Here is a 72,089-nt window from a genome sequence, read left to right as displayed (position 1 = left end):
TATTTCGAAAGCTAGAGCAAACCGCTATACTACCACAGCGAACTCGCAGCATCAGGCTAAAACAGGTCGTTTGTATCTACATTTGTAAAGTAAACATATACGGTACTTTATTCAGAATTGCGTTTGCTATGGCTAAATTTCCCAGCCCTTCGGGAATTTCCCGGTACCACAGTGTGGGCGCCTACCATGCACTGAAGCTAAACTAAAAGTTCTGCGTCTATTTATACTACTTTCAGTGGCGTAATAGTTGACTTTTCTTATGCAGCAAAGGCACCAATGGACTTACTCCTGATGAATGGGTACTGGTTTTACACAGTGTAGCAACCGATGAATCAGATACTTCTCAATTTTTTATCATTCAACTTCGAAGAAATCTCGCTTTTTCGTCCGCACCGAAGGTATAACCAGTTGTCAATACAGCATCAATGTGGTTACTCTCAATATTTGTGAATATCCGCTTGTAGCTGTTTACCGTTTACCGCTGTTTACATTTAATGTGACAATAGCCTTCTAAGTTCTATTAGTTTCGGAAACTCTGCAATGTAAACTACACTGCTAACTTATATGACGAAATCATTAGTATCATGTCAACGGTTTGTTGTTTTTAGTTAAGAAATCATATTTGTTTGAAGCAACACACCTACATGGACATGTTTTTAATTATTAGACTATCGTCTAGCTCACTTTATCTTGACATACAGTAGAAAACGCCTTTGATGTGGTCACTCATTTTTAACCAATTTGATGCGATTAAACTTTCACAAAACACAGTGGGATACGGTATTATATTTGAAGTAAGAGCCTTTCACATGAAGTGAATGAGCTGCCTTTGCTTTTGTCTTTTTCATACTTTTTTTTGACTTAAGTTAGCCCGTCAGTATTACTTATTTTTCTGAATGCTAATTTAAACTTCGGCAAACTCTGTCCAGCTATTCAAGTAAAGCTCGGTTTGTGTGTTAAGTTAAACAGTTTGCTTAGTTAAGCAAACTGTTCCTTACTGTGGTAAATCGTTGTTTTTTTTCGAAACTAATGAAGCTGTTCACCAGGGTCTGAATCAAAAGCAATTTAGTTTGCAGCACTAATAAGTTAAAACAAAACTAAGCCTAATAAGCAAATCAGATGTCAAACATTGTCGTCATTAACAGTTTGTTTCATTGTCACATTACCTTATTAGTCCTTGGTTAATAATTATAAGCAATTGCTGCTTGAAAAATGTATGGATTAATTGCAAATGGGATATCAAAACGAAAAAATATTAGGCTAAAAACACAGTTTCAACAGAGACGAAGCTAAAACATATTTCAACATAACTAGGCTAGTCGTGGTAGACTTTAGAGTTAATGATTTATATATGTGAGGTTTTCTGTGTTTAGTTCTTGGCTATAGCTCTTTCGTTAACCTTTTTATTTCGATATGCACAAGATATTGACGTATGATCTGACGACATAAATGCAGATTCTAACTTTTTCTAAAACCACTTTCAGAACTACGGTGCCGTGTGGGAATCTAGCGCTCAGTTTCTTACAATTGTGTTTGAAACCACGTTCAAGAAAGAGCACTTTGCCAAAATTGAAGATTATTTGCAAAGCTATGATGTTATAACCAAATGTAAGCCTTTTATCATAACGGCCGACTCTTTTGACTGAAAAAATTGTATATAGCCTAATGCATTTCTTTAATTTAAAATTAAATCTAACAGCTTTGGTTGAGCAAAGCCTTAAATAGTTAAAGTAGATCCGGGTTACATGGCGTTGCATTTCGAATCTATTAATGCAATTGTTGGTTATTCAGAATTCCAATACCGGTACACACAATTGTTTCAAAGCTAGATTTAATTTGTAAAACATGCCATCCTTTTTGTCTGATCATGCTCAGGCTACTTCAAAAAATCACCAATTCACCAAAGCTGTAGTCTCCTCTACTGCGCATTTGTAGGAAAATGCTCACAAAACGAGTCTATTGCCGAAGTGATCCATTGCTGAAACAGCATGAATAAAAAAATTGTATTGTATGATTTTGTTTTAAATAATAGCGAAATTTTGAAGCTTAGCATGTGTTTTTGTCATTGTCTTTTTAAACACGCAAGAGTAACATTTGTTATCTAATACAGTTTTAGTGCAAGAGATACAAACCGTAAGTCATGATACAAACTCAATAATGATTGTGTATTTTGTTGTAGCTGATACGCGAAAATGGAAAAAGAGTAAAAACAAATGGTCGATACTACTGGATGTCGTAGGCAAGAGTTCACATCCAAACAATGTAGATGTATTTCTCGGTGCTATTGAAAAAGAATGTAAGTCCAGTATCTATCATTTGAAAGATTGTGTGGGAAAGTTGTTCACAAAGCTCATCATTTGTTCGATTTATTGTTAAATTCCTGTGCTTGTATTTGTCAGCTTAAACAACTCTCCAGGTAGAGAAAATTATGGACCTGTGACCATGCTTGACCCATGAACCACCCTCTCCTAAATTCGAATAACACTTTATCATACATTTTTATGAATTAAATAAGTTACGTTTAGTTCAATTTTGGTTCTTGGAAAGTTCTAGGTTAGATTTTCAAAACTTTTGTAAGTCAGAGAGTGGAGTGTGATTTCGGGGGTGTTTTAGTAAATTGTCATATTTGACGTTTAGAGTTTTAAACAAATTTAAATCCAGCTAATATCGACACATCTAAAATTCAGAAATTGTAATGAGCTATTTCGTATAGTATTTGGTCCAGTTATTTTAGATTTTCCTTTACTGCTTTAGAAGTCAACAGGAAATTAATGATATTCTTCTTTGGAAACCTAACTATGGCACTAGGAAAAGGGGTCGACAGGCAAAACCTTTCTTCATTAACAAGAACAAAACACTGGAGTATCAAAATATGGACTATGAAATTTGGTGAGGGCGGAAATGTTTGGGGAAGCTGCGTTGATGGTGTCCGGGCACGTCCGAATGTATAATGATAATAATTAAGTAAAGCTCAGATGGATTTTAATCAATGACTGCTGAGTCTCATGATCCACCAAAAATGTTGTTTTTTGAGCCATGGTTATGGATTAGTACATAACTGAATGAAGAACAGTAAATACGTTTAATTCATTTTAGACATTATTGTGTTCTGTAAGTGGGGTGCTAAATATTATAAAAGGAGTAGCGAAGCTGGTGAGCATTCATTGTTGACATTGCACAAGAAGAAGGGTCAGTTTGGGAAAGAGGAAACGAAAAAAGCCGTGGAAGATTGTAAAACTGTTGGACGATATGTGCAAACTGTTAACAGTGTGTATATTTGACAAATGGATTCATTGTAAATCACAAATTTACTTTAAACACCTTTAAGGTGGAAGTCATGAGAGTGGTTCAACGGTCCATACTCAGCGACTAAAAGGTTCAAGCATGTTTCCACCCCTGATCCACTTTGATGACTGTTAGTGTTGCCGAATATTTTTGTTAATCCTGTGATCAGATGTGGTTAACTTTTTCATATCATACAGTATATTCACTCAGACGGCCACCTTATCTAATCTAGATCTGGTAAAGGTCTGGTCAGATCGTGCCAGATGTGGACCAGATAATGTGGTTGTTTGGGGAGGTGATCATATCATATTGTGTTGAAATTTGATCATCATAGAGTGATTAGTTAACTATTTATAGCCTTTTTAATGTGAAAAAGTGGCTCATCGGTGATTGGTCCACACATGGTAAATCAACCATGAAAAATGAAAGCATTTTAAACTTATATCTTGTGAGAAAAGAAGTGCTTAAACCTTTTTGCCTCTCCCTCAACTGTGCTCGACTGCTCGTGGTAACATTGACGTGCAAGTCTATAAGAATATGACGACCATAGGTTATTGTCTGTCATGCGCTGTTAATATAAACAAAGCTGTAGATGAAGCTGTTTTTATTATTTTAGTTCCAGAGTACGGTGTTCTTGCTCATACGATCAAAATTTATCTGGAAAACAACATACCTCACTTAACGTGGTTTGTGATCAATTGGAAAGAGTTGGTAGACTTTCGAGTTTATCTTCAAGTAACGCAACAGGCTTGTCGATATATAACTTCTCCAGCATCTGTGTAAGTTTTTATAGTTGAGAGTTCTACGTGGATTTCATGCAAGATTTGTAAAAGGATTTACTGACGTTTTCTGTTGTCAGATGTAAGGTATTAAATACAGTAGATAAATGCTACTTTACGTGGTGTTTTACTGTCGTTTTGTTTTGAAGTCGATCTGAAAAGCATGGTGTTAGGTTAAGGTGCGTTAAAGAGAGCTGCTTTTTTTACAGCTGGGAATGGAAGGACATGGCGATGTTCTACATTCTGCACATGGTAGCGACCGAAAAAAGTGATCGAATGAATCAGTTCATGCAAGCCTTGTATAATCTCATTCCTGTGTTTCAAATTGACTTAACATCGCCAACACCAACTTTATTTGATTCATCCACCAAGACTCATGCTTCAAGTTCATTAAAGAAACAAGCACAACCAGTACCAAGCAGCCGGTCTAGCCAGTCACGTCCCGCTGGAGAATTAGGTGAAAAGTTTGCTTTTTTGCTTTAAAACATCTACGTAGTTCGGCAATCGCCACTTTTACACTTTTTGTGCCCTTTTTGTTGTTAGCAAGCTTTACTCCAAAATAACTCCAAACAGTACTACAGAAACAATAAGGATGATATCGAAAGTGATATCAAAGTAAGTGATATCGAAAGAAACACTGCCTTTTTGAAGCGTGATTAACGAAACTTGTCATCACCAGAATTGGCTTGAAAATACTTTTTTGGTACACCTAGACAATTTTTTGAGGTTTAATTACCACTATGGCATTAAAATTAGACATCCTAATATTGTTTAGCGCACAGCGAAAGACACTTTACAAGTTAGTGCCTGTCTATTAGATGACGCAATTCTAAAGTTTTTCATTTGTTTTATTGTTTCAGTTAAAGAGAGTGCCAGTGGAAACGATGCGTCATTCAGTTTCGTCCATGAAGAGAGGGATGATATTCCCTCAACGGCCAATCAAGGTGGGGAATACCGAAGTACCAACCAATCCGAGTCCCAAGCACGACCCGCAGAAGATATTTCTGAACCTGTTCCAGTTTCACCACAGAAAATAGGCTCACAAAGTGATGTTCGAACCACTTCTAATGATGAACTTAAAGGTTTTCATTCAAGTTAAATTTCTATTAAAACTTGCTGTTATCGAAGCTGTAATTTGTTCCATTGATGCTAAAAATAAATTAAGCTTCATTATAGCTTTTACATTTTTTTTTCACAAATGAAACGAAATTGATAACATGTGGAAAAATTTTGCCGACTTTGACTATCTTCTTTTTTCGTGTTGTCGCTATATATCAGAGGGTAGGTTATGCGTACAATGGCAATGTTTCCTATGGCATTGAAAAATCTGCTTGGTTGGTTTTTATAATTAGTTTTTAGTGTTTGTCATTTATTCAAATCCGTTCATTTTACTTTTATCACAGAAACACCGAAATCAGAAACACAAGACCCAAATATGAATCATCACTACTTGCGGTCAAGGGACAAAAACAACAAACATGAAATCAGAGATGACGGATCTGCAGAGAGACTTGACAGCTTTTCAACCAGTGGGGCAACAGATGAACTACCACAGCTTTTAGTTAGTAATTCACAATTCAATATTTTGATTTGCTTTCTTAAGATACTATGCACGAAGATATAATGCAAACGTTGTACCGTGTGATGTAAACAATTGTAGGCTACTGTATGCAATTGTGCTGTGCGTACTCATCAACTTAGCTGTGTTTTGGGATGCAATGCAGGATTATGTCAGTAGGATGCTTTGTTTCAATTAGACGAGTTTGAAAATAGTGAACGTAAAGTAACACAAATAATTTAATCGGTCACTAACTGAATAACACATTGGTTTTGGGCACATCGAAAGAAACAGTATTATGAAACATGGCATTTAAACTGGGATAGTGAAATAATAGTTAGAAAACAAAAAAAAACTGCAATACTTTCACTATATCGACAAATCACAGCTCATACTGACACATGGAAAATAAATGAACAAAGCCACATATGTGTTACTACTTACGGTAACAATTGCTGGTGATCAACTATTATGAATAATGCTTGATAAAAAATGGCGTGAATTGTGCAGCCGCATTTAAATTTTCGTATGCAATAGGTCATAGAAACAATACAATGTTCACTTTGTGATGTACTATTTCGTTGCTTTTACATTTTTATAGAAAGATCTTGAAAGTTCAACATCTTTGGATGCAGCTAACCGAAGTGAGTTAACTGGGCTGTGCTTTGCTTACTACGAGTTTTTATTTATTTGGTTTCACTTTTCTATTGTGTAGACTTGAATTTTGTGTCATGCACTGTGATTGCTGTTATAGCTGTTTATTATTATTATTCAGGTGAACAACTGAACATGCAAAGCGTAGGTGCTAACATATTGCCATTGGTGTATTGCATATTGCCGAAATGTTTTATCCTCTTTAATTATCTGCTTTACCCTCTTATGTCATTAGCTGCCACTCAAATCGACTTGACAAGCTGCGATAGTTTCTTGTTTGATACGATTGTCGTATCCAGACTTACACCCGGTGGTTGAAGATTTAGATTAAGTGGACGTGAAGGCAAGGAAGCCAATTTTCGTGTCCACCTTCAGGCATGCTTTTACGTGTTCTGCCAAAGACGCAGCTACATGCTTATGAGCGGTGTCGGACCGGCACCCTTTCGAGTGTCGTGTCATGCCTCTCACCACTCGGTTATGCAGCTGACCAAGTTTGACAAGTAGTAGTGCACAATGCAAAGTAGCGCATGTTGGACATCGACAATTTAGGTGTCGAAACATAGTTGAAATATATATATATACAGTCAGGCGCGGATTTATGGGGGGCCCAGGGGGCCCGGGCCCCCCCCCCGAAATTTTGTGAAAAAATGTATGTTTCCGCATCAAATGGTTTGATATGCTTCTAAACAGCTGATATTAGTCCCTCGGCATCACAATTGATGAAAATGGTTGTTTTAATGTCTATTTTCTAGCATATCGTATATGTCGTAGTATCATTGTTCATATCTGTTTAGCTTTTTCTTTCTTTTTAATTGATTTTCAAATTTTCTGGCCCCCCCCGAAAAAAACTCTTAGATTCGCGCCTGTATACAGTAGTGCATTGCAATATTATTATATATATATATATAGTGCAATATCATTTGGCTAAGAGACTTTTGTTTGAACACATGAGCAAACTATTTCTGGAGATTTTTTTTGCATTTGCAACCTCCCTTCATGCATTCATGGTAACAGCTGTAATATATTCAAGAACTGCTTGTGTAGAGGATTTTAGGTATACGTCAATGTAAGTCTGATTGAAAGCTAGTCTTTGTAGCTATGTTGTATTTTAGTGCCGCCATTCAGCGGTTACAGAATTTTAATTTGCAGTAATTTAGTGACCTGCATTTTTCAGAAATAAGAATTGATTTTCGCATGTTTGTTGACAAGAAATGGGATATACCAGGCGATGCTCAATTCTACGTTCGCCTTGTTGGCAAAGAGTTCAGAGATCTACCATTGCATCTCATCGGACCCAGGTTGGTTTTAGTATAAACAACTTTTATTACAGTTAAATAAAAATTTGCCGACAAATTTATAGATTTTTTATTTTGTGGTTACATTACATCGATTCATTTTATTATCCAAATAATACGCAACTACATAAATCATTGCCAATATACGGTTAACATGCTTTATTATTTTCAAAAGGATACTCCTGAGTTCTTGTTTTTTTTTTAAACTTGTCATATATTCTAATAAGAATCGGAAGAATGGCGAAGATTTTTTTTAAAATACACGTTATCATAAATACTAACTTGCATTGCTAAATTGGTTTTATTTTTGGTATGCTACAATTTTTTGTCTTGTGGTTATTACTGATACCATTCATTTATTTGTAAATACAAATATCTCGACTGTCATGGATTTTTGTGATATTTTAACCATATTTTAACTTTAATAACAGGCTATTTGCTGCGACAGTACATTTTTTCCAAAGTGAACTTTCGGTGACATACAAGTATTTTTACCGCAATAAAAGGGACAGAGAAAATTGGGAAAAACTACCAAACGCAAGCAAGGGCATTGTAAACCGACAAGCTACAATCAATAAAGGTACATAAATGAAAGATGGAAACGGAAATAACTTAATGCAATGAGGGAGATAAAAATCGACTACTCTCCCACCGCACATGTCCTGTCAAATATTCGTTTGCTTCACATGTTCTCGTGACGCACACGTATGCGTTTCACTTTTTTAGTAGCCTACTCCATATATTGATTTTGGTTGTTTAATTCCGCTTACTGTTGAAAGTGTTGCTGTCTGCACACTATTCTTTGCCCTATGCAGCTTCAACATCTTTAAAGGGCATCACTCAACTGAGACAATGTGATGTCGAAGATGCTTAATTTGTTAACAACTGTGTTGAAAGCAATTGATATATACACTTAATTGTTTGCTTTTTATTGTTTGGTTTTTTGTTTTTCTATATGCAGAACGCTTGAGCTCTGGTCATGTAGTGCTTTTTGATGTCGCGAGCTTTGGGATTGAGTGGATGGGTTCTGGAGACTTTGCATCAATGTATTCTCGACACATACGACAGCATTTGCCACAACCAAACCTGGTGAAGTTTGATATTTTGCAAGATGGCTACATGGATTTTGCTGTTTGCCAAAAATTCGTTTACGAATGGTGGCAATGTGCTTTGGTTCCCATGTCATTTGGTTACAGTAGCCTGCCTACAAAAATTGCTCCTTCATGTGTAAGTTTCATTTTTGTTTAAAATATCTTTGCAAAAATTTACTGTGGATTTTAATTTCATAACAGTCTTCATTATTTTGGTCGGCCTTAGATTGGCAGCAGTCTGTTAGAAAGTAATTTTTTTCATGTCAAAAGACGTGACCATACTGACACAACATTTTTATGTTGCTGACATGCAGATAATAAATGTCTCTATTGGTTGGTTGTTTGTTTTTTGGGTTTAAATCTATCATCGTACTGACAAAGCTTTTGATAGGTTATTTCTGGTAGTTTCGCATACTTGTAGAGGGTTTGAACCACTGACCCAGGGCCGGGTGCCGAGATGTGATTGACAAAATGAAAATTCCAATGGTTGTTGTTAGAGAATTATTCTATCCACTAGGTGCTGCTGAATGGAGAGTAGGACTGAAATGCGTTGCTCAAGCGCACACCTCGAAAGCCGAATTATTTCCAGTTCTTCAGCTACTCTTTGGAATGATTTTATGAGTCACGTCAAGTACCCCACCTTCATTGCTTGAGGCAATCGTTTTAACTCCTCGTTTGTGTTTTATGGCAGTGTAGGCTTTTTACAGCAGCACCAATTATCGCCATTTTTCAACCGTTTGGTTTGTGAGTAATTGATAGCAGCTACTGTTCAGTCGTATACCAATAGGTTAAAACCTAATGGTAATTTTGAAGAACTTACATAGGCTAGTCCAAACGACACCAAATTAGGCTATCATGTTGTAGGTTACGATTTCGGATATTTAATCTTTAACACAACTTTATAATGCAGTATGCAATTGTGCATCTGTGTTAGATTTTGAGGTTCACTGTATTTTCCATTACGTAGAATGGAGTACTGTGTGTATGATTATAAACATTGACTAATCTTACAAATATTTGAAGTTTTCTAGTTGCTTGAAAATTGTGGTTAGCATTGATGGTTTGTTGGCATAGAGAAATAAAATAATATAATTCATGTTTTTCTTTGTAAGCTACAATTTCGTACATTTTTATTTTATAGAAAAACGAACTGCAAAATCACATTAAATCACTGTCTACATATGGCAATCAAAAAGGTTCTTTGGAAATATGTCAACGAGTAGTGGTGTATTTGGCCATTCTGATGGTGAAGATAGAGCAAGAGATAAAATTTGTATGCCCACCTGTGTCGAATGATCACATTTGTGCAGGGCTATGTGTTTCAAAAGTCGAAGAAAAAGACTTGAAGTTGTTGTATGATGAAATTCACAAAGAAGGGTATGTTCGTTTTTTTCACATAAGCTTTTATGGTTTACTAAACATCATTCAAACACGGAAGCCATCGTTTGATGTAATAGCAAATGAGTAATGTGTTTTATTAATTTCATTAAAAACATCATTAATCTCATCAAAAACAAAAAAACGTGAATCACTGAAATACTACAGTTACCATGAAAGAAACATTTTCCTCTGAAATTCATTTTTAAACCAAAGCTTTTAAATCTTAACCCATGCAAAAACCTAGATTTGGTTCCACACGATTAGCCCATGGTTGTCAATACAAAGATTAATCAATCTAAATTATCACCTACGGACTAGGTTTAGCCGTAAATGGACAGGCTAATATTGTAGATAGGCCATACGGAAACTTGTATCATACACTTGCAAATGTTTGTTGAAACGTTTTATATTTTTTAGACTTTTTAAATTTCAGACTTATCTCTTGGCAGTTAACTTGTTGATATTATGTAAGTTCCGTTATGGGTAGAAATCGTTTTATCATTTTTTATTCTTAGTCTACACGAAACAGCTTTGGAAGCTTTGGACGCTTTCACTCGGTCAATTTCCGACTCTATTCGCTGCTTGTGGCTGGTCCCGTTGCGCTACGTTCTGAGCAACAAAGGAATGGTGACGTATGATGAAGAAATATGGCAAGGAGTGATCTCGAGTTGTAACTTTGAAGCCATCCGGAAGTCTGATTCTGAGTAGGTTTAAAATGCAGTTATGCTTAACTTTGACATTGAATCTATCACATAAACAATTAAGCATAAGAGTACGAAATAGTAAGTCAATGACGACATATGTTTGTTGTTTATTGGTGTTCGTCGTCGTAGAAGTAGCCAACGAAGTAAAAAAAATATAAAACAAACAGAAAGAGCATTTTGATTAGCACGTTTTCAAGCACTCAAACATAATTTTTTACTAAAACACTGTAGGCTATGACCCATTGAGCATTTACATCGCATGTGGTTCAAAATGTTCACACCACAGCAAAAGCATGCTGCGTGAGTTTTTATTATTTTTAAGCTTTTTGCTCACATTAGAAGTTTATGTTCACTCATTCCACGTTGTCCGTTTGTTTTGCATCATTTTTCTGTTGCAGAGACATCAAGGCAAATACTCCAACTATCCTTGCAATGTCCAAAACATTTCCCCAGATGATGAGATTATATCAGTCCATTGTACCTTGCTTGAGTATTATGCATCTCGTTACCACAAACGAAGAAGCAGCTCAACACTTGGAGCAGGCATTGTTTATTGTTCGCATGTTCAGTGAGATGGATGAGGGAAATGTTCGGGTAAATTACAGTAGCCCTACCCTAATTGTTTGGTTAATTCATAAGTTAGAAAATTCGTGTGGTTCTTTTTATAATCGTAGTATTAAATAGTTACCTGCCGTTGAAGTTCCAATGTATAAGTCGAAAGATTTGATATGTCCTGAAATCCCGAATATAATGGAAGAGAGAAGAAAACATAAGAACAAGAATAAGGAGGAATAATAGAAAAGCATTTCAACAGTGAATAAAGAAAGCTTGCAAAGAAGCAAATGAAACATTTCTTAATGAAGAATGTGTTGTTTCGACAAATTCACAATCTCACAACATGAAAGACATATCATTAGGTCAAAGCAAAGGAAAAATATCGACTCAATATACAAGTCTGGATATTTGAAGTCTACATTAGATGATACATGCTGGTTGTAATTTTAGAAGAACGTAAAGAAACCCTATTGAATAGCTTATGATCTGCATAAAAAGCAGAAGATATGGTTTAGAATTAACTGAGACGCAAACCAAAACAATTATTATAACAAAGAAACAAACAACCAAAATTCCAATTTGTCAATTTATCTCAGAATGGAACGATTTGGAGACAGGTTCAAAAATTTAAGTTACTCATTCTTATTCGTACGAGAAACAAAACTGAACTTCAATTAAGAACTGCTGAAGCGAAAGCAAGCTTACAATAATGACAGAATTTTTTGCTATGATATTTTGTCCTTCAAAACAAAATTTAGAAGCTTCAATTGCTTCACCTGTTTTTGTTGTTGTTCACCTTGTTGCAACTTTGAAATCTAAAATATCTTAACGAAAATTGGCGGACAAAATAAAGGCATTTGCAATGCGCTGCTTCCAAAGAAGGCAATGTATTTAATGCTTGACAAGAAAGACAATTGAAAATATTGTGTATTCCAATTTAGGAAGTAGTCATGTTTTGCTTAAATATAGCCTAAATATCACCCAAGATATCCCACTGGCTCCGGAATACTTTTAATATTACGCTACATGATGTTTTTAGCGTTACATTGAAAATGACAAACTGATCGATTGGATTCATGCTTACTTCGACAAACTTACCCAGCGTTGTCAGGAACCACAGTAAGAATTATTTCTTGTTGAATATTTGTCTTAGTAACACAGAATAGGCTACACAATCTCACATAAAAGTGACTTGAATTTCTGCATCCAACTCCTTTTTTAGAAACTCCTACATTCTGGAGGATAAATAGATTTTTCTTCTATGATTTCATTAACACGGTAATTTCTTTATTTAATTTCATCAAGAATTGAAGCGTTTTTTTTAAAGGTATCTTGTTGTTCAGAGTGCCAGGGATTTCATTAGTACAGTTCCAAATTACTTTTAACGGCCCTGTGTGTAAGTCAATATCGTATTTCATGTATCGTTTTCCGTTCAGCGAAACTTATAAATGGCACATTGTAGTTACTAAACAACGTAACTTTACATCACCTGTTACTTGTTTATTTTACTGGTTAAACTCATAATTTTTCAGTCAAATGAATGACATGCTATAACAATATGACTTTCAAAAATGCGAATTATTAAAATTTTGCAGTAACTTCAATCTTGCGAAACCGCTTCAGAACTATAGTTGCTAAGTTTTTCTTTGTGAATTTACCTCTTTGATTACTTTGTAATGCACTAGTTTTTGTTAATTTTATTTTTGACCTTTTTGATTTGGTGATGTCATTGGTAAGTCATTTTTGGAACTCGAGAAAGACAAGTGTGTTCCAACTTATACTTTCCCATTGACATTGTTATTTCGGTAGTATTATGCATTTCTTGTAGGTAGGCTACTGGCGTTTGTCCGCATCATCACAGGATCAGTAGCGCAATTGAAGCATGATGCACAAGTATGATATGAACTTTTACCGTTAGGCCAACAAATTGCATGGGCGTGAACTATAATGTCATTGGTGCCAAATCCAAGTGCGGTATTTATTTGTTTTTAGGAAAAATTGCGGCCAATTGTTGAGCTTGCATCAGAAGTTAAATCAAGCCTTGATGAAGCCATTGGAAACTGTACGATTTTCTGACCAGAATCATGATAAAATGGAAAAAATTCTTCGCATTGTCATGAGAGTATATGTTTCCTGGAACATGTTGGCTGAGGTATGATATTTGCAAGCTCAGATGCAGTGAATTGATTTCAGCAGAATACAAGCAGCAGAAGTAATACTACAGAGGCCTACTTCATTGTTTTATGAACTTACAGCATTTGTAAGTTCATTACTTTTTAATGCAATTATTTGTAAACTTTTGCAATGCTATTGTATTCAATTGTTAAAATTGTCGTTTTCGTTCTTTCCTCTTTGGCAATGTGTTAACATGGTCAGCCATGCAAATGACTGAAAATTTTCTGTATTTCACGCTCTGCAAAACTCCTTCTACAGCCAAAATATTTTATGTTATACTTGTACTAAAATCCTCCATTCCATTTGCCACATCTCTTCTGCAGTTTCCACCTTGAAATTAAACGTTTTAAAACAAAATTAAGCGCTGCTATAGTCCTGAAAGATCATTTAATTAAAATATTAAATGAACCAAGCTGTTTACCAAATAACATAAAATTTTACATCATAATAAGTACTCTCAGTTTTAAAATTTTTATATGTCAAAAGTCTCAATTATTTGCAAAACGTTGTGATGTAGCCTAAAGACAGCACTGAAATGGACAAGTTGTGAAAATGTATGGTCGGCTTACAATGTAAGGTTATTTTTTTTACACATATATTCCAATTCACACTTAGGCAATTCCATATTCTATATCGAAATTTTATTATTTTTCATGCTATATTTTATTGTTTAGTAATATTTGTAGGCTATAGCTACTTTTTAGGATTGTTTTGAAATAAATTTGTGACAGCTGCTGTATCCCTCTCATAGTTTATAGAAACTTTATATTATAAAATGATGCATGCTAATGTATTGACTTTGCGATACAGGCCAGTTTATATTCTAGTCCAATTTTTATTTATATAGCAAAGTTTGTTCAAGACATAAATAATTAAATATGCTATGATTATTCAAAATATTGTAGAGCTAATGAAATTAGTTTCACAGTCGGATGCAACGTCAGCAGCGGTTCTTCAGTCCAATTTTACAAAGATGCTTGGAGGAGTTGCCAAGTGGATTGAAAAGGACACCGAAGATAATATTTCCCACTGTCGAATTCAAGTGAGCTTTATTTTTGTAGTTTATAGCTAAGTAAACTTGTACAGATTGCACAGTGTACCAGTTCACAACATTTTCGCTTTTGAAATGAAGATATAAACTTTGGTCCAATAGCTGATTTGGGTTGAACATAGATAGTTTATTTTATGACAATTTTTGCAGTACACCGTTCTAGAACATGTTTAAATTTTTACAGTTTTGGAATTATCTTATGGATATTGACGTTATAAGTGAAAAGTTAACAAAGGGATGGAAGCGTGGAGTCAAATCAACGTTGGAAAAAATCCTCTTTAAGGTATTTATCGTTTTTTTGGCAAGGACCACTAAGAATAATAAAAAAACAGAAAATTGTGTAACTGGGACACAACGATTGGTTGTAGTGCAGATATCACTTTAACACAATATTGCATTGAGCTATCTACAAACGCAGGTGTTTTGCCAAACTGTAAACACTCATTCTGTAGTCCAGAGGAGACTGTATGTTTTGTTTCTGGATTAGGCTGTGTGCTTTTAGATAAGCTTATACAGCAGTTTTGCGGTGGGATGGCGCAGCGGATAAGGAGCTCGCTTTCCAATCATGCAATCCTGGTTGACTCCCGGCTTAAGCTGGTTGTTGAAAAACACCGCTCACCTCTACCCAGGGTGTAACAAATTGGGTGGGCGTAGTTGCTGAAGGAAAGGCGGCTGAGAGAAAGGAACTGGCCACCCTACTCTCGTTAATGCCGAAGGCTTAGTCTAATGAGAACCTTATCTTCTCGTTCCCCGAGGCTTGAATCAAGTATGGGACTCACCTTTACCATACAGCAGTTTTAATTTTAAATTTCAATCATACCAAAATTATTCCTCGCCATGACATAATAAAATAAAAGTATGCAAATAAGAAAGTCCAGCGAGAAAACATAAACTTGATACGTGGAATAGCCTACCTGAGTCAGCTCTCACAGCCGTTCTAATCATTTCTTTGTAACTGGAAGTTTTGTAGTCTTTACTAAGCAGTAAAGTATTTCAAAAATGTAAGTTTATAAAAGCGCAACTTATACTACGAATAAGCTTTTTTTTGGCAAAAGTCTCGTTATACTAGTTAACGTGTTGAAATATTTATTTTGACTTAAAAAGTCTCTTCTAATGCTTGCTTTGTAAAAACGTTTGTTTTGTAAAAATGTTTGTTTTTAATCTTTTTGTTTGTAATTTTAAACTGCTGGCAATGTGATAAAACAAAAACGTTATTATTTATAACACCACAACTTTAATGCGCTTGTTTTCATAAAACTACTGATTACCTTATTTAATTATATATGCCAAAAAAAAAAATCTTGCAACCATAAAAAACCTGACAATTCGCCCGACTCCACAGCCCTGCTTTAACTACTTCATATATGCATCCAAACAGTAAAGAATCATTAGCTTTGCCAAATCTGTCAACACAGTTAATCCGTTCAAAATTGTAATTAAATTCCATTTTGACAAGTTCAGATAAAGGTATTTTGAAAATTGCAACTTTTTTAACACAAACATTTTGATTTTTCAGAAATTGGATACCGACAAATCTGGCTCAGTTCTGAGGAGATTTTTGGAACACTTGGATGCCCTCAAACCCTCCGAAGAAGTACAATCTTGCTTTTCAGAAGCAATCTTCCAGTTTTTTGACAAAGCACAAAAAGTATGGGTTATGTTTGCATTGAATTATTTGCCATCTTTATCAAAAGAGTTTATATGTTTTTATTTTTTTATCAGTAAGATGTTCTATCATGTAATATTCCTTTTCCTATAACATGCGCTGAATTACTGCAAATAGCTGATGGAAATGTCAAATACCACATTAGACAAAGATTCAATCAAAGCCTTATAATCAGGGTTGCCATGCCGTCCTTATGTCTAAGATTTGTCCTTATTTTAAAGGGCAATGTCTCAATTGTTTCTGGCAAAATATGGCATGCGATATGTCATGGCTCGTATAAATGTAAAGATTTGTTTAAAAAAGTTTGTTTTGTTTCGTATAAAACTTTAATTTTTCTGTTGTCCTTATTTTGGGCAACCCTGTTGATGGCAACCATGGTTATAATAGAATTTAGTTCTGTTTTGAACTCAATCTATCATCATCAATCACTTTATTTTTTGTCATTAACGCGTCCGGGACGAAAAAGATACTAACTACAAAAATCGATATACACCTACCAGCACGTTAACGAACGGGAAAAGGCGGCAAAACCTTGAAAGGTTTAAAGCGTGCCTGAATGGAAAATCATGTAGTAGGCTATATGTCAGTAGTTAGCTCGGCCACAAAACTCCCAAAAAAATAAATAGCAAAAAATAAAACAAAAACAGAGAGAAGCACACATGTAGTAATGAATGACAGCCTAATGAAAAGTGCTGTAGATTGAATTTGCCAGTTCCGATATTGATGTGTATGAGCATTGAGCAGTCATAATAATAATAGGATGGATAAAGAAAACCGGACATAAAAGAAACCTATCCTCAGGCAAAAGCCCGTTTCGATGTGGCCCAGGAGAGCAGGTGAGCTCTTTCTATGGTCAGACTGCACATCACACAGTAGCCTACGACGAATGAGGTTTGAGATCCAGTTTAAGTTATTGTTTCTTGTCCTGGTGGGTGACGGAGTCGATGATCTGGTAGATGATGATGATGTCCTGATGGTGTTGATGAAGCTCTCATCCCCTTTTGCGACGGTGTCGTGTTGATTATGGAGTGTTGCGTTTGCTGTTAATATCTACAAACATAAAAGTACAGCACAAGCAATCGATATTATTGTTAGGTAAGCCTAGTCTTTTGTAAATTATTTCGGATTTCCACTAAAATCTTCACAAGAAAGCCTTTCTACGTTATCTTTCTATTGCGTATCCGTTTTGCTTAAATGTTGTTTTGGTTTGTGAACACAAAGTCACTTTGTATCAGTTTTTCTAATTGAAGAAGGAAATTCGTTCCATGTTTTTGCACCTGTGAATTCTATTCAATGCTGAGTAAGCGTTTTTGAGAAGTATGGAATGTTTAGAGAATCATTATCATGGTTTCTTGTACACAGGCTGTGAACCTCTTTGACATATATATTTAAAAAGGTTGGAGAAGCAATCTGGTTGTACTTTACAGTATATAATAGCCGATTGAAAATAGTCTATAACTATTAATGTACAAAAACGTCAGAGCTTTGGCAGAGAGTCATATTATAGATATTTATTTTGTTGTACTATAAACACACAAAATCAGTATTAAAATGGGATTATCATCTCGTTTATCTAAAAGAAAACGAAAACACAAAGCAGTAATTCGAATATTGACAACATCTATTGGATGGATGGTCATTTATTTTTGTTTGGATGCATACGAAACAAACGTACATAGAAAAAGCATAGGCCTACACTGTGCGTCCAATGAGGGAGCGCGAAAGACCGTAGCCCTAAGAAGACGTTGGAGGTTGTCGAGTCTGCACTATTTGTAAAGCTCGAATAAAAAGATTTAATCATACATTAAAATTGATAGTAGAATGTTTTACCGCACTGGAAGCTAAGCTTAGTGAAGAAGTGTTATTAATTAAATTTGTGTCGTTGATGTATGGGCTGTTTTGTTAAAATAATCAAATAACCTGTTACTTGTAAAGGATATTTCTGAAATCGAACAGAATAACACAACATTTATAACCCTGTGGTGCTTTTTCGTTTCATTCTTAGTTTAATGTACAAAACTTGTTTCAGGAAAAGAAAGGATTTTTAGATACAGTGTTTCGGTGGAGAAAAAGTGAATTTGAAAAATTGGCCCCAGCTTTTGAACGGTTATTTGATAACCAGTGGAACAAACGTCCGGAAAAAAGTGGATCTGATGTTTTGCAGTTTATCTTGAGTTGGCCTTTCACTGCGACGTTTTTCAAAATATTTGGTGAGCTCACATTATCATCATCTAAATTCAGTTTTGTCCTCACTAGTGGGAGTGACTGATTCTTTCGTTGCTGCGATTGCCTTCACTTCTATTCTCCGTCTCGTTCTGTCCATAGCATCTTCTTCCTTCTGTCCGACTTTTTCTGCCTCATTCTTCACCTGTTCTTTCCATGTTCTTTTTGGACGTCCGGTTTCCTCTTTCCATCCACCTACAACGTTAATGCCTTTCGAAGAAAACTTCCTTCCTCCCTCTTTAGTACATGTCCAATGTCCATATCATCTTACTCCGTTTGCCCTGGCAAGTTGTTCAATAGTCTGCCTCATCTCTAGCATATCCATCAGTTTTTCAGTCTTTTTCTCCCTTCTAGGTTTTACCCTACACATTGCTTTCACCATTGCCCTTTTCGTTCTTCTCAGAAAAGCCATTTCACTCTCTCTTAATATCCATGTCTCGCTGCCGTGCAATACTGCTGGCCGCACTCAGCTCCGATAGACATTCCCTTTCATTTTGAAGAAAAACTTATTCCCTATAACATTTCCCCACATTCGCTGAACTTTGCCCAACCCAGTCTTGCCCTTCATGTCACAGCTGTTACGCATCCACCGCTTCCATTTATTTGATCACCCAAATAACAGAAGTTGGTCATTGTTTCAATTCCATGACAGAAACTTTCTTTGCAACCCTCAACTAAATCTTTTCCTTTATCACTAAATAGATTTTTAAAGTAAGGGAACTAGTTTAGAGAGAATTGATTTCTTGAAGTAGTTGTGGTAGGTTGAGGTTCGGCATAGAAAAGCGCTTGTATTAGCTGCACCTTTACAGACCCTGCGAGGTAAGTTACTTTACAGCGGGCTCGTATGCCGTTTGGAAAACGCAGTACCATAACTTATTTGGTTTTGTAACGCAAGTACTATAATTTTAATTTATATATAGGTTAAACATACTTTTTAACCTTTAACAAATTGTGTTCTTGGTTCCAAGCGTTCATCATATTCGTTCATTTTTCCCTTCAGTAGGTAAGACCTGGCGTTGGTCCCCGCTAGCTGAGGTCGTCAGTTTTTGCAGCCATTTCGCCATGCTTCCCTGTTGTTAGGGTTGATTCTGTCCAGGTTTCTTGCACTGATGTCGTTTCTCACCAACGCTAGCTATCTTTGTTTTGGGTTTTCCCGGTTTCTTTCTCTGCACAGAAATCTGTTTTGCTATCACTGGCGCCTTATCATCAGACATAGGCTACGTTCCTATGCCCATACCATCGCAAATGGTGACTTCCAAGAAAGTCATCGATGCTCTCTACTTCTGTCATCTCTCGAATACTTTCATTTCAAATTCTATCCTCCAAGGTGTTTTTTACACATCATTCGAAGCATGCTCATTTCTGTTGTTTCTAACCTGCTTAAATCTTCAATCCTCATGGCCATCCTTCAACTCTGTAGCACATTGTACTTCTCACGCATGCTTTATAAACAATGTCTTTCATTTTCTGGGAAAGCACTCTTCCACCCAGAATCCCTGACACTTTCTTAAACTTTTTCCAACGAGCTCTTTTTGTTGATATTATTGAATCTTGCACTCTTCCATCCATGCTCGGGACATCTAGGTAGCAGAACGTTTCAACCACTTCCAGTTTATCTTCATCTAGAATAACTGTCTCTTCATGTCTGTCGTTTACATTCCCCTGACAACGTTTGCATTCAAAATCTTTTACTTTTACCAGGCTTTGGCTAATTCCTGTGCATTTTTAGTGAACCCATTCATTGCAGCTATTGCATCTTATGGATTTTTTTCCGCATACTGAGCAAGGATCAACCTTGGCTAGATTGACGGTCTTTTCATCAGTATGGAAGGCTTTTGTTTTGGTCACATTTAACTTTAAGACTTTAGATTTTAAAGCAACCTTTCATTTGGCATATCGCTCTTCCTTCTCTAGCCAGTTGCTTCCAACAATTACAGATCATCCGCATGTAAGTAGTCCTTTGTCAATCTTTATCTGGCATCCTGTGTAACTTCGTCCAGTACAATAGCAAATGAGAGAGGGCTGAGAACTGAGCCTTGGTGAACTCCCACTTTTACTTCAAATCATTCTGATTTTCCATTTTCCAACTTCACAGCAATTGTGGCATATTCGTACATCTCCATGAAAGCCTGAATCTCCCGTTCCACCACACCCTTTCTTTTCAAAATCCCACCATATAATATTTCTTGGAACCCGATTAAAGTCCACAGATTCCAAGCTTTGAGAACAAATATGAAATGCTCCAATAAATTAGTATAGAGACTATGCGAAGAATGTATTGCGTTAAGAGTTGTTAAAACAAGAGTTGCTCCAATGCAGCAAAAACACTGGTGTTGTAACACCCCATTTAATGTGACAAAAAAATAGTCAAGTATAAATGCTCTAGAAAGTTTACACAGCACTCACAATGAGTAGAGTATGCTAAACGTGCACTTTCCACTCTTCGTTCTGCTCGGCGTTGTATATCTTACATAGTGTGACACAAGTATGTTGTGTTCAAAGTTGTTTCGGAAACATTGAAATTGCTACAATATTGGATTTGTTCTGATTGCAAGTAAAACTGTTACTCAGTTGCTATGTCTTTTATTGCTTCGTAGATGAGCACCGAGGCAAAAAATTATTAAAGAAAGACACACATGCTGCCATGGATTGCATCAAAGACACACTTCGGAACATTGTGCACGATTTAGAAACTGGTGATATGTGCTTTAAAGATGTTGAATCAATTTTTCAAGCAAAGAAAACATTTACGGACGTCATGATTTTGGACGAAGACGTATGTGATGACACTTAGCCTACATTATGCAATCGTTTATTTTTCGTTCTTTCATCATCATCCATCAGTCTTGATTATACTGTAGGCCATGACTTAAACCTTATGTCGAGGGTGTGTATCGCTTCATCTAGAAGTCTGAAATTGCCAACTCTTGCTGTTTGCTAATTTAATGTCAAATAAATAGGGTTTATACGAAAATTCATAATATTTTATATTAATGCAAACTGAATAGGTGAAGGGTTTAAACATTCCATTCAGACTGACGTACTGTTGATTACTCGACATACTGAATTGAAATTTATCATTCAATTTATGATTAAAACGATAAGTTCTCGGCTATCCACCACTACTTATGAGGTTGGCGTGCATAGATTACTTCCTTTTAAGACTGCTCAGAGATTGGCAGTAGGCACAACATATTTTCTGTTAGGCGGTCAATCCATTTTGCTCCTAACGTCAATATAGTAGTAGTAGTAGTAAGCTAGTTTTACTAACATAATATCATTTCTAACTTTTTTATCCTTGATAAAAAAGACAGTCATATTCTTTACAAATTTTTGCAGTCATCTGGAACATCGGTTGATGGTTGGAAGGGCTTGGTCGATAAACGAGCAGCCGAAGTTGAAGCTTTCAATGAAATAGAGTCAGCTTGTCAATACCTGATCAACTTAAACAAACCCAACAGTGAGATTTAAAATGTTTACGTCAGTTGTTTATTTTTAAGGCAGTAAATTCATTGACAGGATTCGCGGCTGCAGTCCAGAGCATCACACAAGCTCTTGACCTGCCGCTTACTTCGGTCAGTTGTTTTGCTGAGCATTTTGATCTCAGACCAAAGTATTTAAGCAGATGCTGCACTATTTAATTCTGTCCGCATTTGCAAATAGTTTTGCTTAACACTAGAATGCCCAATGGAGTCATAATGACTCCTCTGGGTGCTTTACTTGCGCATATCTTCTCAACTGGTTGATTCAAGGGCTATCTCTCCCATGACTTTTAACCACTTTTAGGGCTTATTACTGTGTGTGAATGACGAGCGCGTACATGAAGTATAAATAAAGTTATTTATACATTTACCTCGGATGCCCGATGGAGTCATTTTGATTCCTTGTAAGAATTTTCGGCAAAGCTTGCGTGTTGTGTTGTTGATCACATCGGAAAGAGTTGCTGCTGATCACATGTGTTGCTGATCACAACGGAAAGAGCAGGTTAGGCTAACATACTGTACATTTATGCTAGAATAATAGCACTGTATAAGTCCATTATTTTGTCACAGAATCGAGCTACCGAATGAAATAGGAAAATCCTTTAAAGTTTTTACCAGAACTGTAGTGTAGCACCTTCGAAGTAGGCTATACTGTGTCTGCAAGGCAAGGTCACACAGCCCGAGAACTTTTATCTTTGCTAAATGATATTCCCCCCGAGGATGTGTCTGATTACGAGGATGAAGGAGAAATGGATGATCTTGATTTAAATAATGATTTTCTTCCACCGGATGATTAATTTAGCTCTTCTAGTGAAAATGAGAAGAGCTTTGACAAAAAACTGATCGATTACAAAGTCTGCACGCAAACAAGTTTGCTCTCTTTTCGGTGGTATGGAACAGATTTGTAGAGAACAACATTTCATGTTATAAACCTGGGGCTTTCATTACTGTACATGAACAACTTCGCAAGCAAATGTAGATGCCCATTTACACAATTCATGGCATCCAAGGCTGACAAGTATGGTCAGAAGTTTGGCTAGCTGTGGACAAAGATAGTGAGAACATCATCAATGGCTTTCCGTATGGTAGTGAAGATGAGACTCATTCCAAGGGTTAACGTGTTTCCGAACAAGTGGTCATACGATTGATGAAACCCTACGTAAATTCGGCCGCACAACTACAGAAGAATAAAACAAGCTTACTGGAGACTGTGAATAAAATGTAAAAAGTGCCTGAAGAAGTGAAGCATAATATGAAAGAACCTCTTCGCACCACTACGCTTTACAGGGGTGGTGATGCGACGCTGAACGTCTACCAAGGCAAAGCCAAGAAAAATGTGGTTGTTCTAAGCACACTACACCCGAACATTACCATAGCCGAGAGTGCCAAAAAAAAACAGGAAAGCGGCTAAGCTTACAATGACACAAAATATGGCGTTGATATTGTTGACCAAATGGCAAGAAAATACACGGTTAGAAGCTCCACTAGAAGATGGCCAGTACATTCTTTTCACAACACTCTTGATTTAGCGGCTATAAATGCTTGGATCCTTTAGAAAGAAACGACTAACGATGCTATTCCGAGAAAAGTTTTTTTCTTCAGCGGTTGGTTGAGGAGTTAGCTGGGCCTAACGCAGAAACAAGAAACCGCAAGAAAAGGCGGTGGAAGGAATGAAGTGAAAAAGAAGATAAAGAGGCTGAAAAAATGACAAAATATTGCCAAGTGAATAGGGCACAGTGGTCACATGTGATGAGTGCAACAAATCGTTGTGCGGAAAGTGTACTGCTAAGGTTCGACGACTTTGGCTGGAATGTAGTGGGTCATGGCCACCTGGAGATGCGGCCTGATTTGTCACATTTTGCAGATTTTGATTACAGCTACTGCTAGTGCTTGACTGATATTTTTTGAGATGTTTTTACTTTTTGCGGTTTCCTAATGACAAAAAACTTTTTTGTTGCCTTGGGGAAGCAGTAGCAAATGAGAAAAAGTAAGTTGAAAAACGCAAAATCAGACTGTTATTGAAAATTAACAGTCTGACTAAAATCTACAAATTCAAATTTTCTTTGTTTTTCAACATGTGAGAATGTTAAAACCTATTGTGTCATCTGGGGAAAAGAATAAAGAAAGCGTAAAAATCTAATTTTTAGAAAAAATTATTTAAACGTTCGCCTAAAGTTAGAAAAACCTGGAAATTTCTGCAAAATGTGACAAATCAGGCCGTATCTTTAGGTGGCCATGAGTGGGTCTAAATTACAATGGATGGAGAGTCTCTGGCAAGCATTCGGGACTTTTCGCATTTTCGTTATTTTGTCGCTTCGCTTTGGTTTTTATTTCAAGCCATTTTTATATCCTTGGATATGATCAGGTGCGTAGCCAGCACAAAATTGCGGGGGGTAAACAAGTATTATTACTCATATCTGTGAACCCGGCAACGAGTCGGCAAAAGCGAAGCACTCAAGAGGGTGACCCTACCCAGAAAACTTTGAATAAATACCTTAAAATCGCGCTTTCTGATACTACGTTCAGCCTAAATCTATAGTAAAACTCTGTCAAATGATGCTGTTACAAAAGATAAAATGTTTGTTCAAAACATTTTGGGATGGAGCAATTGCCCTCCCCCCACTGACCGTCCCTAGATATGGTAGCCATGTATAAACACAATGTAAATAAACTACAGTTAAAATTGCTATCATTAAGACCCAAATTCGCAATATTTGTTTGGCACAAAACAACATTGAGTCAAAATGACTCCTTCGGGCATTGCAGGTAAATAAAAATGTTGGGCATTCTATAGGGTTAAGGAATGTTTCTACTGTGGTATCAACATTTTACAACGTTTGAAACATCGGCAGTACTGTACTTCCATGGCTTAATTTAAGTAGTAGGCTGAATATTTTTTGTTTAGGTCTTAATTCCTTTGACTTATCGGAGCTGGAAACAGCAATAAAAAGAAACAAAGCTGAAATTGCCTGGCGGGATGTGGTGGATTGCCAAGATGACGTAATCTCTGGAGGAGTCAATGTCACGTTCTTTCAACTATCCGAAGATATCAAAGCTGCTCTGAAGGAAATTTCATCCTACAAGGTTTGAAAGTGCTGCCGTAATGCAGTTGGTACATTAAGTCGTTGCTCACATTTTGCAAGTTTTGTACAAGATCATAAACGCAATACTATGTTTACAACAATGTAAGGAATAATATATTTATATACTAGCATGTATTATAATTACAATAATTTCTCGTGTGGCCTAAATCAAGCATCGTCGGCCTTAAAATAGTATTTGTCAGGTGATTTGAGTTACGACTTTGTAAAATGTAATAAATGATGACATCAATATTTCTACTTGCTTTGAATGTTTGCGTGTGAAGTTTTAGTTGATTTAGCCACAAACGTTTTCATGATTTAACTTTTATGCTTTTCATGCGTTTGTAAACCATTATTAGGACTAAATTTAAAATCGTCAAGTTCTATACCAAAACAAAGAAAATTGATAAACTTTACTGATTTGTTTATTATGATAAGCTTATTTTACTTGTATAAACAACTTTAACAGCTTAACATTTTTGTTTTATAACACCCAAACAAGTATTGACATGACAAAGCACCTAAGTTATTTTGATCATGAAAGGTACATTGCCTTTTCTAGGTGAACGACACTGATTTGACGAGAGAAATGTGGCAGAAAAGGGTTGAACAACATATCAAAGGGGCAGCTGCTGGTGAATACAAAAGCGATGATGATGACACTGATGATGACGACCCTGATGATGACAACTCTGATGATGACCCCGATGATGATGATGATAAAAACAAATATCTGCTGCAAATTGATGACGTTTTATCGGTTTGGACAAATTTGAAGAAACAAATATCTGCTTTGAAAAGGCAAATACGTTCAGGTCAGAAACTTGCACCCTAAACCTAGAAAAGGCTTGGCGCGTTTATGCTAAAGAATGGTTTTAAATATTTTCATGTACAAACTCTTACAATTTCATGTAGTTGCAAAGTTGTTTTGATAGCCCATGTGGTTTACACTACAATGCTATTCGCATACTATACTACTTATGACTTTGCAGGAAGCTTAACACTGCTCCAAGTGGATGAAATCTTTCAAAAGTATGGCGGGGAAAATTTGAACCATGAAGTAGCCAGACTTGTTGACGTCATTTGTAGCTATCCTGATGTCGATGTTTGCGAAGTGGAAAGTTCTGAAAGCTTCAGCATTGCTGACTCTGAGAGTTATGCAACTGCGGACGATGAAGAAGCAAATGACTTCACATTTGAAGACGATGATTCCGCTGCAGAACACGACAAACCACAATCAATTTCAAACGACACTGACGATGGTAAAGTGCAAATGAAATGTGTTTGAACATGTGTGTTCGTGTGTGTGAAATTTGTTATAAACACCGGTGCATTTGTGGAAGATTTTTGTGCATTGGGTCTGAAGATTATCATTTCAATATCTAGACTTTATCTCTTTTAAATTTCTGATGTATAGATGGATTGATTGATTAAATAATCTTTTATTCTCGGACCCTGAAAATTTTACATACGTGTAGAGGTTTTGAACCACTGACGCAGACCCAATCACCGAGATTGGCAGAGTGAAGTTTCCGATTGTTGAAATCTTGTTATATGTGATTCCTTCCATCCATTGGGTGCCGCTGAATGGAGAGTAGTCCTAAAATGCGTTGTTCAAGCGCACACCTCCGAAAGCACATGGCAACCGACAGGTTACTTTGGCAAACGAAACACAGTTCATGATTTTTGTTTTTAAGTTTACTGTTTGTTTCTATTGCTGACTTGTGCTTTTAGGCTGTTTGTTTTGTAACTAAAACGTTGTAGTGGGCACTGCCGTGAAGAGTGCCATGTGATAATTGGACACATGGCTGCTATACAGCAGAAAGAACCACTGTTAGTGCTTAAAATATGACATTTTTCAAACAAATTAGTACTGTATATTTATAAAACAAGTAACATTATCTCACGATTTTCCTACAAGCAGTTTTGCTTTCTTTTTCATACAAGTGGAGTTACAAAATATTAGTGTTTTACCATGACTTTCACAAATACTGAATTTCTTGTGAAGAAAATTATTAACTGCAATCATTATTAATACATCTTATCAACAAATATATCAAACAATACAAAACAAGAAATGTTTTATCAGACATGTCACTTTATTTTGATGCTTGTATTCACTACTAAATCAAATATGACAATTTTAATAACTGCATTTTCTACATTTTTTTGGTTGTTAGAATTCCGTATTTTGTAGATGAGGGACTTTTACTCACCAACCAAGTGGTTCTCAAGTTTGAAAGCGATGTTCCTGGAGCCAGTGGGAGTTCGTTGCTTTCTGAAGATCAAGCGCCTCACCGAGAAGTTTCTTCGGAACTCGCCGAGGACGAAAGTACAAACGACAAAGACAGCGTTGCTGATGAAGGCGATGAATGCAGCGATTGTCCAGAGTCTGGACGGGTATCTCAGTCGGCGGACAGGGACGCATCCGCTGATGCGCTTAATGCTTCTGAACAAGAGGACACGGAGAAATTTAAATCTGAAGAAGATCAGATGAAGTTCAGAGTCGGACAAATCTGCAATTATTTTGCTCTCAAACGTCAACAAGAAGTGGCGTCTGTGTTCCATGACTTGAAGGAATGTCTGAAACTGACAGGAGACTTTACCTACTTGGACATTGTCAAGGTATTCCCCACCTTTATAATCAGTTTGATTTCAACATTTTGCTTGCGAAACCAGAACATTACTACATAGAGTTAGGTGTCCCTCTTTCAGTAACCTTAACCAGAGTTATGCTAATTGTATCAGCTCCAAGTGCGTACGCCGTACATGTCAAAAATATGACACGATTACCCGGCAAAAATATGAATTTGAAAGTATGAGGCTGATCTCTGTTTTGTTCTCTTGTTGTACGAACCAGTCTAGGTGCAAAACAACTTTCATGAAAGACGTAGATTTGAATATTATGCATTAACTATTGTGCTAACCAAAAATTATGTTTTCGAAATCGTTTGAAATATAACACATTTGGGACTGATATTGCGTTTTTTTTTTGTTTTTTTTGCGATTTTCTTTAAGAAAATTTATATTTATTTTTATAGCAAAGTGAAGCTCTTTCTAAAGCTAAGCCTCTCAAATGTATCACAAAAGAAGTAATGGAAGCAAGCAAAACTATAACGAATATTGACGAAAGAAAGATTCCTTTGACTTATGACTTCATGAAGAATCAGGAATTAATTGACTGGCTGCGGGAAAACATGAAAGGTTTGTGTGAATCAATCACTTTCACTTTCTCCTGTGTCGGCTGCATAGCCGAGTGGTGAGAGCCTTGGCACAGCAATCGAAAGGACGCTGGTTCGACACCGCTCAAGAGCATGCGGCTGTGTCTGTGGCAAGACAGTTAAAGGCATGCCTGAAGGTGGACACGAAGATTGGCTTCCTCGCCTTCCACTTAATCTAAATCTTCAACCACCAGGTGCAAACCTGGATACGACAAACAAAAACTTTGCACCCACAAGAGATCGTACTAATCACAATTTTATAAACACACAAAGATTTACAGTTTAGGAACATATTTTATTAGTTTCTAGACCGGTAAGACAAAAAATTAACTGCTAGTTCCACTGAACGTTAGGACGTTACGTTTCAACGAAAATTTAAAGGTTAGGCTTGGAATAAACAATGAAAATTACTGAAACAAAATTTTAAATAAAGATTTTAAATGATCTTCAGATCGAGGAGAAGTGAAAGTGATGAGTGATCTTGCCATGATCTCCGCCGGAGAGACGACGATGGAGGTTGATAGAGTCTCCTGTTTCCTCAGCGCTGTCATGGGATTTGCTCCTTTCATCTTTGATATTCCGGAAAACGGTAGCTTGAAGGATGCATTGAAGGCTTTTAAAAGTTTCTCTTCCATCAATGATCCAACTCTTGCAAAGAAATGGGTATATGATGACGTTGTCATTTATTCTGAATTAATTTCATCATATTCAAACTAATCAGATGCCTTTGCTACTTCATTCAGTTCTATTGTCTTTCAGCATGATTTTTGTTTCTGTTGTGTTGTTTACAAGACTTGCCAAATTAGGACTTTATCAGCACACAACAAGAACTTAAGAAATGTAAATTTTAATTTGTTCCTATGGCTTTCACAGAATGCCACTGCTCAGTACCTTGAATGGCTGAAAGGCATCAAAGACTTCCATGGATCAGTTGAGAAGTCATCCTTGTCTCGTGCTCAGGACATCAACGCGAAAGGAATTTATACAATTGGAGGAGAGGAAGAAAAGATTCCCAGCATTGAAAATGCCTTGAAATTGGAAATAAAAGGAAAAACCGGAGAAGGTGTATTTATGTCGATGTCAATCTTCAATAATTGTTACATGAATGCTCTCTTCAATTCTGACGCTCTTGTCAAATCGTCGTATTTCAATACTGCCATTCGCAGTTTACTCGTTGACAATTGTCTGTTGACTGCGTTATTGTGATTTTTTTAAAACATATTGTTTTTGTTTTGTTGTAAATATGTACCTATTGGTCTGATGCAAATAATATAATGATAATAATATTTGATGTAATTTGAGCAGTACTGTATTTACGCATAAAAATATTTAAGTAATTAATTTTGAAAACTAAAACAACACAAAAGGTGTTTTACACTTGAGTTCTAGAAATTAGAAGGAAAGATCAAGGTCTGTTATTGATCTAATAAAAAGCTTCTGCCAATTTGTTAAGTCATTAACACTTAAAAAATATTGGTAACGAAAAACATATGGTTAAATAACCGCAACAGCGTAGTAACAACAAGAATGAAATCATCCTTAACAATAAACAACCGGTGTTGTTTTATTCTTATTTGCCTGAAGTTCATGCGTTGTTTGCCGCTTTTGTTATATTCAGGCTGATGCGAAGTTTTCAGAGATTCAGGTTAAGATGACTTAAGGATAAGGACACAGTCATCTACTTTCGATGGGTGTTGAACTAATGTCTTACAAGTGTCAAGCAGACGTTTTCCCCACTCGGCCACACAACGAACTTGGTTAATTTTCCAGTTTTTGTTATTGGTGTTGCTTTTATGCGCATCTTCAAATGGTACTTTCTCTATTGTTCCTTTTACGCATGTGTTTTTTTTACGCTATATAGCCTACATGTGTCAGTTCAGTTCAGTTTGTTTTTATTTCTGACCATCACAACGAAAAAACAATATATGACAAACATAGCAGAGGTCTAGAAAACGGTAGAAGCGACAAAACGCGGACATTATGACATGCATGATAACAAAGCAGGACAATCAATGTGTCATATATTTCACTTAAAGATTCGATCCAAATGAGCATGTCTGAGCTGAGGAACCTCCAGTCGCGTCTGATGTTGATTGCTGGAGAAGCTGACAAGGGTTTGGATGACGTCAAACATTTCATTGACGTTTTGTCGCATGTAGAGAATCTGACGAAAGCTTACGTCAAACTCAAGCTAGCCGGTTGCTTGCTGTTTAACAGCTGGGTCGCCACTGTTAGGTAACATTTTTCAATGCCGTTTTAGTGTAGTTCAATTTCATACAAAATGGCTTGGTGCTGTTTGCATTTCGACGTTCTTGAACAACAATTTTGATGAAGTGATTCAAAAGCGTTACATCGCAGCATACTTCCATAGCTACCTTATTGTGTAAACAATTGATGAAATCACCAATTGTTATGTCATGTCTCCAAGCATGAGTTTTTATGCAATTTTATTAGTTATAGCAACAAAAGTTCCAGCTAATCAACCGTAATTAGAAAATCATCCGGAAGATTCGACTTATGACCGAAACTTTTTATTTATCGAATAGTTTGCCATTTACAAGCACGCATGTTTTAAAGACATGTACAGTATACTGATGAAACATATCTTCAATTTTACAAGATCTATTATAAGAAGGTTGAATGCAATGTCTTTGTGATTATTGTACGCCTCTGAGACAGAATTGGGTTTCTTGGACGAAATATAATAATCTTGCAGGATCTGTCTTCAACAACATCACCTTTTTTGCATATCCTCGCGAAAAATTATGTTTTGTTGTATTTATATATCTTATTATGGCCTGTTTTTTTGGAACCGTGTCATCTGGGTTGTTTCATTCTCAGCTGTGCATCACAATCTGAAAACTCCACCACACAACAACAAAGATCCTTGCTGTTGATGTTCGATGAGAACTGCCAGCCGGTGTTGTGCCGAGAAAACGTCATTGGGGAGATAAAGAGGCTTACAGCAGTGATGGAAAACATTCATTCAAGGTGATTGGCAATAAATTGCCTCTTGATTTGCTAAGCCGTTGATGTATAACTGCTCTAAACTCGTTTTAAGTTTGTACTGTAGCTATCAAATATTGATAATGCTTCGCGTGTCACCATAGGTTATGCGTTTAGTTTTTGTCGATGTTGCTGTAGATCTGGATGATATTTTAGCTTTATGATTGAAGCAACTTTATAAATTTATGATATTTTCCTTTGCGTTGTTATAAGATACGAAGTCAAACTCGCTAGCTGATAAATTCAGCAGCACATAATTTTAACATTTCAATTCGAGTTATTGTAAATGTCTTCGGTTACGTTTGCTGTTTAAGCTTTACTGATTCTGAAGCATGTTTCATTCTTTATGAAATTGTGTATAACAATTTTTTGAAACATTTATATTATTTTGACTATAGGTGGAGAGAAAACTTGAGCGAAAAGCGAAGAGACTATTACCATCTCAACCACTTCAACATTCAACAAATGACGTACTTGTGTAAGGAGCTTGCCAAGGTTACTGACGAGAAAACAGTTCCTGACCAAGTCTACACTCTCCTCGCATTTGTCAAGTCTGACGTGAACGGAAGCGAAATAGTGGAGCTGCTGCGAGAAACGATGAAAGTTAAAAGTGACGTGGAACCTGACGGAGAGGAGGATTTTAATGAAGGTATTATCGGTGTAAATGGAAGGGATGTGTATGGCATGTGTCAAACCCACAATCGTATTCCATGAAAACGACTTTACAGCATGCCTCGGAGTGCAGCATTGAGCATTCTCGTACGAGTCGGTTTATCGAATTATATAGCTTCAGTCTGGTAGAACATATTTAGTGAAGCTTCCCAAAACAAAAACTTTTTACTACACCTTGTTTGCTACCTCGTGTTGTTGAGCAATCAGCGCTGAATAGTTAAACAACCTTTCCTTCTCAATTCAGTAAAAGTTAGTGTTTTTTTTATAAAAGATCATGCATGTTTTTTCTTGAAATGGCCGTAATCAAAATAAGGAAGATGAAATGTTTCGGTCAAGTGATTACATCCACATTGTAATGTGGACAATAAACAAACATAAAAGCCTCAGACGAAAATGTAACGGCTAGATTGCATGATGGTTATACTTTAGTTCGTTTAGAGTTTACACGACTAATTCTTTCAACTAATTGATTTAGGTTATTTGTTTGAACTATAAGGTTTGGTGGCCGTACCTTAGTATATTCATCGGTACATATGCCATAAAAGATCTTGTACATGCACGTCTCAATCCATTACGGTTTTGCCACCTTCTCCTTTTGTTGGTTTTGTTGTATTTCATTGCCACAGTATCGTTTCTTCTGCGTTCCAACAAAGAAAAATAAATTGAATTGTAAAAGACCATCAATCAATATGGTGACCCATATTTCATGTATTATGGCTTGAAGTCAGTTGAATCCATTGTCATCTTTCAAGACCTTCCGGAAACATCCATGATTGAAAAGAAGCGTCAATTGGTGAGGCGTTTGGTGGAGGAAGAAACTTCAGAACGAATCGCGAAAGCTGTTGTGCAGCACAGCGGATTGGACTACGAGGAATGCTGTGTGAAGACATTGGAGTTTGAATATGAAGATGACGATTTGATCAACGATTTGGTGAAAGAATTTGACGAAGAATCAGGTTAGTGATGCTTTAAGACAAAACTGTTCATTCCTTCTCAAGATATGAAAAGCTTATTCCTTTTTCCATTGAAGTGTCAAAGCCTTAACATTAGCGATTAATTAAACTAAAGCATTGCAACCTTGTACTCCATATTCATATGATTCTATTTGAATAAGGACCTTCTGATGATCCTCCTTTTAGGTGAAACAGGCTGTCAAGGGTTTAGATAGTAATAACTATACTTGATTTAAATGAATGGACCAATAAAACCGAACGAGTCTTAGGTTCGGCATTGTGATGAAGTTTGTGTGTGAAGTTTGCATTGTAATCTTTCATCACCATCGTTAAGTTCCGTCCTCTCGTCCAGGGTTGGAGGCAATAAAACGCCAAGTTTCTTTGTTTTGAGCTTCTTCTTTTGCAGTTTTTTAATCAAGTCCTGTCCAGTCTTTAATGTCGTTAGTCCAAATTCTTAGTGGTATGCTCCTATTTCGTTTTCCATTAATTTTTTATCCGAATAGTTGTCTTTGAATAGACTTATTGCGAATTATAAGGCCAAAATACTTCAGTGTTCTTGTTTTAATTGTTTGTAAAATTTCCATATTGGTTTGTATTGTAGATAGTACATTTTCGTTTTTGATGTTATCCTTCTATGAAATTTTAAGCATTCTTCTATAAACCCATATTTCAAATGCTTCTAGTCGTTTTACCATTTGTGATGACAATGTCCATGTTTCTGCGTTGTAAAGTAACGTAGTTTAATAGAGCATTTCATAATTCGTTTTTGAGTGTTGATGTTAATTTTGCGTGTTGTTAATGTCTTTTTCATTTTGACATAGTTGTTTCTTTCTATTTCTATTCGTCTCAATATTTCTGTATCGCAACTGCCATTTTCAGTTATTGTGTGTCCCAGATAGGTAAAGCTTTTGGCTTGTTCGACCAGCACTCTGTCAATAGTAATATTTAAACTTGGTACATTTTCTTTTCTTGTTATAATCATCGCTTTCGTCTTTTTTGTATTATTTTCATTGTGATCTTTAGACTTAATTTAATCAAGAGTAAATAAAGATTTCTTTATCTTTTGGTATATGAAAAACTGGGTTGCAGGGCATTGCTACTTGTTGCTTTAACTATTCAGGTTTTGATGCCAACACCAGCGAAGTAAACGCTATTCGTTCAGTGGTGAACGACCAGTCCCACCTCACCTTACAAACTGTGATTGAAAAGATTCTGGACAACCACGACGATAGAAGTAATGTGGCAAGTGTTGCTGTCAAAACTATTTGCGAACGATACGTCGCTGAAACTGCGGTGAGTGAATTAGTTTACAATGTTAAAGCTTTGGTAGAGAGTTTGCTTTGTTGAACCACAAACAAACAAAACAAAGTAACTTTAGCGGGTTTAACATGTTTTATTACAATGAGATAACATAATTTAAAAAAATCAAATCAAACATTTTCGACACGTACATGTGTCCTCATCAGGCATTACTTAAATCTGCAATATACATAAAATGTTAAGATAAATCTAACTATGCACTATAACTGTATACTAACGACACTCCGGACTGAAAAGCACAAACTGAACAAATGATACAAGAATGATTACGAGTAAATTATACGGTGGGAAACAGATCACATGAGGTGTAAAGTACAGGCATGTGACAATCAATTAAAACACACACAAAAGGAACGATGAGCCACAGGCGAATAAATGCCTGTTGAGAGACGGATTATTACGTTTGATTCTTAAGGCTTCTATCATCTTAGTCTGAAATTCAGATCTGCCTCGAGAGATGATTTTAAATTGGTCGATCGAGACATTAACAGTGCACATTACACAAGAGGCGATGTGCTCTTTAATTCACTTTTGGTTGTTAAGTTTCGGTTTAAGTGCTCCCCGGCCCTTGTCAAATATCAACAAATGTCTGGTTGACATACCAGTGTATGTCTGGTTTGGGTCACGCAAACAACTAAATTTATACATAACATTCAAAGAAAGAACAAAGGGGGTAGGCGACTTGAGTTAGCGACTTCAGTAGGCGACTTCACCAATATTTTCAACTGAAGTCGCCTAACCCCTTTGCTCTTCGAATGTTGTGTATAAATTTAGTTGTTTGCGTGACGCAAACCAGGCATACACTGGTATGTCAACCAGACATTTGTTGAATAGGGCCTGGGAGCTTGTATAATAGCTTTTAAATTTTAGTTTAATGCACCGTTATTTTTTGAAGTACAACTTACATGATTGCTCTCAATAGTATTATGTCAATACAGTATAAAAATTATTATCGTAAAACGAAAATGTAACTTATATTTAAAAAGTCTGTATGTGGTAACTATAGATTGTTTATTATTTTGCAGGTCACTTCATTGAGTGATTGCATAAGCACGGAACATCTTGGAAATTTTTTGACCAATCTTGGCGCCAGAACAGATCAAAAGAAAAATATTTTGCGCAAATTTCCAGATGCATTGGAAGAAGGAAAACCAAATTTGATTATCTGTCCTGAACACGATACGTTTTCCACCCTGTTGTCTCTTTACATGCGCTCACCAGAACAAAGCCTTCCTACTCTATCTGAAGTCTTACTTTGCAATGAATCCACATCTAAAGAAGAAATTGAGCTGCTGCTCAGAAGAGCCATCGGACAGCGGCCGAACTCTGGTATGATTTTATTTGGCACCTAAGATTCATCATAGGCCACATGACAGAATAATTAATTAGAGAAAAGCTTTGTGCTATGGTAAAGATAAAATTTGTCTCACGTATTCGACGATGCTAACGTGAACTGGTGTGTTCACCATATGGACCAATTCGAAAAGCCACGTTCGTTCAAGAACCAAAAACGTTAAAAAAAAAATTTTTTTAAAGATATAGCCATGTGCATACTCAGTTGATTGAAAATATTCCTTAAATGCAATCTCCTATTGTAGGGTCTTCTATTTATTGCCTTGCCTTTGCTGAAAAACTATCATTTGAAGTTGCCAATGCAACAGAAAACATGATGAAGCAATTGGAAAAAGACCCCGGCATTAACAAAAAGTACAGGCTTGTTGTTTTGTGCGCCACATCTCAACACTTTTTGGCGTCGCTGCTGTACGAAGTAAGTAATTACAATTCTTTAACTCTTTCGCGCCCAGCGATTTGCACGGTTTGACCGCAAAACCCAGCCATTTTCTCTTTTTTTTCTTTAACTTTAACGAGTTGACACGCGTGACACCGATTGTGTATTTTGACATGGAATATCTCATTGGAAAGATAATTTCAAGTTCTGACTATAAATGTTAGAACCTACTTTCCTAATACAACATATTTGAAGATACAGTGTTTTCAAAATGTGCACTTTTTTAACTTTTTTGTTTGTTGAAAATTTTGTGAAAATGAAGCATCTTACAAAAAAAATACTCCCACCTTTTCTGTAGAACCTAAAAAAGATTTTTTTTTTCAGTGGACTTCCTAATGATATGAAGTGTCAAGGAAAAATCAAACATGCCTTGTTCTTTTATATACATACTTTTATTTTAACTGTTGGTTAAAGTAAGCACACTTTGTCCAATTTGAGCAATTTTTTTTTTTTGAAAAACACGAGAATATCAATAAAATAAGCATGTTACAAGGGACCAGTAAATTTATAGATATTTTGCTACAAACACAAAGTTTTATATCACGCATCAAACAGCATCATTTTAAAATGATGCTGGGCATTTCGCATTAAACCTCAGATCATTTTAAAATGATGCTGGGCGTTTCGCATTAAACCGCAAATCATTTTAAAATGATGCTGGGCGCGAAAGAGTTAAAACTGAAAATTAACTTTTAAATTGTTTTCATCACAGAAAACAATTACCGTAGTCGATTAGATTTGATAGGCCTACTCTGTTATTTTTTTGTAATTTCAGAGTTATTTTTAAATGGATTTTTGCTTTAACATCTTCTGATGTTTAAGAAATTTAGTTTTGAATTTTATCCTTTTTAATTAAATTTATTCTTTTTGTAAATAAAATAATAGTCAAAACACCAACTGTGTTACAACAAAAAGCACATGTGTAAATGTCTTCAAAGTATTCCTAACAATAACAGTAGGATTAAAAAAGCGTGAATACTTGAAACCGCGAATAATCAAGGGTATGTGATGTATAGCAAACTCTATTTTTTTAAATAAACCTGGGATCTCTTATCTCTGTATTGTTAAAATTTACAGCATGGTTTTGTTGTTTTCTTCAGAAAAGAGTCGACTACACACATCATCACTCTGTTGAAGACATCCAGCAATATCTTTCCAAACACCTGAGGTTGGACGAAAGTCAGTTGGTGGCATCTTCTTTACAACAAAGACGATCGGAAAGAACCTCAGTGCTTGTCGTTTCTTCGGACAGAGCTGGCTTAGGTGATTCATGTTGTGAAATAATTGAGCGTCTCCCTCCACTTAGAGGGTTTGAATCTTATGAGTGGCATCTATCTGGTTCCAATATGCTTGTAGGAGTTTCCCCAAACCATTGGCCACAAATCCGAATATTTTTGACGCAACTTTTGCAGGTAAATCGCTTTTCATATCGAGATGTCGCAATCGTTTGCGTGGGAACCAATGCCGGAAGTTAGTTGTTCGATTCTTGGATAAAGACCTCAACGAAGATGACGTAATGGATCGATTGTTCTCTTCAAACAAACAAGCAAAAAACAGAGATCCACATTTCATACATTTTGACGTTACCCCTTCAGTAAGTTTCTTATCTTTTGTGAAACTTTCGTAATTTTTAATTCTTTTCGATATATTGGATTTCAGTTTAATCTAAACCTTTCAAACCGGAAACTCAACGTTGTGTCATATGAAAGATACATTTTCTAGCGTTATGGTTTTTATATTTGTATTTTTAATCTTTATAATTTAGCTTCTGGTAAATTTGTTTCGTTAAAAACAAGCTAAAAGGTTATGAAACTTAGCAGTTGTTTTATTATTGCATATTCTTTCTATTTTAAAAACAATAAAAACTATTACTACTACAAAAAGTGCTCAATGCTAAGCAAAAAAGCAAAGCAGAGCGAATTAAATCAAATATAGTTATTACTATCTGAATCCTTAACAGCCTGTTTTACCTTTAACGGATCATCAGAAGGGTCTTATTCAAATAGAATTTCAAAATACTTTCTATTTTAGGTGCAACATGGGGTCGGAAAGTTCCTATTTGATCTATTTGTTCTCGGTGGTTTTAAGAACAGTGTTGGTACACTATGGCGACGACAACAGAGTCATGTTTACGCCTTAGAATATACCAACTCAGCATCCACCAAGGATGCCACGGTGAGGCTATAAAAAATTGCTGACAAATTGTTGCAAACAGCACTAATGCCTGATAAACAACGATATTTGTGTACTTTGCAATGGACGTCTGCTGCATACCATTTGTCTTTTTCTCAATCTTTTCAACGATGCTTGACAATACGAACTTGATGGAGGTTTGGTTTTTCTGAAAGTATTTTTTCGTTATTCTGAATAGTACGCTATATCACATGTTTTGGTAGTATTTTCAACATTGTGTCGCACCCTTTGTTGGCATGCCTGTTTTTATTTTCTCTGTTTGCTAATTGCCGGGAATTTATGGATCTTTTATGTAGACCCTGTTTAGGATTTTCTTTCGAAGGCGTTTTTGAGATTTCCCACGTCATCAGTTCTAACGTGATCAGGTCAATGTAGTTGCTAATTCAGCGAGTTAACATTATCTCTACGTCACACAGCTGTTCTATAATCAGTGGTAGCAAAAAACGTCATTTGTATTTGGTGATGCCATGTTAGTTGTTGACACGTTATAAGAGAAAGCGTTTAATTATTTTTGGAGAGAAATGATTTGGTGTAGGCTACATTAGTAAAGAGGAGAGTAGTGGAACCAAATGTAAGAGCTGTGATTTTTTTGGCTTTTTTTTAAATCCAACTTTAGCCCTGGTTTAAGGATACAACAGTATATTCCAAAAGCTCCGGTAAAAAAATTGAAATTTACGTTCAAAATTTTTGAAATTTTGAAATTTTTGAAACGTACGGCAAACTGACTGTTTTGCATTATACAGTAGTGTTGAGGTTTGTTTGAGTTTACAGAGCTCCGGTTGCATGCAGTGCTCTATTGGTGCTAGTTGTGCATAAAGTTTTACCATTTTTGTTTGTAATATTATCAAGTCAAAACAACTGCAACAAGTTTCCTGAACTTATAGTATCCTCAACAAACACTACAGTTCTACAATTTTGAAAAGATCAATAAAGCAAAAGTAGACCTTTTAGAATTTGCACACAAAATGTGACATAGCTAGCCGTAGCCTAACTCTAAAGGCCATGAGTGTTGTTGTTTTTGATTCATGGCCAACATTTGGCAAAACCTTTGTACCAACTTTAAACTTGAATTCTCACAAATCATCGCGTTTGTATTGAATTCAACGATTCAGTCTTTTCTTATCGTATATTTTTAACCTTATGATTATAGTACTGTATCTTTTATAGACATTACCTTTTAATGGCTCACTTTTTAAACATTGCCCTTAATCTACGTAGTAAACGTCATGCTCTTCTGACGTTAGTTAAGATGACGTGTTTAATTGTCAATTTAAACGGTTGATACTTTGCACCATTTTTCCAGCGGATCTTCTGTAGGTACGAGCCGATAAAGAAATCGACCTACCCTAAATCTGTTTCACGAGATTTAATAAATTTATTGGAACATTACTGTTTAAAATGTTCCAGTATGTTCCTTGTTTTGTCTTGCAGGTGACAGTAACACTTGAGCAACGGTTGCTCTCTCTTCTTCCAACGGTGAAATGTGTGACACCCAAAAACGCTTTGGAGTACTACAAGTCTACCACTCCTGATGACGTGCTGCTGATGGATGAACAAGAGTTTCGAAGTGAAGCATTTCAGCGTTCTTATCAGTACCTCTCTCGCTATAACAGGAATGAAAATCTTGACAGGTTCAGCTACCATCAGCCTGAAGGTTCTCCTCGTGATTGCATCGAAAGTCTCTTGAGACACTGCAGCGTTAGTGATCCGACATGGTCAGAACTTCGTCACTTTGCCAGCTTTCTGAGCAACCAACTCGGTGACTGCGAGAAGTCCAGTTTCTGCAATGAAGCTCTGGTTGGGGCAGATTCTGGGTTGTCGGGCTTCAAAAAGTTTGTCGTTCGTTTTATGATCAGAATGTCCCAAGATTTTGCGACTCCTTCCTTGGAAGTTGATAATGATGCCGTCAGTGATGGGACAGTATTGGAACATCATCAGCTGAGAAGACGGTGGGAAGAGACAGTGCATCCATATCTCTTCTTCAACGAAGATGGAATGTCTATGACGTTTATTAACTTTCGAATTGATAACAGCGGAAATCTTCTTAATCCTAAAAATACTTTAGAGGTTTTGGAGCAAGGAATTATGTCATCGCAACTTGTAAATGGCTTGAAATTGCAGAGGGTAAACCTCAATGAAGATTTTGATAAATTAGATCGACATGAAAAGCTTCTCCGGTTACGCCGGGTCATGGGTTTAAACGAAAATGATTGCGTAGACCCAGATCCAACATATGAGTTGACAACAGACAATGTTCTGAAAATGCTCGCCATCCACATGAGATTTCGTTGCGGAATTCCTGTTGTCGTGATGGGAGAAACTGGCTGTGGAAAGACTAGAATGGTTGAGTTTATGAGCAAGCTCAAACTCGGAAACAAGTCGAAAGAAACCAATTCCAAGATGGGCGGTGTGCAAAATCTGACTCGTGAAATTAGTGCCAACACAAGCAGAAATGAGACGACTACGGTTAACACCATTGACAACATGTTTGTTGTAAAAGTCCATGGAGGTATCACTGTGCCTATAATTCAACAAGCATTCAGGAAAGCAACTGCACTTGCTCGCTTGAATAAGGAAAAACATGGAGTCGACACGATGCTATTCCTGGACGAAGCCAACACGACAGAAGCAATTTATGCCATCAAGGAATTTGTATGTGACGGAACAGTGAATGGAGAAACATTGGAAGACATTGGTCTGCACATTGTATGCGCCTGCAATCCTTACCGAAGGCACAGTGATGAAGCCATCGAATCCATGGCTGAAGCAGGGCTAGGATTTCGAGTAAAAACTGAAGACACCACCGACAAGTTGGGAAATGTACCCATGCGATGTCTTGTCTACCGAGTGATTGCTCTTCCACCAAGCATGAAACCTCTTGTGTGGGACTTTGGTCAACTTACAAATGAAGCTGAGAAAGTCTACATTGAACAAATGGTCCAGAAAATCAAAGAAAGGCATTTGAAAGGAGACCTTCAAATCTCTCCTCACGAGTTGCAACTGATTGTTTCAGTTCTTTCTGAATCACAACGTTATATGAGAGCTCAAAGACAGCAATGCTTGTTTGTAAGTCTTCGAGATGTAGAGCGTTGCCTACAGAGCTTTACATGGTTCTTTGAAAATAGAGAATGGTTGTATCCAAAAATTGACGATAAAAGAACTTCGATTAATAGAAAGAAATTTTCTGATCACCAAATGTACTCAGCTGTGATCATTCGTACGTTGGTGCAAGCAATTGGAATGTGCTATCATGTCACTCTTGAAGACCGAGGACCGTATCATGAGGTTGTCTGTGATTGTTTTCACAAAGCTGGCTATCAACTAACCTGTGAAGATCTTTTGGTTGAACTGAATGCTTGCCAGAGTGTTTTTATCTACAGCATTGACGTTGAAGACAACATAGCCCGCAACGAGGCTCTGAGGGAGAATGTTTTCATGATTGTAATGTGCACTGAAATGAGGATACCCTTGTTCCTCATTGGAAAGCCGGGAAGCTCTAAATCTCTTGCAAAAACTATTGTCACCGATGCCATGCAAGGACCAAGTTCAGTCAGTCTAATCTTTCGAAGGCTGAAACAGATACATATTTTATCCTTTCAATGCAGTGCTGTGTCAGATGCAGTTGGAATTGAAGCTGTCTTCACACAATGTGCCCAAGTCCAACGCAACCAAGATCCTGACAAGTTTGTGTCAGTGGTTGTGTTAGATGAAGTGGGTTTGGCAGAAGACTCACCAAAAATGCCTTTAAAGGTCTTGCATCCCTTACTCGAAGGAAGTAGCATACAACAAAGCAAAAGAGCAGTTACAAATGACCAAAAGGGCGACGATGATCGAGAGCCGCTGAAACCGGACGAAACGCACACACCACAAGGCAGTGAAAATCAAAAGTCTCAAATTCCAGATAAAAATGTTGCTGAAAGAAAAGTTGGATTTGTTGGAATTTCAAACTGGGCTCTTGACCCGGCAAAGATGAATAGAGGCATTTTTGTTCACAGAGGAGATCCATCGGAAAATGATCTAAAGCTGACTGCCAAAGGAATATTCTCTTCGGATTCCAACCAGTTCAAGGAAGTTGACAAGGTCGTAGATGTCCTCACAGCTTCGTATTTAGAAATCAGAAAAGAACAGTCGCAAGAATTTTTTGGTCTTCGGGATTATTACGGTCTTTTGAAGATGATTTTTTCTGTGGTTAACAAATCGGATGAAAAATTGAATTACTTTGATGTTGCTGATGCCATCAAGAGAAATTTTAGCGGAGGAAAGCTTGATTGCTTTGAAATTTTCATAAAACACCTCAAATCTGTATGGAACGATGCATGTCTTCCAACTACATCCATTGAAAAGATGGTTAAAGACAATCTATCCTCAGTGAATGAAGGTGAAACTGAAAGCCGGTTCTTACTTCTCCTGACTAACCGTTTTGCAGCCGTGAACTTGCTCAACAAGGTTGTAGATTGCTCTGCGTTCCAAGTGATATTTGGTTCCAGCTTCCCCCAAGACAATGACTACACAGAGCTATGCAAGAACATCAACAAAATCAAAATTTGCATGGAATCTGGATGCACTGTTGTGCTGCTGAACCTTCGTGACTTGTACGAGTCTTTGTACGATGCTCTCAATCAGCATTATGTCACATTTGCTGGACAGAGATACGTTGACTTGGGTCTAGGTGGGCACAGAGTCAAATGCAGAGTTGCTCAGAACTTCCGATTGATAGTCATCGAAGACAAAAATGTAGTTTACAATGAATTTCCCATTCCTCTGATTAACAGATTGGAAAAATACATTTTCACAACGAAAAGCATTTTGGATGGAGACCTCAAGCAAGTGGCAGGACATCTTAAAAGTTGGGTCGATAACTTTTCAACAATTGATATACCAATGCACAAGCGAACAATGAAACAGTTTACATCTCCGGATTGTTTTGTTGGTTTTGTTGACGACAGTTCTGCTTCTGCCATTATGTCGGTAGGCAAAAGCAAAAATTCACTCCAAAAAGGAAAAGATGTTCTTCTTAACACTGCTACAGTCGATTCCGTATTTCGCTTGCCAATATCATTTCTCAAAAAGCAAGCAGAAAAACTTCAGCAAAAGTACTTTACAGAACAAAATCATGATAATCTCATTTCACTTTTCAAAGATTTTGTTTCACAGCCAGAAAAAGAGTCCTCGTTTGCAAATCTAGCGGCGTTTGAAATTACTTCTTTCTCGCAGATACTGTCTGAACAGGATCGAAAACTTGTGGAAGCCGCACTTGAAATGCCCAGAAGCTCAGTGGCGCTTCTCACATTGCAACAGTTCCAAACCCAAGACGAGTACAACAAAAAAGTTGAATCGTTTTTCATATCATCGCTTACAGAACCGACCGATGACTCTGACCAGAAGCTTCGTCCAGCAATTTTGCTCATTCAATGTCCCAATGCAGATCGACATGGCAACTTGATTGCCTGTGCCCGATTCAGTGTAAAGAATGCAATACAGAAGCAAACGTTTAATCGTCGTGTGATCGTTGCTTTCCTCTATACCATTGAGCGGCAATGCGGAACTCAATCGGCCAATTCTCTGTTTAGTTACCACGGCTCAGACTGTGTGTCTGTTCATATTGACGAACTTCGGCCATCTGTTGATTACATGGGACCACCAAGTAAGATCTGCAACCGAAGCGTCAGTGACCTGTTCGAACAGAGTTTACAACACTGGGCAAGACAAAATGAACCGAACGTTTGCAATTTCGTTGAACCGGATTTCTTGCTGGATCCATTGGTTTTGATCATCAACTGCATTCCCAATGCCATGGTGAAACTGACAAACTTGTGCGACACTGGGGAAGGAGAGCAGAGAAACAGAGTGAAGCTATTGCATGATTTGTGTTGCGGTGAAAAACCTGTTTCCATTCCATTCAAACAAATTTTGCTCACACGCATAGCTGGCTTATTGAAGGACCGAGATCGTTTTGTGGAACCAACTTCTTGGTCTCTGAATGAAGCTTGTTCTCTGGAAGCTTTACACGAGGGTGGGACTTTCTCAAAGACTTTGTGGCTTGGACTCCGAAAAATTGTGACTGTGGCTTTAGCTAAAATTGTAAGCGTGGTTGATGAAGATAATAACTTGGACATGATATGTGCGGAAAAGCTTGACAATGGTTTGGCAGACATATGGTTGAGATTGTTCAATGATGCAGAATCTTGCAAGGTCTCATGCAGGGATTTGGGAAATTCAAGTCAGTTTACAGTGAAAAGGCGACAAAACTTTGAATGCGAATTCCCTTTCACCAGAAATATCAACGACTGTTTTTATCGTGTTTGGGCACTTCTACCAAATGATGACAATGCGAAGAGAGATGAAGCTTTTCTTCGAAAAATACACGACATGGAATTGCACGACATTTTGACAGATGCATTTTCGAAGACAGATGCATTTTCGAACAAGCAATTGACTTCGCGTCCCTACATTCATGATTTGGTTCACTTACAATACAGACCATCTACCGATAAACCATTGGAACTGGAATTGATTCAAGAGTCTTTCCAGAGCTTGTTTGAGTTTAAAGTGAAAGAAAACACAATCAAACATGAAGGAAATCTCGCTGCTGCTTTGTATGGATTGTTCATGACAAATATTGCTCGCGTGATGCAACTGAGTGACATTTTCGCAGTTTTGCCTGAAATTTTGACGGAGAAGAATGTGCAACGTTGGACGGAGCATCAAAGAACAAACGGCGAATTTGTGCTTCACATCTTAGCATACCAGACTGCGCTTCAACATGTTGAAAGGCAACTTGACAATTTCTCCGATCCAGAACGCTATCGCCATTGGAGAAGTCTTACCACCAAAGTTCTCAATTTGAAGATTGACCAATCACAGGTTAATGAGAAAGTGGAAAAACTCTTGTCTGATGTTTCTGCCATGCGCAACGCTCTTGCTTTTGCAGAATTGTTTCTTAACATGCTGATACCTGAAGGTTTGGATCCAGATTTGTTCAGCAAATATTTGGAAATTTTGGCTTCTTTCTCAAAGCGCCTGTGCATAGCTGGAAAAACAACTGGATTAGGCAATGATCGATTCTTGAAAATTGTAATTAAAATTTTGCAAGGTTGTTCCAAGGATATCTTTTTGAAACACCTTCTGGAATGGCAAGATCCAAAGTGTAAGTACTGCCAGAAAGCCAGAGTTGTTAATCCTGTCATTCTTCCCTGCGAACACTATTTTTGCGTAGGATGCATTCAAATAACCACTGCATCAAACGTTCGCAAGTGTCCCACATGCCGAGAAGATTTTCCTTTTGATTATCCGTTGAGTCCTGCCAAGCTGTCTCCTGAACAAGCAAAGGAATACGACGGATTTAAAACGAACTGCACCAGCTTCTTTTTGCAGTATCTTTCTACTTTATGCTTTCCTGCACCTGATGCTGTGTCTTCTGACATGGAAATCAGCATTGACATTTCGGAGATTTTACAAAACCTGGTCGTGACGAAGAAAGCCACTCGTGAATTGACTCCGGTGGATATGGAAACATTTGATCAAAGACCAACCGTCCGTTCATTTATTCTTCAACTTCTTATGAGATTTAACCCAAAAAACACGCGAGATATTCTGGAGCAACATTTCAAAAAAATGAACGAAGTCTTCAGTGACAAACAGGAGTTGATGCTCATTTACATTCGCTGCGTCGAAGACTCATTGCGCAACAAAGCTGCTGTTAATCAAAATCGCATTCCAATCAAAGAATTTCTTGAACAGTTGATCGAGGAAGTAGAGGAACACTTCGCCTCGTTTGAAGATCAAAATCAAGTTACGATTTTAGATATTGTTGCAAGGGTGAGATTTTGCATGAAAGAAACAGCCAAGCTGATTTACAACCTACACAGCGCAAACCGTTTGGATGAAGACATTGACAGCATTTTGTCTTTACTGGAATTGCTATCTGCGTTTATCGAACGCCACGATCTACATCTTGCCCGACAGTACTTTGTGAAACTGTTGTGCCGTCGGTATGGCCTCGGACTTTTCAATCAGCTTGTTAAAAGAGAAGAGTTTGCTGATTTGATTCCACAAGAATTGAGGACGGATGAGTCAACTGCTAACATCACTGTACGTAGTGCGTTGTTTGTGCTTGGTGAAGAGTATGTTGCAACACAGAAGATACTGCTCACCGTCGAAAGCGATGATGTGGTAGATGAAGTAGTGGATGCTTTGCTTGAGAAAGCATCACAATCAGGTGATGCAGCAGTGCAAGTACTTCATGCTACACACGACTGGTGTCAAAATGGAAAGTCAGAAGTAAAAGAAAGGAAAGAAAACCTTTGGAATTTATTGCAAAGATCCAACACATCGCCAAGTTTCAGCAGAAGTGTAGGATCTCGTTTCAATAACCTCGCAAATGAAGGTGAATTTTTGAAACCAACTAAAACCATCTCACCAGACGTATTTCACATTCTTCATGAATTTGTGTTGGTGGCTGGACCCACCATTTGTTGTGGTAACAGTACTGTTTTGAGGGATTTACAAGAGTTGATGGAAACCCCTAGTTTGATGCAAACATGGTTTTTGCCAACAATGCCTCAGTCTAGCTACTTTTCTGTTCGACATATCGTGAAAAATTTGGTTGAAAAATACGGAAAACCTCCCAAGCCATATCTTTGTCCTTTGGGGCATGTGTATTACATTGGTGACTGTACTAATCCCGAAGGATCAGGCACATGTCCAGAATGCCAGAGCCCTATTGGTGCCCAAGCCAATTCAAGCTGTCTTCAACCTGGCAATGTAGCAGGAGAACTAAGCGAAAGTTCTCAGGCTGGATATAGGCTTGGAAAGCCTGGTACCCGCTCGACTTTGATCCCAGAACGCAAATTGGGAAGGCTTTCTGTATGCGTTGTACGAATGTTTCTTCATGCAACTTTATTACATGCATCGATTAAAGAAACTCACAGTTTGAGGTACTATAGTGCATAGTTAACTTATTCTTACTGTTGTTAAGTTTTAAAACTGAAGCGATCAAAAGCTTTAAATGTGTTGTGAGGTACAAGACTTTGTCAGCCGGCTAAGCTTGGTCAATTATTTAAGCTGGGGCATTGATTCCCAAGTTGTACGCCGACGGGTAGGGGTTGCTGTACTTTTTGGGTAGCACCTCATGAAACTTTGCGCCAGGTAGAATACCGACTGCGATCTTTGTGATTGTGAAAGATGTGTCACAAGTCTCCCTGTGCTAAAATAAAAAAAAATTTCATATTGTTGTTTATTTAAGACCTTAGATATTGAATATTGCTGATAAAACATCTTGGAAACCTAAGCGACTTAGTTAATGTTAATTTTCATTTTTTCACATTTTCCAGAATATCAATTATTTCAATCTTTTCAACCGCAAACTAGGATTAAATTGTTGAGTTTTTTGGTTTACTTTGTCAGTTAAATGTCCATTGTTTTTAATAGTTATGCTTAAAAATGATATTTTGTTGTGCAATCTCAGAAATTGGCTTCCTTTGGAACTTGAAGAAAGTGTCAAAGACTTTTTACTCCGCCATTTACATATCGACTTCACTCAACTGCTAAATTGTCTCGGTAAAAGTACTGACGACGCAGCCTTGCTTCTTCACCAGATCATGAAGGAAATGCGCACACAGAAGGCTAGTGATGATGAGATCTATGTAAAATTATAAGAACAGTTTATTTTTTGGCATTTTGAGTACTTTTTGAGTACATTTTGAGTACTCAAATATTCCCCGATACGCAATGCATGTGCCCATAAATAACTGGTGAAACAACGATCAAAGATTAAATACTTGCGTCACTTCTATGTGTCTCACCGTACCATCACGTTGAATTATCTGAATTGTAGTTTTCCCAACAATTCTTTAATATCACATTACAAGTTTTGCTTTAGAACGTCTCGACCTTTGGTCAAGCAACCTTGACTTCCATGACCGGACGGGAAGTTTGGGAAGATACTTTCCACAGGGACTTTCTATCTTCCATCTTCTCTCAGGCCGATGAGAAAATTGAAGAAGCTCGAAAAGTTTGCTCAAGTTGCCAAAGACAAGACGATTTGGAAAGGTATAAAAGTTTTATATACTTTTGTTCTAGTTGCTTGGTTTTTCATGACCACAGGATTTTGGTCACTCAGGTTGGTGTACGAGATTCCTGAAGATGACGAGGACTTGTCCCCTGAAGGCACTCAAGAAGACATCGTGCCTTGGTCTTCCCCGTTGCTATGGAAATATCAAATCCACGTAACAGCGGCTCATCTGCGGCAGAAACTTGAAGGATTCGTGGGTCAAGACAATCGTGAGTTGGATATACATTTCTTCAGTATATTTGACATTTCGGTAGTAGTGATCTTTCAAGCTTCATTGCAGTAAACTATGAACTGTCAAGCAAAAATAATGAAAAAGGCAATACAAAGCAAGAGAACAACTGCACGCCCAGCAAGCTGGTGCAAGAGAGAGGCCCAATTACGGATTCATAGGATGCACTGCCAAATAATTATAAATTCAAGACAAATGTACGACCAGTCCAATTGATGTCAAGTTATTTTGTTGTGTATCGCGATTTCGAATATTAAATTTTCTTCAGCACAACTTTATAACTGGCATAGTAAAATCTTCAGTAGGTCAGTTTAAGAATGCAGCAGTTAAGTTTAGAAAGAAATGATTTCTTTCTAAACTTAACTGCTGCATTCTTAAACTGACCTACTAAACCTACTAAAGATGTCAAGCAAAGCCCTGTTAAAACAAGCAACGATTTTTCTAAACGCAAGTTTTGTTGTTAATAGTCCAAAAAACTTGTTAAACTGTGGGGATATTGATTCCTGGCTAAGAAAGCTTTACCGAAGTCCTAATCGTATCACTCTCGTATGCTTGTAGAGAATTCGAACCATTGGCGCGAGCTCCAGACAAAGAAAGTGAAGTCATTGGTTGTTTGTTACATTGTCGAAGCTTAAGATCATTCCTGGCAGTTAACTCAGCGCAGCATCAAAATCCGTGTCACTATCAGTGCAGATGTGCTTTACTTAATATCAGACGTGAAGTAATATTTTCATCTCATATTCAAAGTACGATAGTCAAATTACGTTTTTTTTAATCAATTTTTCACAAAGCTTTGTTCTGATTTATGTTTTGTTACGCTTTGTTGAAATTACTTTCAGGGGAAGGAGAGATTTTGAAGCTAGTTTTAAACAAAACAGACTTAGCCGTAATTCGCTACTTGCCTAGATTGCTGGCTCTACAGACGACTCTCATTCAAAGGTAATAATAAATTCTTGGGAGTTTGTTCAAGATACTATATATATGCTTTTATAAAAAATTAATACTTTTATTCATATTCGAGCCTTATGCTCACATTACAGACCAAGTTGAGATACGATCTCATGAATATGTGTCCAATCTTTGTTTTTAATTGGCCATAAATATGCAACAAAGGAGCAGAAAAACGCTCCAAGTGACTATAAGTGGTTTTGGTGAGAATGTTTGCGCGTCGCCCGACATGACGCTGGTCCAACACCGCTCCAGAACGCGCAATTGTGACCCGGCAGGACACTTAATGGGAGCAGTTGACTCAATGACTAAGGTACCTGCAGCTAATAAGGCCCACTAATTTTCAAACCTCAATATTTTTCTAAATACTGCATAATTTTGAACGAAACTTGGAATGAGGATACTTTGGGTTTATCTAAACAACATATCTATGAAACAAGTTTCTAAATGAAGGGGGTTGTAAAATATTAAAAAAATCAAAAAAAAAAATCTCAAGCGGGCCTTATTAGATGCACGTGTTGTGAATAAGGCCCGGTTTGAATTAGCACCAAAAGTGATGGAAAAAGTGTATTTTCACAATAACTACACCACAAAACAAATTCTAATCGACAACACAGGCACATAATTAATAATTAAATACACAGAGACAATTATTCCCTCCCCCGCCCCATGCTCCATTTTTTAAAAAGCGACATGGTGTTTTTAGATATGGTAGGGATGATAAAGTATTTTGATTCTGAAATTATGATATTTCCATAGCAATAACAAATTGGATTAATGGTGTAACAAGAATTTTTAGGTCACTCAAGTCTTGAACCCTCACTTTCTTAACCAGGGGTGCACAACGTTACCCCAGGGGCCCATAGGCCTCATTACCAAAATTAGCCTAGTCTGATCATCATTATCAGTCTTGCTTTAATTAGAAAAAAAGTTCAAATTTATTGGTTTTACTGCATCAGCATGCACATATCTTTCACATAAAATGCAAAAAAAATAACGGAAGTCAAAGCGGTTTGTTAACTGTAGAACATTCTAAAATATGTGAAAATTAATAAAACCACTCAATTTCAGTCCTCCCAAACTTCAACTTTCCGTAACTCAAAAAGTTCTCAACTTTAGACTGTGAAACTTTACCAGTTAGTCTCAACTCACCGTTAACAGCAATCAGATCTTCCAATTTTGTTTAAAAGATTTGTGACAACGGAGATCCAGGGGGTGGGCCTTATTACTGGCCGGGCCTTATTAGCTGCAGGTGCCTTATGACTGACTGACTCAATATATCCTTCGCTGCTTCTAGTAGTCTGTTATGTTGCATCTTGTAGTTGGAGTATACTGTATATCGTCCGCAGCAGACGCAAGTTAAAAAAAATATTAATGTTATCACTACTAACATTTTTATTTTTAGTATTGTTTTTTTTGTTTTATTATTGCTTTGTCATTATTTTATTATTATTTTCTTCCTAACGAAAACGAACTTTTACTGTGACATATGTAGGCTTACATAATTCTTCCATCGATATAGCGAACATATACGATATTTGTTTTTGTCTAGCCTGTTGACCGGCTAATAGACAAATTATTTGGACTATGCAGACAATCGATTTTCCAAAATTTATGCAATGATTGATGTAACATTATCTGTGACATAGTTTTGTTTTAAATTCACTCATGCACAGGGTTTCGAAAACTGATAAGCAAATAGGTTTGTATCACTAGTAAAGATCAATGTGACCTATTCGCCACACGATACTCACATTCGCTTCTTTGCCTTGGCAATAGAATATCATCTCATTACCTCACGTTCTAAACAAGCAAAATTAAGTCGACCGAATTTTTTCCTAGATTCCAACGCAAAGTTGATATCAGTGATGTTGACAAGATGACCGTTGAAGATTATCTTGAGGAAGATGATGGGATTCAAGCCAAAGAAAGCTTCCAACTCTACGTGGAAGTTTGGAATTCGGTGGGTGTAAGAAAAAATTGCAAACGTTTGTACGAAAATGATGCCAACCTTTGTGCAAGACACAAAAGTTGGATAGATTTATTATTTTGTTGTCCGATCAGGTCAAAGAACATCTCCCGCAAACAAGCTCTGATGGTACCGCACTGGAAGGTGTGAGGGAAGTGATGACATTAAACAGCCCGATATCCATGTGTCTTCCTAGCAAGGCGGGCTTAGGAAGATGTGCACTTGCAATGATGGAGCATATTGTGGAGAAGCAGAACGACTTCTTGCTGCAGTGCAAGGAAATTATTCGCCCTTCTCCCAGGTAGTGTATATTTTCAAGCATTGTAGAATCATTGAAGCACAAATGTTCCTACGCAATTACTTTTTGCTGGTTCGTTTCATGGCCGAGTGATTTACATAGATAGTGAATGCATATTTAGAACAGAAAGTATGGGTCTATTAAAATTTAAAGGATATTTAGGAGTCCCTCTTTCTAACCACATTCGCGCAGCCTTTACAGTAGACTTGTAACATTTTTTTTTATTTTGGTCAATTAAGATTACCATAGTTATAAAACAAACTATGCTTACATTTTAAATCAGACTATGTAAAGAATATACTGTACAGCAAGATTGCTCAAAATGCTGGAAATCATTTTCCCAAATTTAAGTTATGTCTTTTGGAAAAGAAGTTTCGTCTAAAACATCGATAAACGACATTTTATTCCATGGTAATGGCCATACATCGTTGTCTCGAAAATTTAGATTTAAAAATGATTTTATTTCATCCTTTTTCTCCAGATAAGATTTTTTTAACTTGCAATAGAAATTTGAAAACTAATTTAGGCTACCATAAGAGTAATAAATTTAGAGTAATAATGATAATAATTAATCAGAGTAATAAAATTATCATAGATATTACATAGATAAGTTATGTCTGTTTTTAGACCTAGCATTGTTCGAATTCAAGAATAAGCTACTAAAATTCCAACCTAAAACAATCTTCTTTCGCATCAACTAGGTCGCGTTTAAAGTAGGCTACATGGCAGATGGTACGCTACGTAGGTAGGCAGATGGTTTAAAGTAGGCTACATGGCAGATGGTACATGGCAGATGGTACCAGCTACGTTGGGATGGCTTTGCTTAGTTTGCTACAACGTGCATTGCCACTGAGGATAACAGGATTGCTTACGATGTCAGGTTCATTTTTACGTACGTAACTGTTTCTCATCGGCCACTTCTTTTGGTTGCATTCAGTTGTTTTGGTAGTTTTAAGGGGCTAAAGCAGATTCGTCGTCGTATGGGTTTCTGTGGCCGAGGGTCTATCCTTTTACCACCTCAGATTCACGATGGTTCCGGACTTCCCTGGAAGGCTGCTAGAGAGCAGCCAGTCTCTGATTTCAGCAGCGGTCGAGATTTCTGTACCATGAATTCGTGGTGCGAGACTGATGAGCCAGCTTTATGGGCAAAACACGGTGTCTATCGCTGTCAATTCTTGCTTCACGGCTGCCGAGAAACAAAGAATATCTGTTAAAATATTAAGGGTATCCTCAATATTGCGTTCACTACAGTTTCGACGAGATCTCTGTTGAGCAAGTCTCCATCAATAATCTGGTTTGCATCGACAACGACCAAAACTTGATGCCTCTCATTCTGGCCAACTCCCAGTACGAGGTAACAACAGGAGAGGCTGGTACCAAACACAACATCACATACAGGATTGCTACTCTGGAGAAACAGGTTTGTCTTGCAGTGTTTTGGTTTGAAATTCACAAAGTGAAACAATCTTTACGACTGCGAATTCTTTTTTAGAACCATATTTATGATAGTCTCGCATAAAGAATCTTAATTAAATATCTAATTGTGGGTATCTTCATGTTGGGACTGGAGAGATCCACTTTGGCAGCTTAATCCTGGTATTTGTGCATATTCGTATGAACTTTGAACCACTCTACGAAGTTTGCATTGCAAAACTTTAGCTTCGATGAAGTGTTGTTTTGGCAAATTGCTCCACATACTAAACAATACAGAGCAACTGCAAGAAAACATAAACAACCTATATAGAAATTCCAGATGAACTATCAATAATGGGGTAAATTAAAACAAGACCAGTTGTTTGAAAAAGTGAAGTTTTTGTTCGATGCTTGACTTTGTTAGGCAAGATTTCCAAATGGTTAGATAAATTATTTGTTTACGTCTATTGGGAGAAATAATGTCTGTCCTTCAATTGGTCCGCTCCTTTGTTGGCTATATATTTCTTTTTTTTTTTTTACTTTCCAAACTGTGATTCAAAATCAGCTGGCTCGATTAGCTGAACGACTGGTTCTGATTTTACAATGAAAAATGAGAAAATCTTTACCAGCTAAAAGTTTTTTTTTACTTTCGGTCACTTCATTCTATTTGTATTTAGCCTGTGACTTATGTTTGTCTTGTTTTGCTTGGCCTGCAGCACTTTTTGTAGTGTTAATGGTATCTATTGTTCAGCCTTTTAGTTGTTTTTGGCAATAGCTCTTTCATTGGTTGTTATTATTTTGTTTAGGTCACGGAAAAGTTTATTCTTAACAAGAAGTTGCTCAACAAGCAGGTAATAATAAATCGAAGTTTTATTGATGTACATTCACGCTTTAGTTTAAACTGTGGATATATATTAATTGCATGCACTTTTAGGCTGTACAATTGAGTAAACGCAATTTTATGAGCTAGTAGGCTGTTGACGGAATACATTCTGTTGTACCTTAGCGTATACGTTTGATTGTAAGCTGTTGGTATATGGAACTCTGTACTAAAAAATAAGAATTACCGGTAATAAATTAAACAAATTATAAACTACAAAAAATAGAAATGCAAATTTATTACAACAATCGTACCCACATGGCCGTTCAAATACACATTGCAGCTACGATTATAGTAGATTGTATGTTCAATTTATCGCATGATTCTCTTTCTTAAAAGATGTCCTAACCAATGGACGTAGGTACGCGCAGTAACACAAACGTTTTTCGTAGCCGTAATAAGTGCTGACTGCTTCTAGGAAACCAGTTGTGGAGAAGTCGCATAAAATAAAGTAGCAGTAGCCTAAAAAATTTTAAAGTGTTGTTTTTTTTCGAGGCAAATTAATTTTGTGAAATCATTTTTTTAGACTTTACCGTTTATGGAGTTCTTGCAAGACATGGGAATTGGAAGAATTTGTGAGGATATGAAAAGCAATGTCAAACAGGTTAGTGGATGGTTACAACTAAATGCAAAATTAACATTCTGTAGAACGTGTTTAATATAGCACCTGGTTTATACGTTGCTATACCAAAATCTGGTTTTCTATAGGCCGTGTAGGCTATTGCAGAATTACTCCCTTTTTAATTCATTCTTAAATTCAATAAGGCAAACTCTCTACCGAAGCTCTTAATTCATTCTAATCTCTACATTTTTCAACTCGCAATCTTTTTTCACAACCATGGTGGCATTTAGTTTGTATTCGATATCTTTAAGATTTGTTTAGCGTCACACGAATTTGTTCAAGAGGTTGTTACGGATTTGAAAGCAAAGCGAAATATTTCTCTAAAAATGAAAGCATCATCTAATGATAAAAAATATCACACCCTGCAATTATCACGAGTTAAGGTATCGAGGCAGTTACGACACACAATAGTAGTAGTCTGTGATTTTCTATAGCGCTGTAGACAGTGGCGTCACATTGAGCCATGTCCCCCTTCAAAAAGATGTCATCTTGAGAAAATTCTACACTACTGGCTGTAGGGGAGAGTCGTGGGACTTTAGACACAAGAAAACTGAGACACCCCAAATATTTGTTTTTTGGCCAATCAGAATGAACTAGGTTTTTCTTAGTGAGTTCACGTGCCACTGTTTGTATTGGTTGGCTGAAACTTATTGTTATCAAAGGATAAAATTGGGAAGGAAAGTTAGTTTTGTGGCCTTTTAACTTAAGCTACAGAATTTTCGTATCAAAGCAAAGTGTTCAGACCAGACGACTTTAATTGATGCCATTGGCTGGTGATTTTATTAGGCTAAAGGTTGAGGTAGCTTATATCGTTTTAACCTTTCAGAGAATTTTAGTGCTGAAACTGAAAACGGCGTGTTTGATAAAGTCAGGAGAAATGGAATATGCTGTCCAAGTAGAAATAAGATACAGTACCACTTTTAAGCAATGTCAAACATGCCTATTTCGGTGCTGCCAGACCTTTCTATTGCCATATTTTGATTTGTATGTAATTGTGTTTCTTTATATCGAGTCGTATTAGAAAGGCAAATAAACAATATCTCTCTCTCTCTCTCTCTCTCTCTCTCCCAATTAGGGTATCAAACCCCTGCCTAGTTGCCTACTGGTTCAGAAGCGCACAGTCTAACCACTAATCCACCGAGCCGAGCCCAATACTGTGGCAATGCCGTTTCAAAACACATTAGTTTTGTTTATGTAAGACAACGATAAACCAACTTTGTTTGCAATTGACTTGTTACTTGCCATTTTAACATGTTTTTGTCATCCCCACAGGAGCCACTTCTTCCAAACATTTCTCAGAAGTTGGACGAAATAATGGGGAAGTCCCGTCTTCCTGATATATGCGAAGGAGTGCGCACACTTACGCTGGTCATCAGCTACCTTGCCAAGGTTGGTTTGATATCTCTCAGCATTATTGGGGTTTGTAAGCTGCGCAGTCGTGTATTAGTCATCATTGCATGAGAAAACAAACTTGTTTTAAGTAGCTCAATATGCTTGTTGCAAAACAAGCTGAATATAATACTCTCTGGATGTCGGACTAGCGATTTTTGTCTTGTGCACGGTAGTGGACCAGCCCGCCATTTGTAGTGTTTCATCTTCGTTCAGTAGCTGCAATGTATTTTTTTCTGTGTTTCGGTACGTTTCTCTTCTGTAACCTACTCATCAGTATCCAATGCAGTCTATCCTACATACAGTAGCTGCCTGTCTGACTTTATTTCCTCCACAGATGGGAAGTGACCCGGATGTCCACCTCATCAAGTACGTCACAGAGGACCTTATGGTGCCACCAAACGAGGCGGCTATGATTCCGAAAGCGTCCTTGCTACGTCACACGATGGCGCTGTATGAGAGGTTGTCATGGCAACGATCGGTGAGATTCGTGGCTTCCGGACAAGATCCATTTGCAAACATCTGCGGATATGGTAAGTGGAAAGTGATAATGTTGTGCTTCCATGGAGTAGGCTGCTGTTCCCGTCGCAGACATGCATTGTTTTCATCTCTGCCCAAGGCAAACAGTTTCACCACATCTGCATAAAGATGCAGCGGAGTATATTTGCACCCAAATCCATTTTTTAGATGCTGACTACCGTAGGCCCACTGAACACAAACTAGATTCATTCAAGAAACGCAGCCAACATGCAATAAAACGAAATGATTTGACTGCTTCAACAATAAACAGCTTTTGCTTTCTATCTCAAATTTCTATTGATATTTTCCCACACCCGACATAGCCAAATTTTTTCCACACTAAATTATGAATTGTCACGGTTTCTTTCTATCTCTTACCAGGAAAAAGACTTGGAAAGGTTCAATGACGTAGTTTAATGGGTATAACCGAAAAGCAGTCAATTAAATGTCGAATAATTCTACTAGTGGAATGATAATCTAACTTCTTGAAGGACTTTAACGAACGGCTTCTCAAATAACTCTAATTTCGAACACAATTTATATCAGCACCAATTCTCATCTACTTGTATTCGATTACTTCAACTCTCAATCAACAATAATTTCTGCACCAACTACCAATCCACAACTCATAACACAACTCTCATAATCAACTCATAATAATACAACTCCCATAATCACATAATCAACTCAATAATCATTAATCATTACGCAAACTACACCACTATTTATAAAAGGTTTGTTCGGTCTTGTAACTTCGAGAAGGTTAGGGGAGACTGGGGTAAAGTGTGCAATGGGGTAAGATGAGCAACCCCTGTTTTTGGAAAAACCAGTCGGCGGAATTATTATTTTTTTATTCTGGATATATCACTCATAATACCACTTCATTCAATGTATTTGTTATGTCCACTGCGAGTTGCATTTTACAATGGCATGCAATTATATTGTTTATGTCAAAAAATCGAAATTTTTATTTTTTTGCCAAAAACTGAATAACTTTATTGTTACACTATGTAAATCAAATCTGTTTTTTTGTATTGGTAAGTATAAAGTGTGAGGATATTCAATAAAACGTTCAGGTTGGTTAGTCTTGTAGTTTTTTAAATATTTGCAATTTTGTCAGAAAAATCAGGATGGGGTAAAATGTGCAATGCTAGTTGACGTATCTTGGAGCAGTTGCTCAACTTACCCCAAAAGAAATAGCCTTAGCTTATTTAATGTTTGAACTGCTGAATTTGTGTCTTTTTAGGTTCGTATTGGATAAAAAATACAGTGTTGTGTTGTAAAGCATAATGCCTCGCAATAATACAAACAAACTGACAGGGGAATGCTTCAACTTAATCGAATTGCTCAACTTACCCCAGGTCATTGCTCAATTTACCCCATACAATTTATGCCGGGGTAAGTTGAGCAACACGCAAATAAGTATCAATATAAAAAAATATAAAAATCGCAAGGTGATAAAACTCAATCTAAAATGTAGCTGATTCATTAGTGCTTTAAGTTCACCTTATTAAAATTTTCCAAAACAAACCATTCTTTTGTAAAAGCGACTTAAGCAAAAAGCTGCTCATCTTACCCCACCCTCCCCTACGTAATGTTGCATCACACGAACTCATCGTTCGGTCACGTTGCACTGAGCGTAAACAAGCAAGTTTAAAGAAGACTCTAGATCTGCACGTAGCAATTGAATGACCTAGAATACACATTACATAATACAGATTTCGTAATCAGAGGTTACTTCAGGATAATGACCGATGATAACCTATAGCATAAGAATTTTACAATCAAAACAGCACGCTCGATCGAGATACAAGCAGCCCGTCGCAAGACCTCGCACATTGATTGTGACATGAATCCATGAAACAGTTTAACAAACAAGCAATTTTTTATTGCTGATTAGGCATATAAATGCAAGGTCACAGTCACAAGAGAACGAACTTTGTGTCATGTTTCAATCTCTCTTTTTTATTTTTTTATTTATAGACAACTACGAAGACATAGAAGATGTTGACAAAGTGGAAAAAATACTTGAACAAGTCAAACTTCCTGAACTGCAACTGGAATTAAACTCATTGATTCTGATGAAGCAAGATTTGAATCCGCAATCAAGGTTGGTAGGCCTACTGGGGCAATCTTTTATGCTTATCTAGCTTCGGTTGATTTCCTTTATACGGATTCAAAATCTTGGAATGGCTGTGCAAACTGTTGTGCCTTAAAATTAAGGATTTTCTCCATTAATCAATAAAGATGTGATCTGAATCACATGTCTTGTTGTTCGTGGTACGGCATGATTCCGTGACATTTACGTCCATATTTTGTCACGGACGAAAACAAAATCTTTATTAGTTACGTCTACGATTAGGTACAAATCTATGGTAGGCCTAAAGCACAGTAAATTAGAAATTGCATGCTACTCTTTAAAAGGATGCAACAGGCTAAGTTGCTTAACCGTTCACTCACTGACAATTTTGCTTTGCAGTTTGCGAGATAACCTGTACGCTTACTTGGAAGAAAAGCATTCGGAAGAGGAGAGTTTTGCAAACTATGAAGAATGGTGCATGAAGCTTCCTGACAGTCTGATGATCAAACATGCACCGCACTTGTTTAGAATTTCCTTAGAATAAAATCATGCGCCAACCCTTTGAACGTTTAACGTCGAAGTTTCTGCGTCCGATCACTGCACTGGCTTATGTTTTAACTAAACTACAGACTGTAGCATGCTGTAGACCTTATTCTCGTCGTCGGTTAGAACTGAGAGCTGTAAAGTGTAAATGTAGAGTTTAGACTCTTGCAATAACAATTGTGTGTAATAACAATTGTGTGTAGCTGTAATTAAATTTAAAAATATGCAAATGCAGAACCACAAAATTCAAATCGACTTTTTATTATATCCAATGTTTTGTTTTGCAAACAATGCAATGCTGGTTTCCTTTTTGTCACCTTTGTCACTTAAGCTCGTTTACAACTAACTAGACATAGCCTATTCCATTGTTGGCTATGGCTACTGTGTCTGTAAGTAGCCTAGTTATTTTTTATCATCTGTTTTCTTTATTGGTCTTCTAACCAACAATATGATCGTTGTGGAACTAAGTTGTACATATTCTATAATTTCCTTTGTAAATATTGTGTTAACCTTTTGTTTATAACTTAAGAGGTTTCGTTTTGTCGTGGGTTATTTTACCGATTGATATTATTTTCTTCGAAATACGTTCGTTACTTTAGAACTCAAATGTTTGAGATAACAAGATTGTTAATTTTTTTTGAAAGTTTAACTGAGACTCAAACATTTGGAAGTGGACATTGCACAAAGTGAAAATCAACTGAAGACTTTTTCTAATGTTATGTGTTGGCCAATAATGCACAACTGCATTCCTTGTAATGATTCCCTTCCTGATTACACTTTGGCCTATCACTTATTCCATCAACTATATAATTGTGTTGATTTGATTCCATTGTTGACTACTGTGTGTTTTTGAATAACTTTTCCGTCATTCCTATGTTAACGTTGCTGTTCCTATGTTAATGTTTGTTTTTGAAACTATCGATATGATTGTGTTGTAATTCGTCATACTCATCGTTGCAACATAATCACAGTGCAGTTTCAGAATTGCTTGTAAATATGATACTTTTTTTAAAATTTTAGTATTACTTTTGAGATTTCTTTTCGACGTGAGATCCTATTAGGCCTGCTGACGTAAGGCTGTTTTTGTTCAAATGGCAAACATTGTGATGTCACCAACATGAGCTCAGGCACACATTATGGCTCATCATTCCAATGATGCTCAGGTAGCCTACAATCCTGAGAATATCGAATATTGTGGTTGTGGATTAGAAATAGTTTCAATGCGAAATTTGTCGAAAATTTTGCTACACAATCTTCATGGATGGCAAAATTGGGCCCACATCATACACGCACAAACCCTTGCTGTGAAAATGCGGCAAGAACTGTCCCTTCATATCATATTAGCAAATAGCCTACCTTAATTTTGCTTCAGTATTATTATTTTGTTTAGACGTATAAATATAAACTTACCGGTTGTTGACCAGCGTATGCAGATTCAGTAAACAGATTACTGAACGTGAATTAGCCTACCATGTTGGTACCAAAGATGTGACACAATCATCGATGTAGCCTACATGCCAGACAAGCTGTGAAACCCAACGTCTGTTCGCAAACACAAGAAATTGAATATCTTCCCCTAGTATCTTCAAAAGATCTGTCATATTAACTGAAGTATAGCCTAGGAAGGCTTCAACCACCTTGTTCGAGAACTCGACTTCAAATAAGCTTTCTCAGTCATAGGATAAAGATTCAACCAATCAATCAGTGAACTTCAAACCTTACAACCTGTAAAAAAGCACGTTTAGCATGTTATGAGTAGGCCTATCCACCTGCGTAATTTTGATGTTTATAAATATTAATGTTAAACTGAATTTCCTTGAAAGTGAGAGCCCTGAAGTCATAGCCGTAGGAGTGTATAAAACATTTTTGGGGGAGGGCGAACAAAATTTGCCCACATTTTCTCCAAACTTGGCTTTTGCAAATATATTGTCAAAAACGCAATATTAGCCTACTCACAATCTCTGAGGTAGTGCAGTCTAAGAACTCCACACTCATCAAATGTAAGCATGCCATAAGGTAGGCTAGGCTATGCTACTTTAGTCTAAGTTACTTTGAACACTTTTCACAGTCATTTATATGTATTTTTTTTAAAGTAGCCTATTTATGCTAAATATCTCCAATTTAGTCATCATTTGGGTGTAACCAAACAAAAAACTCGCTGTCCAGTTTGAAAAGCACTACAAACACATTGATGCAGCCAAACAAAAAATAGGTGGGGCTACTTTGAACACTGTCCAAACTTATGCACACCAACATAGCGCTAAAAAAACACTAGATGCCATCCAAAAACACTAGGAGTGGCACCACTGCACCGAAAAATGTGAGGTTACCCCTTTCAATGAAAAGCCATCTGCAATCCAAAAAACCGCGACTGCTGAATTTTTCTTGCAACTCCCAAGCAAAACTAGCCCAATTCCCCTGGAAAACCGAAATTTAGTTTCACTCATCACTTACGGTATCAATCTGTTTGAAATACCGAGTTTGAGACTTTTAGGCTTGGTTGCTGGGCAAATTGAATAGATAGTGATTTCCAAACACTGTTTTAGTTTTATGGATGCATATTTTAAGCCTTTTGGCTGCCATATTTTGATTAATTGATTGAATCTTTATCCTCGGACTGGGAAAGCTTCTTTGAGAACTTGATCCTGACAGTTTCGCATACAAGTAGAGGCTTTGAACCACTATTGCAGAACCGGTTAGGCGGTTTTCTAGACTGACAGAGTGAAGTTTATGATTGTTTAAGTGTTGTTGACAGGGAATTATTCCATCCATCAGGTGCCGCTGAATGGAGAGCAATCATTACCGTCGTCTTGCTCAAATTCACACCCTGAGAGTCGAACCGCTTGATCTTGAAGCTTCTCCGTTCACAAAGTAGGCTATTACAATGATGACTACCGTACTCATCCACAGGGCCAGATTTACCAGTAGGCAGTTGCCTAGGGCGGCAAAATATACGAATATATTACATTGATAATAGGCTACTGCACGTGAATATGATAATTCACAACAGATGTATTCAGATATATAGCAATTAATAAATATTATAGCAATTAATAAATATGTTATCACATCACACACATTTATAAACAGTGCGGCAAGTCATCGCCCCTAGAGTACTTCACGCTTGATTGGTTTTCAACAATATGTGCTGCTTAGCACTCCTTTTAGTTATCTGTCTCGCTTAGTATGGAGGACTAGGCTTTGTCTGTGCCATTTTTATTAATCTTTGTTCGGTTTGTTTCACTGTTAGTAAATGTAAAATAGCCTAGAAAAAATGTTTTTTATTCAATGTTAGGTTGATGGAAAAGTTGCAGGCTATTTTGCGTACTTTGCCTTGATGCTTAAAGTATGTAAACAAGCCAAAAAGTAAGACTAGTATACGAAAAAACTTTAGTTTCATGAAGTTTTATAAAAATGGCGGAATTGAGGACTAATGAGAACAAGTGCCTGTGTTGTATCGAAAATCACCATCGAATATTTTTTTTGGTGGCAGCTGTGTGCTTCTCTTTGTGTTTGTTTTCTTTTTTTGCTGTTTGTTTTTCGGGTTTTGTGGCCGTGCTAACCACAGACAAAAATTAACCAAGTGGCTATTGTGAAGAAAGGCGTTCTTCCCGGCTATCAGCACAAGGCTGATTACTAAAAGTCTCAAACTCGGCGCCAAATTCATGTGCTACTTTGTTGTTTTCTTGTTTCATAGTCGTTGTTTTGTTGTTTCATAGGGCTGAGCAAACAAGAAAATTTTGCAAAATTATTAAATAATAATGTGCATAGGCGCCGAGTTTTCAAAATAGCTGGGTGGGCGAACACATACTGTCACGTCATAAAGGTTATTTTGTGCGTTTTTCAAAAGGGTGATTTTGCTAGGTTGTTGAGCTAGCCTAGTTTTACATTTAAGTCTATGTCTCCTCTAACACGATTTGGAAACAAGTAATAAATATAATTGGTACGTAACAACGTCTGGTCCTGGTAATTCAGTTCCGCATATTTTTTGTGATTGGTATGTGCGGGTTGCGGGACGAAAACTGCAATACTGCACTAGTTCCATAATTACATTACTATTGTTGATACAACACGATAACACACACACAATACAAGTAGTTGGAGATGCATGTCCATTGCCCCGTGTATCACCGGATGTGGTATCACCACAGGTAGGGTATAGGTAGGGTATCACCGGAAGTAGCACCACAGGTAGGGTATCACCATCTGATTTCGGCGCGTGACATCATTCTATGATAGTATTGGTTTATTAAATATGATAAATAATAATTGTTTTTGAAATGTGTTCCTTTCTTATTTTTCGAATCTGTTAAGAGTGATATTAATGAAACCGTTTTGTTCTACACAGCTGTTGGTGGTTAGGCGTAAAACTCTCATAAGCCGTTGTTGCTGTGGATTGCACGAACTCAGCCTGCTTCCTGTATAATGATATCTTCAGAATAGCCTAGCAAGGTCTAAAGTCCAGTAAGCAAAGGCTGGCAGAAGAATTATTTACGGTTTTTAAAGTATTGAGAGTGAGAGCTTGTAAATGATGTGATTTTAACTATTTTTCATCTTCGCTTCGAAGTACTGCCATAATTATTATTCCAATACAAGTCCTAAACACACCTAAAGCATATACTTGAAGATCATAAAGGTTTATTAACGTTATTTATATTTCTTGCTCAACAAACATAAAAATATCAATCTCACAAAATATTTGCTAATGTAGTGTTGCTGATTTAAACTGCAGATCGTTTGGTTCTAGGCATATAGAGCATCACGATTTAAATACCATAAACGAATGTTTGTTTTTCTTCTCGTACAATACGGAGTGGGAGCTGATCGCGTTTAAGTTAGCAAACTGTCTGTATGTATATGTTTTGTATATGTTCTGTATGTGTCTGTATGCTTTGTTAATTTTTTATCGGTTTGGTTGCAGCCATGTTTTTTCGCTAAGCTGTTTGCTTGCAGGAGTGGAGCTTTCACTATTGAATCTGATGGATAGGTATATTGGTTCGATTCCAGGTCTTTCCGAATACTGTGTTGCATTCTTATGGGGAGTGGATCTTTCGAGTTTCATAACTTGTCATTGATTGGTGGGATCTTTTGGTGATTTTATTGGTATATGAGGTTTCACTGTTGTTTGGAATGTTTAGGTTGATTGAACATTTCGTTGTACTTTGATGAATCTTTTAATCAGTGGAATTGTTTTAGTTCATTGTAAGGCAAAACCCATGACTTGACCGAAAAAACTTAATAAATACTGCATTTAATCATCTTGAACACTAATAAATACTGCATTTAATCATCTTGAACACTAATAAATATTGCATTTTATCATCTTTTCGGTTTATGTTGGTTTCAGTAAACCTTTATTTCACCAGGTCTTCGTTTCGCTGTAACAGCGGTTTCAGCTAAAACTTTATGGTAAGGTTTGATAAATGTAACTAGCCTGGAGTAATAGCTTGGTCAAAACAACGTAACTTTAGGCTTATCATGCAGGAATAAATTTTACATTTTTATTTTAGATGATGCTAATACCAGCTAAACAATCAACATTTCTTTTAAACAACGAGAACACCCAAATGAACAGCTATAGAACAAATTGTTGCAACATATACTTCTACAATCTGAGGACTGGAAAAAAATCAACAAACCTAACGCAACCTACATCACAAATTGTTACCTTAAGACAAGCATAAAAAAATACAAACTCCAGCAGAATGAGAGCACAAATTTTGCAACACGTAATGACACCTGCTGATAAAAACACACAAACAAATATCCAAACACAGATTTTAACGTTACAAATTTAGCAACACGTAATGACACCTGCTGATAAAAACATACAAACAAATCTCCAAACACAGATTTTAACGTTACAAATTATGCAACAGAAACTTGTGATATTTTGTTATAGTTTTTTAAGCTTGTAAAAATAAAATTGCAATTTGTTGAAAATATTTTTTAAGTTTGTAAAAGAAAACTTAAGTTTGTCACTTAACATAATTTTTCATGTGTATGTTTTCATGTGTTAAACTTTCAGATTATAATTTGTTAAAACTATTTTTTTATGTTCAGTTTGTAAGTTATGGAACTTATAAGTTTGTAGTTTGCTAAAACTATATTTTAAGTTGTAAATTATGGAACTTAAACGTTTGTTAAAACTAATTTTTAGTTGTAAATTATGGAACATAAAGTTTGCACCTCGTTAGTTAATGTTTTTTTTTAATTTATCAATCATACAAACTGAAAGTTTGTAGCTTGTTAAAAATATTTTTGGTTGTTGGTTTGTGCAATTAAAAGTTTGTGATTTGTTAAAACTATTTTTCAGTTTAATAAAAGTTGAGTTTGTGATTAATTTTCGTGTTTATGTTATTAGAATAAAACTTTTAGTTTACGATTTGTCAAAACTACTTTTTAGTTTGTAAAACAAAACTTAACTATTTTTTTTATTTAAAATAATTTTTCATGTTTATGTTATTAGAATAAAACTTTTAGTTTACGATTTGTAAAAACTACTTTCTAGTTTGTAAAACAAAACTTAACTATTTTTTATTTAAAATAATTTTTCGTGTGTATCTTATTAGAATAAAACTTTATGATTTATTAAAATTATTTTTTTTAGTTTTGTAAGTTGCAGAACTAACATTTTTAATTTCTTATTTTTTTTTTCGTGCTAATGTTTTAAAAAAGTTTTAGTTTACAGTTTGTTGAAATAATTTTGTTTTCAGTTTTAAACTATGGAACTTAAAAGTTTGTAGTTTGTTAAAAGTATTTTTTAGTTGTTGGTTTTTGCAATGAAAAGTTTATGATTTATTAAAATTATTATTTTTTTTTTTTTTCAGTTTTGTAAGTTACAGAACTAACATTTTTAATTTCTTAAAATAATGTTTTTTTGTTTTTTTTTTGTGTTAATGTTTTAAAAAGTTTTAGTGTACAGTTTGTTGAAATAATTTTTTTTTTTTATTTCTCTCAAGAATAATACATCCGCTTATTTATTCTTTTCTTTTTAAGATGAAGTATTTCCAGCAACCATAAGCTTACTCCCAGCAACCTTAAGCGTATCTCCAGCAACTTAAAGCACACTTATGATTTGCAAACTCTTAAATTGTTTTTATAATCTTAATCTAAAAATCATAAAACACTTTGGATGTGTCTCATGAGACTTTTAAATGACAACACTGTTTACTTAGGGTTTCACCTCCATTCGGTTCTGAAGGTTTTGTTGTTGAGCTGTTGGATCCGTGATCGATCCCACGCTTACATTTGTAAAACGGATTAGTGTCTTGTTTATACTATGGTCACAAGTATTTTTTTTTCACATTTTCAACCCCTGTTATTTTTGTTAAACACACGCATGGTTTACTTTGTAGATGATAAAATTTTATACTAGTAGCCTAGTTTTATAAAGCATATTACTTTAAGTGATTTATATTTTCTACCTGCTACAACTACAATTTAATTTCACATTCATTCTTAGCGATTTAGAGATTACTTATGTATATTCTTCCTATTCCATAAGTACAATTCATCTGTAAAGATAATAATTACCTATAACTAACTGTTTTGAAATAACAACACATTATTTTTGAATGGTGGTAAGTTGTATTGCATAAATCAGTCTTAATGCTGTTTTATTAAAAACGTCTTTGGTAGGCTTCATATGCGTTGCATTTTACAAACTCCAGAACCACTCCACAAGATTGTTTAAGAAACAGAAGAAGTCACGGAGTTGCATTGTTTTGATGAAATGCTTTGACGGGTAAAAATTTTGTAGTATTGACGTAAATTTACCATTCAAGGGTTGGTAGTTTATAAGTTTATAACACAAGATTCACTTTAGTTATAACTTAAGATTCACTTTAGTTTCCTTGCTGACTTGCATAAGTAACTAATCAATGTTGTTTTATGAACTTTCATGACAGGTTGCTGTTTCGTTAGGGTTCTTCAGTTTTATAACGCTCAGTGCTTAAACTGTTTTGTAATTATATCTTACCTAATATGTAACCTCTAACAAATATACCAAACTATTTTATCACATTGAAAGATGTTTTTCTAGTAACCCATTGTTTTATACGTTCTATATGCCTCTAACTTTATGTAATGATTTTTCCACATCTACTTATAACCTAATTTCAGTGAGGTAGGTACATTTAAGCCAACAACTTTCTATGAGTATCAATCCACAACTAAATTTTTTCACTTCAATTCATTGCTGGGTGAAAGCACACAAGCAGATCTCGGAAACAAAAGATTATTTTATACCAGTCCTAATACATTGTCTTGTATTACATCCAAACTTCAAAATTTATCTGTTACACTGATTGATTTGTATAAAAACGAACCCATAGTTCCTTAATTCCTATCAAATTCGTCTAACGAAGTGGATCTTACAACTTAATCGCTTCCCTTAATTGGATGACACCCTTTAATAAACTGCTAGCATCTCCTGTTTGAAAAGCTTAGGCACCTGCTATAGCACATAATTTCATGATCACGAGTTTTCACAGTTGAATTATGACTTTAAACGTCTTTGTTTTATCACAGTCAAAACATTTTTTAAATGAAATTGCAATAAACTGTTTTATGTTGTTTAAAACAGACGTAATATAACAATTTTTAGTTTGGTCATGCGTACTGAACACTAAGTTAAGGTGTTGATCTTAAGAATCAATGAACTAAAGTCCGCGTGGGATCGAAATCCCACATCTAGTATTTCGATTTTTGGGTTAATGTTTAGCACTTAATTCTGTTTGTTTTGTTTCTTAACCTCACGTCAGTTGCTTGTACACACGGTTGTGGTTTTTCTTAATCACAACAAGATTCACTTTTTCACATAAAAAGCATAGACATCTAAAAATTTGCCAATAAGTCCCTTTTGTTTGCTCAGATTCCGACATAAATAGATGAAAAATCGCTTTACCTTTGATCTATTTTACTATTTTCTGACAAACAATCAGGTTTTAGCAACACTTTTGCAACAACTTATTAGGTTTTTACGTGTTTTCTAGCTACAATCTACTTATCACGAGTTTACTTATAATAAAAACGGTGGATAAAAATAAAGAAACTCAAGTTAGAATGATGTAACCTTCGTGATTTGCGATAATTTTGTGCCTACAAAATGTCAATTTTGAAACTGAATCAAAGTTAAACACATATAACGAATAACATTTTACTTGTTTGTATACAGAAATACCAAAAGTATTAATTATTTCCAACCATATAACGCCATCCATTCGTTTAGAATCGACATAACCCATTTTTTTAAAACAAGTCTGAACACGATTTATATGAAATTAGCGGTTTATTTTAAATCGATTACAATATCGTTTCAAATTGATTTTGTGGCAAAAATGTTTATTTATTTACATCACGTAAAAGTACGATTTTTTTTTTCATTGTGATATTGTTTGGTAAATTTTTGTTAATATCTCCGCCTCTTGTGTAACTTTAAGTGTTTTACAAGATCTAAACAAAAATCAAGCAGTCTGATGCATTTCATGGTAACTTTTGAACAGGTCTAAACCGGTTTTGATAAAAATATGCTTGAAAACACATGATGATGCTTTATTAAATGATCCACGTTTATCACCACGAGCCAAACCAGTTGCAATAATTTTGTTTCACAACATCAAAAAACTTTGTGTTCGTAGATTTTAACAATTGTTTGGTCTGTAATCGACTTTACCGGTTTGTTTACCATCAACTTACGTTTAAACATAAAAAAATTACTTGAACGTTCTACTTGAATACATAGTACCATAGCATTTACGCGTGATGATTACTTTTAACAACTGCAAACCAATGACGCCAATTTATTCAACAGACCCATTAAGCAAAGATTTGTTTATCATTATCCGCAACTATTTCTATTGTCTTTTCACCATTGAATCAGCTCCTCAGACTTTCTTTTGTCGTATGTTGTGTAATGTTTATTTCTTAAAAATATGTTATTTGAACAATTTTCCGCTTTTATGCTTATCCTCATCTCAAACAGATTGCTTGTGAAGACCGTATATTTTAATAGTTTCCATATTTTAGTAAAGATTTCCATGTTTCATTTAACTCTTTTATCTTACCCTTACATCTAAACTTATTGTTTGGTTCCTCTTGAACTGTCTTTTGGTCACATGTTCCTGGTGCTTCATCTTTATTACCTTATCTCACTTAGAATACACTGGTTTGTGGTTAGTCTATGTAATTCCGACATATACACTTGGTACTAATTATTACTTCCAGACAGTAGATTCATCCTCTTTATCTTCAATTAATCTTACAGTACAACGGCTTTAATCTCTTCCAAACTCCTCTTCTTTAGTCTTTCTCTGATCTTATTGGCTCAAAACGTAATAAGTTTACCAACTAGTCTTTCTGTTTTTACATATTCATGGTATTTTACCGCCACTCGTGTGTTTTTCAGATATAAATCCAAAGGTAAAGCTTTAATTTTGTGTAACATTTTCAAAATAACGTCAAACGATTTTTTAAGACATGTACAAAATATCATAAAATTGTGTTTGAACCTAGAAACAAATAGAAAAAAAAAATGTATATCTACGTAATACTTTTCACTAAACACAGATGCAAAATTGTTAAATCACTCAGTTTTGATGATCACTGTCTGTTACACAACAACAATCTATCTTTTGCTTGAGTAAACGTTTTTTTCTTTTCTTTTAGATAAGTCACAATATCTGTACACACCTTTCCACAGTGATTGTCTACCAAAGTGGTGCTCCTTCCACAACACTTGTTCGAAATGTTTGTGGTGACGTACTTGTATTTAATATGATTGTGATATGCTAACTGTAAGCTATCAAACAAAATCTAAGACACTGTAAAATATATACCAAAGAGTATTTGCAGACAAACATATTATAACTAGATTATCCTATAAAATTATACCTCTCTATTATATTTTTTATTATATATATATATATATATATATATATCATATTATACCTATTAAAAATTATATAGAATATGTTAAAGTAGTTTTCTATTATAGTATATTCTAGTTTTTCTTGACAAATGCTCTTTGGTATATATTTTACAGTGTCTTAGATTTTGTTTGATAGCTTACAGTTAGCATATCACAATCATATTAAATACAAGTACGTCACCACAAACATTTCGAACAAGTGTTGTGGAAGGAGCACCACTTTGGTAGACAATCACTGTGGAAAGGTGTGTACAGATATTGTGACTTATCTAAAAGAAAAGAAAAAAACGTTTACTCAAGCAAAAGATAGATTGTTGTTGTGTAACAGACAGTGATCATCAAAACTGAGTGATTTAACAATTTTGCATCTGTGTTTAGTGAAAAGTATTACGTAGATATACATTTTTTTTTTCTATTTGTTTCTAGGTTCAAACACAATTTTATGATATTTTGTACATGTCTTAAAAAACCGTTTGACGTTATTTTGAAAATGTTACACAAAATTAAAGCTTTACCTTTGGATTTATATCTGAAAAACACACGAGTGGCGGTAAAATACCATGAATATGTAAAAACAGAAAGACTAGTTGGTAAACTTATTACGTTTTGAGCCAATAAGATCAGAGAAAGACTAAAGAAGAGGAGTTTGGAAGAGATTAAAGCCGTTGTACTGTAAGATTAATTGAAGATAAAGAGGATGAATCTACTGTCTGGAAGTAATAATTAGTACCAAGTGTATATGTCGGAATTACATAGACTAACCACAAACCAGTGTATTCTAAGTGAGATAAGGTAATAAAGATGAAGCACCAGGAACATGTGACCAAAAGACAGTTCAAGAGGAACCAAACAATAAGTTTAGATGTAGGGGTAAGATAAAAGAGTTAAATGAAACATGGAAATCTTTACTAAAATATGGAAACTATTAAAATATACGGTCTTCACAAGCAATCTGTTTGAGATGAGGATAAGCATAAAAGCGGAAAATTGTTCAAATAACATATTTTTAAGAAATAAACATTACACAACATACGACAAAAGAAAGTCTGAGGAGCTGATTCAATGGTGAAAAGACAATAGAAATAGTTGCGGATAATGATAAACAAATCTTTGCTTAATGGGTCTGTTGAATAAATTGGCGTCATTGGTTTGCAGTTGTTAAAAGTAATCATCACGCGTAAATGCTATGGTACTATGTATTCAAGTAGAACGTTCAAGTAATTTTTTTATGTTTAAACGTAAGTTGATGGTAAACAAACCGGTAAAGTCGATTACAGACCAAACAATTGTTAAAATCTACGAACACAAAGTTTTTTGATGTTGTGAAACAAAATTATTGCAACTGGTTTGGCTCGTGGTGATAAACGTGGATCATTTAATAAAGCATCATCATGTGTTTTCAAGCATATTTTTATCAAAACCGGTTTAGACCTGTTCAAAAGTTACCATGAAATGCATCAGACTGCTTGATTTTTGTTTAGATCTTGTAAAACACTTAAAGTTACACAAGAGGCGGAGATATTAACAAAAATTTACCAAACAATATCACAATGAAAAAAAAAATCGTACTTTTACGTGATGTAAATAAATAAACATTTTTGCCACAAAATCAATTTGAAACGATATTGTAATCGATTTAAAATAAACCGCTAATTTCATATAAATCGTGTTCAGACTTGTTTAAAAAAATGGGTTATGTCGATTCTAAACGAATGGATGGCGTTATATGGTTGGAAATAATTAATACTTTTGGTATTTCTGTATACAAACAAGTAAAATGTTATTCGTTATATGTGTTTAACTTTGATTCAGTTTCAAAATTGACATTTTGTAGGCACAAAATTATCGCAAATCACGAAGGTTACATCATTCTAACTTGAGTTTCTTTATTTTTATCCACCGTTTTTATTATAAGTAAACTCGTGATAAGTAGATTGTAGCTAGAAAACACGTAAAAACCTAATAAGTTGTTGCAAAAGTGTTGCTAAAACCTGATTGTTTGTCAGAAAATAGTAAAATAGATCAAAGGTAAAGCGATTTTTCATCTATTTATGTCGGAATC

General features: G+C 36.1%; 3 protein-coding genes across 4 annotated transcripts; all 3 read left to right on the top strand.

The window, feature by feature from the left end:
• Positions 1–25,692: 25,692 nt before the first annotated feature.
• Positions 25,693–37,059, top strand: LOC145771327 (uncharacterized). Its single transcript, XM_082583076.1, has 14 exons — positions 25,693–25,796; positions 25,974–26,243; positions 27,179–27,606; positions 28,023–28,185; positions 28,654–28,865; positions 29,076–29,265; positions 30,239–30,437; positions 31,044–31,193; positions 31,607–31,857; positions 32,633–32,836; positions 33,954–34,126; positions 35,179–35,482; positions 35,752–35,921; positions 37,043–37,059. Exons 2-3 carry the CDS (start codon positions 26,079–26,081, stop codon positions 27,476–27,478), a joined length of 465 nt encoding a protein of 154 aa, XP_082439202.1. The 5' UTR covers positions 25,693–25,796; positions 25,974–26,078; the 3' UTR covers positions 27,479–27,606; positions 28,023–28,185; positions 28,654–28,865; positions 29,076–29,265; positions 30,239–30,437; positions 31,044–31,193; positions 31,607–31,857; positions 32,633–32,836; positions 33,954–34,126; positions 35,179–35,482; positions 35,752–35,921; positions 37,043–37,059.
• On the top strand, positions 28,077–37,417 carry LOC145770891 (E3 ubiquitin-protein ligase rnf213-alpha-like). Its single transcript, XM_082582635.1, has 11 exons — positions 28,077–28,185; positions 28,654–28,865; positions 29,076–29,265; positions 30,239–30,437; positions 31,044–31,193; positions 31,607–31,857; positions 32,633–32,836; positions 33,954–34,126; positions 35,179–35,482; positions 35,752–35,921; positions 37,043–37,417. Exons 1-11 carry the CDS (start codon positions 28,077–28,079, stop codon positions 37,415–37,417), a joined length of 2,337 nt encoding a protein of 778 aa, XP_082438761.1.
• Positions 37,057–60,517, top strand: LOC145771326 (E3 ubiquitin-protein ligase rnf213-alpha-like). 2 transcript variants are annotated; one of them, XM_082583074.1, is made up of 18 exons: positions 37,057–37,205; positions 37,355–37,536; positions 37,974–38,117; positions 39,567–43,103; positions 43,350–47,071; positions 47,602–47,758; positions 48,016–48,185; positions 48,256–48,416; positions 49,276–49,375; positions 51,227–51,347; positions 51,449–51,654; positions 52,903–53,071; positions 53,871–53,915; positions 54,471–54,548; positions 55,839–55,955; positions 56,293–56,488; positions 58,458–58,584; positions 58,954–60,517. In XM_082583074.1, the coding sequence occupies exons 2-18, from the start codon at positions 37,459–37,461 to the stop codon at positions 59,096–59,098; spliced, it is 9,273 nt and encodes a 3,090-aa protein (XP_082439200.1). In that variant the 5' UTR covers positions 37,057–37,205; positions 37,355–37,458; the 3' UTR covers positions 59,099–60,517. The 2 variants fall into 2 exon arrangements, with proteins under 2 accessions (XP_082439200.1, XP_082439199.1); XM_082583073.1 differs by having other exon boundaries at positions 39,567–47,071.
• The last annotated feature ends 11,572 nt before the right edge of the window (positions 60,518–72,089 follow it).

Source organism: Aplidium turbinatum, chromosome 5 (assembly GCF_918807975.1).
Source record: "Aplidium turbinatum chromosome 5, kaAplTurb1.1, whole genome shotgun sequence".
NCBI classification, from domain to species: domain Eukaryota; kingdom Metazoa; phylum Chordata; class Ascidiacea; order Aplousobranchia; family Polyclinidae; genus Aplidium; species Aplidium turbinatum.
The sequence above is the reverse complement of the archived record's forward strand: the minus strand, read 5'-3'. Positions and strand labels throughout refer to the sequence as shown.

What these genes read in the sequence shown, in the direction of transcription:
- LOC145771327 (XM_082583076.1), top strand. Translation starts at nt 26,079, where the DNA reads ATGTCGATGTTTGCGAAGTGGAAAGTTCTGAAAGCTTCAGCATTGCTG. An exon ending in TTCAAACGACACTGACGATG is followed by an intron (nt 26,244 to 27,178) that starts GTAAAGTGCAAA and finishes CGTATTTTGTAG; the next exon opens with ATGAGGGACTTTTACTCACC.
- LOC145771326 (XM_082583073.1), top strand. Translation starts at nt 37,459, where the DNA reads ATGGATCGATTGTTCTCTTCAAACAAACAAGCAAAAAACAGAGATCCA. An exon ending in AGGAAATGCGCACACAGAAG is followed by an intron (nt 47,759 to 48,015) that starts GCTAGTGATGAT and finishes GTTTTGCTTTAG; the next exon opens with AACGTCTCGACCTTTGGTCA. An exon ending in ACGTGGAAGTTTGGAATTCG is followed by an intron (nt 51,348 to 51,448) that starts GTGGGTGTAAGA and finishes TTGTCCGATCAG; the next exon opens with GTCAAAGAACATCTCCCGCA.
- LOC145770891 (XM_082582635.1), top strand. Translation starts at nt 28,077, where the DNA reads ATGGAAGCAAGCAAAACTATAACGAATATTGACGAAAGAAAGATTCCT. An exon ending in AGAATTTGACGAAGAATCAG is followed by an intron (nt 32,837 to 33,953) that starts GTTAGTGATGCT and finishes TTAACTATTCAG; the next exon opens with GTTTTGATGCCAACACCAGC. An exon ending in TGGCGTCGCTGCTGTACGAA is followed by an intron (nt 35,922 to 37,042) that starts GTAAGTAATTAC and finishes TGTTTTCTTCAG; the next exon opens with AAAAGAGTCGACTACACACA.